Genomic DNA, 72,089 nt, shown 5'->3' with positions numbered 1-72,089 from the left:
CTAGGGTTCGCTCGCGAGGAATGAGGTGTGTTAGATTCTTGGGCCGGGACAAGATGTTTCTCCAGTTGGGCTGCAAGACAAACTCAGGTGAAGCCGAAGGAAGCACGTCTGAGCCCAATAGAGTTATCGGGCGAAGTGCGTTTGACCTCCGAAGTTCGGCCGATTTGCCTCCTCCATCAGAAAATCGTTATTTTATCTGTTATGCCATCCACTAAAAAAAAAAATCCAGGCTGACTAATCAGCGAACGTTGACCCCCGATTCATCTTGGGTGATCGATCGGACAGCTGCAGCAATTTCTATTTCAGAAAAAAAAACGATCCCACGTCTTTCCATTTATGGCACACAGCGCTCCTTTTCTTTTCGCGTGCACAGACATGCCGGTATCATTTTTTTTTCACGCACGCATGTGAAGCTGTCATTCTCTTTCCTCTTGCATAACCCAAACTAACTGAGTTATACAGCATAACTCGTAGGAGTAAGTTAAACGTGCTAAGTTATACAACATTATTTTTTTTTCCACTATGACAATAACATTCTCTTTAGGTTTTTATATCTTTTCTTCATTCCAGAAACTAATCATTCGGGAACATAAAAAATGGTTTAAAAAGGATTGGGAAGCAAAATAAAAGTAACTTTTACATACTATACTACACAAAAATATTCCATAAGATGATAATGCAAACTTCAATAACAAGTTACATAATAGATTTCCTTAACTTCTCGGCTTCAATTGGATAATCTACAAAATATTTAATATTTAATATTTAAAATCATAAATACAAATAATAAAGTTGACAACAAGAAACACATAACTTAATAGAAAAAATTAACATGATTATCTAGCATAGTGTGATAAAACATGAAACTAGGTACAGTAAGTTAAATCAAATAAGTTATGTAGTATACACATAAAAACAAAAGTTAGATACATAACTCTATACAATAAGTTAATGAAATAAGTTAGGTAGCATACACACAAAAACACAAGTTAGGTACATTACTCTGTACAATAAGTTGATCAAATAAGTTAGGTAGCATACACATGAAAACACAAGTTAGATACATCACTCTATACAATAAGTTAATCAACTAAGTTGGCTAGCAAAAAAATCATATCAGCTGTACCTTGCTGATCTAAAATTTGAAAGCTTTATACCCTGACAAGTTTAAAAAGGTGCAAAGATAAGTATTCCTTGAAACACAAGACCATAGGTATAATATGAAATCTTACATGTTGTTCAACTATGTCAGGTATTGCTAGTAACATAAATTGATTCTTCTCATGGGTGCGCAAATTAGAGCCACGAAACAGCGAACATTCTTTAGATTGGTAAGCGACGAACGAACTTCCGACAACATTTTCTTTTCCAAATTAAAAAACTTGCAAGAACAACCACACTCCTATTTTTGGATGATGCATTGGCACGTCCTGCGACAAAAGTGCTAATCGGTTTCATTCTCTTTTGGCTTCTTCTGCTGCGGATGGTTGCGATTCCACTAGCCTAGCAAGCTTTTTTAAAAAAATATTTCTGCAACTTTTTCTTTTTCTTTTGACAAAATTTTCGTATAACTTTTTGTGCAAAATTTAGGTATAACTTTTACGTATAACTTTTTATGCAAAATTTATCACCTTATTTTTTTAGAAAGTTATAAAGTTATGCACATACTTATATAACTTGTATGCATAACTTTTTACGTAACAACTTACTGTCATAATTTTTCATCATAAGTTTTAATTTTCTTTTGAAAAAAAATATTTCCATAACTTTTCATTATTGGAAATGCACAAGCTATATAAATAAGTTATGTGCCAAAACAATTTATCATCACAACTTATACGCACAAATACAAAACTTTTTACGTGACAAATTATCATCACAACTTGTCATTATAACTTTTGTAGATTGGAAGAAGAAAAAAAGGTGAAAGAAGAAATAAAAATGATGAAAAAATTGGTTAATGTATACAAATAAAAAGATAAAAGAAAAAGTAGGAAATAAAAAAATAAAGATGGACGCACCTGCTGCAGCGTGAGGCCGACTAGAACGGGGCGGGGGGGCAGACGTGACACACCTATGGCAACGTGTGTTCGACTCGAACAGGGCGAGGGAGAGACATGAGGCACCTGCGTCAGCGTGCGTCCGACTCAGGATCGTTTGCTCAACTGGAAAGGAGTGAACGCTCGTGGGAATGGATTTGTGAAAAAATCTCCTATGCCTTTTAAAAAATGCCAGTGCTGAAAGGTCCTTGTTTGATTTTGATAATTGAGTGGCAAACTAGGTAGACTAATATGTGGTTATGTGAGAATACACAAGAGATTAGTCCACAAGTGAATATGTAATGAAGGAGCTCATTGCATATGAGACATGACATGTAGTCATGTGACCAAGGTGAAGAAGATCAAGATGAGGCTTGGCTTGATAGACTAGTTGCAAGAGTGAAGGGCAAGTCAGAGGCTTTAAAGCGCTGGACCGCGTGGCGGGATGCTTAAGCAAAGACTTGGCACCGATGGGCCGATGCAATAGTGAAGGGCAAGTGAGGTCAAGATCGATGAACTAATAAGATCACATGATGATATGAAGTGGATCATATCATTGTTGGTCATGTTGGTGCATGTGTTGCATCGATATTGGAGGAGATGGGATAAAATGCGCAAGGCAAAGGTATAACTTATATGGCATTTCATTTCATCAGTCATAGGTGTGTAGAGAAGTTTATGACCAGGTTTAGGATAGATGACTGTACTATCAATAGGGGTAAACTTATCTGCATATCGGTCATCTAGTGCCACTTAAGCGATCTAACTTTGCATACGTGTTAGGATCGAGTGGCGTGGTGAATTAAGTGATTAATCATTTTAAATTGATTATGAAAATGCTAACACACTTGCACATAATAGTGTACACTTGGTGATGTTGGCAATTTGCAAATATGATGAAAATGGAGAAGAAATAGCACATAAAACAATGAATTTTAGTGGTGCTAACTCTCAACAAGCAATTCTCATTTCTCACCAAGAAATTCTTATTGAGGAATAGTGCCGAGGAGACAAGTCTGCTTGTGTGTCAGAGAGAGAAGATGCTCAGCCGGCAATTCCCTTTGTTGAGCGAGAAATTCTTGTTGATGAATAGTGCAGGGGACAATATTTCCATGCATGTCAGTGAGAGAGAGGAAGCTCAACCGGCAATCTTCCCTGCTTAGCAAGAAATTCTTGTTGAGAAATAGTGTGTGAGAGAGAGTTACCGAATGCTGGCTTCATGGTGACCTGATGCGTCCAGTCAGTAATCGTAGGCATGAGCAGCTTGGCCAGGGTTGTAACACCTCGGGTGTTTAAATACTAAAAACAGGACATGTCATCATATGCATTGCAAGGCATTGGTCATATTGCAAACATCGATATGCATTCACTAAAACAAGTTTACATTTATGTTATGAGTGTTGAATTGAATTGTTTGAATCAAGTTAAAAATTTGGTTTGGAATTGAATTTTCGAGAAAACCCTGATTTTCAGCATTTAAATCCTACCCTGAAAACTCATTTCAAAATCTAAGCATATTTTGGGGTTGAGCCCAAAAGCAAAAGTGTAGAGATTGTCAAGTTATACAAAGTTTGTTTTTGGAGTTTTCAAAGTTGTTATGAAAAATTTGAAGTAATTCAAAAAGGCGTAATTCGTTAAATATCCCCTATTTGAATTCAAGAGTTCATTTCAAAATGTAGACCGAATTAGGGGTTGGTTATAAAAGTAAAGTTGTAGAACTTTGAATTTTAAACAACTTTTATTTCTGGAGATTTTTGAGTTGTTACACAAATTTGGGAGTAATTTGAATTTAAAAACGCATGGCAATTATGTAATTACTGTGAACAGTGTTCACCACCTAAGCTACATGGCCGGCGACCTTCTTCGGCGTTCCTGGCGCGTCGTGGCCATCTGTGGCATCGCGCTGGCGTGGGGAAAGGCTCCATCATGGCTTCCTTGAGCTTCTGAGCCACGTTATAAATACCGAGACGCCGTCGTCGACCTTCCCTTCGCTGCTCTGTTTTTCCCGTCGCTCTTGCTCATCTCCGGCGAGCCCTCGTCGTCGAACCAGTGCCTCTACCATCGCAGCAAAGTGTCCATTAGTTTCGCCTACTCCTTGTGCACCAAGCCATCCTACTGTGGTCGTCTGATTCCGCCGGGAACCGTCGCTAGCAACCCTTCTTCCTCGCGGTCGGCAACCTCACTAGAGATTTCGTTTCACCACGGCCAACGTCCTCCGGTGAACCATTGCCCTTGATCGGTGTACCTACGGCTTCGTCTCGATGACGTGGTGCTAAATACCTCATTGATTTATCGTTTTGCCCACTGCAGTCGCCAGAACACCGTCATCGACACAGTCTGCTCTGCCGTGATCGCTGTCACCGTCGACCCGCGTCACCGTAGCTTCTCCGGCCTCGTTCTTTGCTTCTACACGTTCGGGGTGAGGTGCTGATCCTTTCTAAGCACTTAGTTTGACTGTTACCGGCCTTGTTTCACCGGCGTAGTGTCGCCGAGACGCCGTGTCCGCCATGGCCGACGTCGAGCTAGTATAAGGCCGTAATCAGTACAGATAGGGACGTCAATCGATGCGTCTAGTCATGGTGATTGTTTTGGTACCTTGGCCGTCACCGTTGGACTCATCATCGGCGAGTTTACGTCGGTTAGCGCAGTCACCGGCGTGGTCAAACGCGCGAGGTTAGGGATGACAAGTGGGACCCGATGTCAGTGACACGGCGTTCAAATTAGATTTTTCTATTTCCAGAATTGAATGAATAGTATCTATTTTTGTTATTTTTGTGTAGATTTAATTAAAGCTCCAAAAATTATGAAAATTTTTGTGTGACCTCTCTGTGATGTATATTATTTAAGAAAAATATGAAATGTTATTTTTCAGCACTTTTTGAATGTGATGAAAATTGCTCAATTTATTAATAAATGGATTTCCATGATTTTTTAGGCTTATTTAATTGTCCAAAAATTATGAAATTTGTTTTGCCACTTACTTATCATGTGACAAACCTTTACAAAAATTTTGAGGTCAATTGGAACAAGTTGATTTATTTCATAATTCTTAATTAAATAATTAATTCATAAAAGCAAATAGTAACTTTTAATGATCTAGGTTTTGATTGAATTTTTGATTGAGTGATGTCCTTGGGTCATTAGTTGGTAATGATTCTTGGCAATTGATTTAGGTGTTGCGAAAAGGTTTAGTTAGTTTGACTTGCAACTGTACCACGAAGGAAAGTTGTATTCGAATTGTTAATTTTTGCATCCATCATCGAGCATCATGTTTCGTATTTCGCATTATGTTAAACATGGCATTGTTACTACGTGTAGTGAACGAAGGTGAACACGTGGTAGTTAATCAAGTTGCGGAGGAGGTTAATCCGTCTGTTGAGGTCGGATCGAATACTTGTGGAACGTCACACGAACCGGACTTTTCCGTCAACGAAGGCAAGCCCCGGATGCATACAACCCTACCTTGTGTTTTACAAATTAATTTCGCTTTTGCTTTTCTATACTACATTAAGTGATAAAAAGTTAAGTAAAAGCCTAATTGATGCATTACCAATATTGTTTTCTGTATCTACCTTGTTACCAGTTTTGCATCGTAAATGTCTAGTTATGCTTAGCCATGCTTAGACAGATCAAAGTCGGGTGATTACCTATCACCTGTGAGTTTCAAATGGATCTTTGGTTACTTATGTTATCATGAGATATGAGAATATGAAGTAATAAATCTAGACCGGGTGGATTCGGTATGTGAGAGCCATAAGACATGGAGGTCTTGTGAGCGGGTCTTTTCGCCTGTGTCGATTAAGGTCCGTCCGTTGTTGAACTGTGTGCGGTAAGACTTTGTAGTACTAACCACATACTCCGGTAAGCCTTATCTTGGTGATTCTATTATGAGAATGGCTACTCACGCACTAGGAGTAGAGAGACGGCGGGAATAGCATGTACCCACGTGGCAATGGGCTGAATTGGTGGAGTACTGTATTCTCAGGTGGCGTAGACCCATTCTTGTTTTAGAGGATCCGAGAGTAGGTTGGTATATGTAGGTCGGGGACCTGCATATGTCGTGTGGTATAGAATTCCCAGCTGGGTTATAATCGGTTCGAATCGTCGTTGCTCCTCGGTTATGGAGACTTACTTCTCTGTTCATCATCGTAGTTTAATAATTGGAACTCGAATAAAGTTTGTGAAGGTGTTGGATATGAAGTCTCATGATCTCAATACGGATCGTGTCATCTTTGTATATGATTTTATGAAGTTTTAAATGTTGAATTAAAGAATTTTGTTAAAAAGCTTTTACACAAAATAACTTTGATTATTGCTAAAGCCATACCTTGAATCCTTGAGCCTGCATTCCTACGTTCTATTGATTCTTATTTCGGTTAAGCCTTGTTGAGTACTTTTGTACTTAGGGTTCGTTGACCCTTGTTGCAGGTAAGCCTCATGAGCAGATCTATTTTGGATCATGCTACATGACTATTGTTCGATCTGACGATGAGAAGTAAATGTGTGGCCCTTGGGCAGGGCAGTTTAATTGTGTGTTTCGTATATTGTTATAATGCCACTCCACTACTTTGGTTTGTAATAAGTATCGAACTTAGTTGTATGGTTTGAAACAAATAGTTTGTAAACTATGTTATTGTAAGTCTTTCGCTGTTTTTACTCTGATGTATATATTGGAATAAATGTTGTAATACTGCAATAACTTTGTAATGTGATCCTGCTCAGAAAATCGTGGATGATTCGAGGTTCCCCGAGGACACCCGACAGTCTTCTTAATTTACCAGAAACATATGCATAGATGTCAAGGGTTGTTGGATAGTGATAGGTGCATGTGGGCCCTATAATTTAGGAGGTTCTACCACAGAATGGTATTAGAGCGCGCGATCGTTACAAAGTCTTTATCGTATTGGTTTACAAAAATTTCAAAACAATTTGGGATGACTAAACCTAACTTGTTAATTTGGTCCAAATTGCTTCTGACTTATCTTATCTCTTTCTCACCATTCCTTATTTGATTAAAAAGGTTTTGTGTGGTGGAGTAGTAATCTTACTATGCCCTATATAAAAACAAATGTTGTTTATGTGCATTATAAGCTTTGATGATTTTGTTCGTAAGAACGATTCATGCATCATGATTAATTCATTCGTTACTTCCTTCACCTCTGAGTCTGGAGTTGAGTAGTGAGTCTGGTTTGAGTAATGTAATCCATCCTAGCTGCTCTTTAGACTTTGATCAAATGGTCTTACTTGGATTAAATTGGCTTCCTACAGTATGGCTCGTACCAAGATGACGCCCCATAAGTCTACTGGACCCAAAGGAGTTCCTCATCACCAACTTGCCCCTAGGAATGACGGTGCTAGCAGTAGCAGCTCTAGGCCTGATCCTCAGGCAGAGATATAGAGGATTTCTATAGAGTTAACACAAGCTACTAGAGATAGGGCTTTGGATGCCATACAGGTAGGTGAATTATAGGATCAATTGAGGCGTCTCACCATCGCGCATAGGAACTACGAACGTATGTTAGTTCGTACGGTGGAAGGAAGGAATGAAGCTTGGCATAGGGAAAATGTAGCTTGAGCTAGAACTCATGAGCTAGAATTCTATGTAGAAGATTTAGAAGAACATAATACTTATCTATATGAGGAAGTTCATAGGCTAAGCAATCTACTAGATCCAAATCATGAACCCCAAGCTGATGCCATGGACCTCGGTGTCATCCTTGTCGATGATGATGAATCAGAAGAGGAAGAAGAAGAAGATCCTGAAGAATTAGTAATGATCGATGAAAGTGATAATGAAGGCGGTAATATTTCCAGAATGGATACCGAGCCAGAAGTTTGAAGTAATCGAGGAAAGGAGTAGAGTTGTATAATAGTTAGTTCTAGTTAAGTTAAGTAGTTTTGTTTAGGTTTATGCGGGTTTGTGTTTATATTAGTAAACTCTATGTAATGTGTCTAGAGTAAGCTTTTGTGCAATTCAATAAAGACTTGTGAATAAAGTTTGGTTTGTTATGAGCAGATGTGTCGTATGCGGGATTCGTATATTCCGAGAACTTCACAAGATGAGAGCGATATTCTAGATCCGCCACTAGTTCCAACAAATCTGGCTGATGCTATAGCCGCACTTGTCAATGTGACGGTCGAAAATTCTCGTTTGCTTCTTGAGATGGCTCAGAGTAATCAGAATCAGATGCAAGGAAACCGTGGTCGCCACCATAACAGACAGGAGGCTATATATGTTGATTTTACAGACACAAGACCACCAGTGTTCACCAAGGCAGATGAACCATTGGAGGTTGATGATTGGCTTTGAACCATGGAGTAGAAATTTGATCTTATTCCATGCAAGGAGTATCAAAAACCTGCGTTTGCTGCCCAGCAACTTCGAGGAGCAGCAAGTGCTTGGTGGGCAAACTTAGTGGCTATGCAACCCGCTGGCATTCCAATAACTTGGGATGAGTTCTATACTGCCTTCAGAGCCCACTATATTCCGGAAGGAGTGATGGCTATGAAGCTAGATGAATTCCTTGCTTTGAAGTAAGGGGATCAAACTATGATGCAGCATGTAAGAAGATTCAATCACCTATCACAATATGCACCTGAACATGTCAATACTGATGCTAAGAAGAAGAGGTGGTTTATGAGAGGCCTGAATACCAAGCTGCAGACAATGATGACAACTTGTACTAATGTTACTTATCATGAGGCTATAAATATTGCAATTGCTTCAGAGGCAAAATATCGGCAGCATAAGGAGCTCAAAAAGAAAAAGAGTATGCCGTCTGGATCTTTTGGGGGAAATCAAAAGAGGCAGAGGGTGATTTATCATCTAGTAAATCATAATCGTCCTCCTTATCATCCGCCATAGTCCCAAGCCAAGCAACAGTCAAATGTCCATCCTGCTATAACCTACCTGAATTCTCAACAGACCAATGCTCCTGGTGGCAATGCTCCAACGTCTCAGGGTCACAATTATCCATGTTACAATTGTGGAAGGACCGGTCATTTCTCCAGGGAATGTCCGTATCCCAGGCAGGCTAATCAAAATTATCAGAAGGCCCCTGTCAATCAACAATAGGGTCAGGCACCAAACAAGAACCCCAATCAGAATGCTCAGAAGGGCAAAGATGAGAGGAAGACAGGATGGGTGTTCTATATTCAAGCTAGAGAAATTCTAGAAGGGGAGCCAGTGATGATGGGTATGTTTTCTGTTGCCAATCACCCTGTAGTTATACTTTTTGATTTGGGTGCATCTCATTCATTCATCAATAGAACATTTGTGGTAAAGCATGAAATTTCAATTGGGGCAACAAAGGAAAATTTCTTTATACAATCGCCTGGGGGACGTCTGTGTACTAAGGAAATGGTATACCAGGTACCCGTAAACCTGGGTGGGCATATTTTTCCAACTACCATGATTATCCTTAAGGATCAGGATATAGATGTAATCTTGGGAATGAATTGGATGTATCAGCATAAGGCTGTTATAGATGCTTTGAATAGGACATTAAGGGTAAGTTTGCCTAATAGTAATTCTCAACTTCTCATTCAACTTCCAACCTTAAGAAGACCAGTGGGCAAGTTTTGTGCAACTGCTATCAAAGAGATTAGAGATATCCCGGTAGTGTGTGAATTTCTGGATGTGTTTCCTAAAGATTTACCCGGTCTACCACCTGATAGGGATGTACAGTTTAACATAGAGTTGCAACCTAGAACAGCTTCGATTTCTCGGAGAGCTTATAGGATGCCACCTAAGGAATTAGCCGAGTTGAAGACTCAGTTGCAAGAATTGATTGAGAAGGGGTTTATCCAACCTAGTTCATCACCTTGGGGATGTCCGACAATTTTTGTGAAAAAGAAAGATGAGACCCTGAGGTTATGTGTCGACTATCGTCCGTTGAATGAAGTGACCATCAAGAATAAGTATCCATTACCTCGGATATATTTGCTTTTTGATCAATTGGTCGGGGCCAAAGTTTTCTCCAAGATAGATTTGAGGTCAGGATATCACCAAATCAAGATAAATCCTGAAGATATTCCCAAAACGACATTTACCACAAGATATGGATTATATGAATACTTGGTAATGTCTTTTGGTTTAACAAATGCTCCAGCTCATTTATGTATCTGATGAATTCAGTATTCATGCCTGAGCTAGACAAGTTTGTAGTGGTAGTTTATTGATGACATTCTAGTATATTCCAAGAATAAGAAAGAACATGCGGAACATCTCAGAATTGTTCTGACCCGCTTGAGAGAACATCAACTATATGCCAAGTTCAGCAAGTGTGATTTTTGGACTTAAGGAAGTACAATTTCTTGGACATGTCTTGTCAGCTGAAGGCGTTGCAGTTGATCCAAGCAAAGTGAAGGATGTGCTTGATTGGAAACCGCCAACCACAGTTCATCAAGTTTGGAGTTTTCTAGGATTGGCGGGGTATTACTATCGGTTTATTCTAGATTTCTCTAAAGTATCAAAGTCCATAACTGAGTTGTTGAAGAACCAAGTCAAGTTTGTCTGGTCATCTGATTGTGAAGAGACTTCTAGACTTTGAAGAGACTGTTGACTACTGCACCAGTATTAGCCCAACCTGATATCGAGAAGCCGTTTGATGTTTATTGTGATGCTTTAGGTATTGGTATTGGATGTGTGTTGATGCAAGAAGGCCGAGTCATTGCCTATGCATCCAGGCAACTTAAGCAACATGAAGAACACTATCCGACTCATGATCTAGAGTTAGCAGTTGTGGTCCATGCTCTGAAGATTTGGCTGGCATTACCTGCTTGGTAATACGTGCCATATTTATACAGACCACAAGAGCTTAAAGTATATCTTTACTCAGTCAGAGTTGAACATGCGACAAAGAAGATGGTTAGAACTGATTAAGGATTATGACTTGGAAGTACATTATCATCCCAGGTAAAGCAAATGTGATTGCAGATGCCCTCAGTCGCAAAAGTTATTACAATTGTCTGGCAGTAAGAACAATGGGTTTGACTTTATGTCAAGAAATGGAGAAGTTGAATGTAGAAGTAATTCAACAAGGTAGTTTGACCAACATAATTGTTGAAGCCACTATTCGAGATCAAGTTATTGTTGCTCAGAAAGAAAACAAGGGTATAGCCCATATCAAAGAAAGGGTCAGGAATGAAAAAGCAGAATGCTTCAGCATAGATGATGAAGGTGTGTTATGGTTCAAGGATCGCCTGGTGGTACCAAAGGTTCCTGAGTTGCGGCAGTCAATTCTGGAAGAGGCACATGCTACTAGGTTATCTATCCATCCAGGAAGTAATAAGATGTATCATGACTTGAAACAAAGATTTTGGTGGACTAAAATGAAAATAGAGATTGCTAGATACATAATAAAGTATGATACTTGTCAAAAGGTGAAAGCTATACATTTGAGGTCTGCTGGTGAATTACAACCGTTACCTATTCCATCTTGGAAGTAGGAGGACATAAGTATGGACTTTATTGTTGGTCTATGCAAGACATCAAAGGGATTTGACTCAATATGGGTTATTGTAGATCGACTAACCAAGTCAGCACATTTTCTTCTAGTCCAGAATATATATCCCACTATACGATATGCCAAGATGTATTTAGAGCGAATTGTGAGTCTCCATGGAGTACCCAAGACTATTGTGTCCGATAGGGGTACACAGTTTGTCTCCAGTTTTTGGAAACAGTTGCATTCTTCATTGGGTACCAAACTACTGTATAGTACAGCTTATCATCCGTAGACTGATGGATAGACTGAAAGAGTCAATCAAGTACTTGAAGATATGTTAAGGTGTTGTGTCCTTAACTATTCCAATAACTAGGGACGAATGCTTACCTTTGGCTGAGTTCTCATACAACAATAGTTATCAGGAAAGCATTAGAATGGCTCCATTTGAAGCACTCTATGGTCGTAGATGCAGAACATCGCTAAGTTGGTCTGAGCCTGGAGAAAGAAGGTTCTTTGGGGTTGACCTTGTGAAAGAAATAGAAGACAAGGTTAAGCAAATACAAAGTAATTTGAAGATAGCTCAATCCCGACAAAAGAGTTATATGGATAGACGACGTAGACCATTAGTATTTAACAAAGGAGATTTTGTATATCTGAAAGTATCACCAATGAAGGGAGTTACCCGTTTTGGTGTTAAAGGCAAGTTGGCACCTCGATATATTGGACCATTTCAAATTTTGGAGAGGTATGGAAAAGTGGCATATCGCTTGAGATTACCAGAACATCTCGCAGCTGTACATGATGTGTTCCATGTTTCTCAATTGAAGAAGTGTCTCCGAGTGCCTGAGCAGAATGTTGAGGTTGAAGGAGTGGAACTTGAACCAGATTTGAACTTATTCTGAATATCCTATTTGAGTTTTGGATCAGAAAGATCGTGTTACTCGAAGAAGGACAATCAAGTTCTACAAGATACAATGGAATCAATATTCAGAAGAAGAAGCTACTTGGGAATCAGAAGATTTCTTATTAAAAAATTTCCAGAGTTTCTTGCGTCAATATAGAGTAATGTAGTTGAGCTCGGTTGTTATTAGTTTTGTTTTGTAAAGGAACCTCAGCTATTTTATGGATAGATTTTGTATGTGTTCTCGCGACACATTTCCTTTTCCATTACTTACCCTATGGCTTTGAATCTCGAGGCGAGATTTCTTTTAGGGGGAAGGATTGTAACACCTCGGGTGTTTAAATACTAAAAATAGGACATGTCATCATATGCATTGCAAGGCATTGGTCATATTGCAAACTTCGATATGCATTCACTAAAACAAGTTTACATTTATGTTATGAGTGTTGAATTGAATTGTTTGAATCAAGTTAAAATTTGGTTTGGAATTGAATTTTCGAGAAAACCCTGATTTTCAAGCATTTAAATTCTACCCTAAAAACTCATTTCAAAATCTAAGCATATTTTGGGGTTGAGCCCAAAAGCAAAAGTGTAGAGCTTGTCAAGTTATACAAAGTTTGTTTTTGGAGTTTTCAGAGTTGTTATGAAAAATTTAAGTAATTCGAAAAGGCGTAATTCGTTAAATATCCCCTATTTGAATTCAAAAGTTCATTTCAAAATGTAGACCGAATTAGGGGTTGGTTATAAAAGCAAAGTTGTAGAACTTTGAATTTTGAAAAACTTTTATTTCTAGGAGATTTTTGAGTTGTTATACAAATTTAGGAGTAATTTGAATTTGAAAACTGCATGGCAATTCTAGTAATTACTGGGAACAGTGTTCACCGCCTAAGCTACATGGCCGGCGATCCTTCTTCGACGTTCCTAGGCAGTGTCGTGGCCGTCTGTGGCGTCGCGCTGGAGAGGGGAAAGGCTCCATCGTGGCTTCCTTGAGCTTCTGAGCCGCGTTATAAATATCCGAGACGCCGTCATCGACCTTCCCTTACGCTGCTCTGTTTTTTCCCGTCGCTCTTGCTTCATCTCCGGCGAGCCCTCAGTCGTCGAACCAGTGCCTCTACCATCGTAGCAAAGCATCCATTAGTTTCCGCCTACTCCTTGCGCGCCTAGCCATCCTACTATGGTCGTCTGATTCTGCCGAGAACCGCCGCTAGCAATCCCTTCTTCCTCGCGGCCGGCAACCTCACCCGAGATTCCGTTTCACCACGGCCAGCGTCATCCTGGTGAGCCGTTGCCCTTGATCTGTTGTCCCTACAGCTTCGTCTCGATGCATGGGTGCTAATACCTCATTGATTTATTGTTTGCCCACTACAGTCACCTGGAACACCGTCGTCGACGAAGTCTGCTCTGCCGTGACCGCTGTCACCGTCGACCTGCGTCACCGTAGCTTCTCTGGCCTCGTTGTTTGCTTCTACATGTTCGGGGTGAGATGCTGATCCTTTCTAAGCGCTTAGTTTGACTATTACCGGCCTTGTTTCACCGGCATAGTGTCGCCGAGACGCCGCGTCTGCCATGGTCGACGTCGAGCTAGTATAAGGCCGTAATCAGTACAGATAGGGACGTCAATCGATGCATCTAGTCATGGTGATCGTTTTGGTACCTTTGCCGTCGCCGTTGGACTCATCATCGGTGAGTTTACGTCGGTCAGCACAGTCACCGGCGTGGTCAAACGCGCGAGGTTAGGGATGACAGGTGGGACCCGATGTCAGTGACACAGCGTTCAAATTGGATTTTTCTATTTTTAGAATTGAATGAATAGTATCTATTTTTGTTATTTTTGTGTAGATTTAATTAAAGCTCCAAAAATTATGAAAATTTTTGTGTGACCTCTCTGTGATGTATATTATTTAAGAAAAATATGAAATGTTATTTTTCAGCACTTTTTGAATGTGATGAAAATTGCTCAATTTATTAATAAATGGATTTTCATGATTTTTCTATGCTTATTTAATTGTTCAAAAATTATGAAATTTGTTTTGCCACTTACTTATCATGTGACAAACCTTTACAAAAATTTTGAGGTCAATTGGAACAAGTTAATTTATTTCATAATTCTTAATTAAATAATTATTTCATAAAAGCAAATAGTAACTTTTAATGATCTAGGTTTTGATTGAATTTTTGATTGAGTGATGTCCTTGGGTCATTAGTTGGTAATGATTCTTGGCAATTGATTTAGGTGTTGCGAAAAGGTTTAGTTAGTTTGACTTGCAACTGTACCGCGAAGGAAAGTTGTATTCGAATTGTTAATTTTTGCATCCATCATCGAGCATCATGTTTCGTATTCCGCATCATGTTAAACATGGCATTGTTACTACGTGTAGTGAACGAAGGTGAACACGTGGTAGTTAATCAAGTTGCAGAGGAGGTTAATCCGTCTGTTGAGGTCGGATCGAATACTTGTGGAACATCGCAGGAACCGGACTTTTCCGTCAACGAAGGCAAGCCCCGGATGCATACAACCCTACCTTGTGTTTTACAAATTAATTTTGCTTTTGCTTTTCTATACTGCATTAAGTGATAAAAGTTAAGTAAAAGTCTAATTGATGCATTACTAACATTGTTTTTCGTATCTACCTTTTTACTAGTTTTGTGTCGTAAATGTCTAGTTATGCTTAGCCATGCTTAGACAGATCAAAGTCGGGTGATTACCTGTCACCTGCGAGTTTCAAATGGATCTTTGGTTACTTATGTTATCATGAGATATGAGAATATGAAGTAATAAATCTAGACCAGGCGGATTTGGTATGTGAGAGCCACAAGACGTGGAGGTCTTATGAGCGGGTTCTTTCCGCCTGTGTCGATTAAGGTCTGTCCGTTGTTGAACTGTGTGCGGTGAGAATTTGTAGTACTAACCACATACTCTGGTAAGCCTTATCTTGGCGATTCTATTACGAGAATGGCCTACTCGCGTACTAGGAGTGGAGAGATGGCGGGAATAGCATGTACCCACGTGGTAATGGGCTGGATTGGTGGAGTACTGTATTCTCGGGTGGCGCGGACCCGTTCTTGTTTTAGAGGATCCGAGAGTAGGTTGGTATATGTAGGTCGAGGACCTGCATATGTCGTGTGGTCTGGAATTCCCAGCTGGGTTATAATCGGTTTGAATCGTCGTTGCTCCTCGGTTATGAAGACTCACTTCTCTGTTCATCATCGTAGTTTAATAACTGGAACTCGAATAAGGTTTGTGAAGGTGTTGGATATGAAGTCTCATGATCTCAATACGGATCGTGTCATCTTTGTATATGATTTTATGAAGTTTTAATGTCGATATAAAGAATTTTGTTAAAAGCTTTTACGCAAAATAACTTTGATTATTGCTAAAGCCATACCTTGAATCCTTGAGCCTGCATTCCTACGTTCTATTAATTCTTATTTCGGTTAAGCCTTGTTGAGTACTTTTATACTCAGGGTTCGTTGACCCTTGTTGTCGGTGAGCCTCATGAGCAGATCTGTTTTGGATCGTGCTGCATGACTATTGTTTGATCTGACGATGAGAAGTAAATGTGTGGCCCTTGGGCAGAGCAGTTTAATTGTGTGTTTTGTATATTGTTATAATGCCACTCCACTACTTTGGTTTGTAATAAGTATCAAACTTAGTTTTATGGTTTGAAACAAATGGTTTGTAAACTATGTTATTGTAAGTCTTCCGCTGTTTTTACTCTGATGTATATATTGGAATAAATGTTGTAATACTGCAATGACTCTGTAATGTGATCCTACTCAGAAAATCATGGATGATTCGGGGTTCCCCGAGGACACCCGACAGTCTTCTTAAGTTACTGGGAACATATGCATAGATGTCAAGGGTTATTGGACAGTGACAGGTGCATGTGGGCCCTATAATTTAGGAGTTTCTACCACAAGGGCGACCGACGCTAGCCCTTGGGCGTGACTTAACACGCCTATGCCACTGTTCCTCGCATGGCACGTAAAGCAAATTGTTGACCGAACATTGGGCGGAGTCAGGTCAGTAGCGTCCGGTCACTAAAAATTGGCTCTAGGTGCTCTTTGGACTTGATCGAACGCTGGCTTGTGAGAGTCCAGTCATTTGACCTGTGTGTCCGGTCAGTTGATGACTGTGTACGCGCGTTGGGAGTCATTGAACGCAAATGACTAGTTTCAAATAGTTGGGACGCGTGACAGCCTAGGAGCGACCAGACTTTGATGACCTAACAAGTCGGTCGTTACATAGAAAAGGTATAACGGCTCTATTTGGCCTTTGGGCTATAAATAGAGGGGTGTCTCGGCCATGGCTGAGGTTGAGCACCTTGGGTATGTGTTGGCCTTATGTGTGCTTGGTTTGAGAGCCCTAAAACTCACTTGTGCTTGTAAGAGTGCGAATCGATTGCAAGTGAGTGATTCTAGTGCGATTGCATTAAGAGATTGCATCAAGTGGCACTAGTTGTTCGAGTTGCAAGTCAGTGGTGCTTTTCACTATTGGAGGTTGCCACCTCCTAGATAGCTTGGTGATGGTCTTCATCAAAGCTCGCAAAGAAGATTGTGTGGTGCTCCAGAGAAGTGATTGTGAGGGGTATTGTGCTCACCCCGCAGGAGCCATGAAGAGCAACTTTAGTAGAGCGAGACGTGAAGGGCGACAAGTGTTCTAGCTGGGTCAAGTGCTAGAGCTTGTGGTAAGCACTCCACGTGGAAGAGTGTGACTTGCGGGTCACCACTAGCAAGAGGATCGGTGACAACCTTGGAGCTTGTCTCAATGGGGACTAGCGTGTTGGCAAACACGTGAACCTCAAGATAAAAATCATCATGTCATCCTTGTCTTTCCGTTGGTTTGCATCCCCTTTACACAAGCTTGTATTTACTTTCATATATATTATACTTGTGTAGTTGATGTTGTAATTAGTTAGCTAGTGTAACTTGCTAGTTACCTTCTTGCTTGTGTAGCATAGAAGTAGCTCCCTTGCGTAACTAATTTGGTTTTAGTAACCTTGTTAGTTGTATTACTTAGTTTGTGTAGCTAAGTAATTTGAACTCTCTAATTTGGCATTAGTCGCCTTGTTATTGAGCATTGCTAGTGAGCTTAGGCTTTGTGCTTTTGCATACTAGTTGTGTAGGAGCTCCCCCGTGCTTGAAGTACTAGTTGCATAAGTTTGTATGACATTGCTCCTAGAATTGGTTAGGTGAGCTCTAGCTAGCCCGACACCTTTGTTGCCTAATTAGGATCTTTTTAAGGTGCTTGTGAACTTAGATAGAGGGGTGTAGTCTTGGCTAGACCGATAGTTTTAATTTCGTATTTGTTTCGGTTAGCCGACGCGGTTAATTTTAGAAATGACTATTCACCCCCTCTAGTCCGCCATCTCGATCCTACAAGTGCTAGCGTCCAGACGCCGTGCCTCAGTTCCCACGCCTAAACTCTACGTATCATCCGACTTGACGTGGCGTCTGCTCCCCAACCGACCCCACGCGGCGTATGTGCCTCGCCCGACCCCACACATCAAGCGGGTCACTTTACAATATGTGTAACACTCAATCTACTTTTGTAATATCTAGATGCAACACTTGCAACATATGTCTGAAGCAGTGTTTTCATAAACGCTAAACGGTAAACAGTCGGTCACCTACCGTTTAGCCATTATTCGGGCAAAACGTCCCATTAAATGGGCTAAACGACCAATTAAACGGAAACGGCGCACCACCGTGTAACGTTTACATGGTGTTTAAACAGGCTAAATGACCATTTAGACGAACAGTGGTCTAAAGACAATTGAAACACTTGAAACATGAGTCTGAAACACTTGCAAAAACACCTAAAAACACTTGAAAACCATTACGAACATACGCAACGTCCTGATAAAACACTTGCAACATATGTGCAAAATATATGCAATATCCAGATAAAAACACACAAAATATATGTGTGAAACATATACAATATTCAAATAAAAACACTTGCAATATACGTCTGAAAAATATATAAAACATTGGGAACAGACATTTGCAACATACGTGTACAACCAGTGCAACATATGCAACATCCTGATCTACCTTTGCAACATCCATATGAAACACTTGTAACATACCTCTAAAACATCTAAAACACTTGCAACATACGCTTGCAACATGTGTTTTTAGCACAACATCTACCGCTGCTTGGACGATTGAAGGCTCGTTGATACGGAGCTCGACGCTGGCGCGGAGCTCGATGATGTAGAGTGGCATGCCGCATCGGTGGAGAAGGCAACCAACATGGTAGAGAACACCGCGGCGGGCGGCTGGCCCAGTGGAGAGGAAGGATGATGGGCGACGGCGCTGGAGCATGGTGGACAAAGAGGATGGTGGCTGGTCGGATGCGGTGGAGAGCATTGCGGCAACGTGGTCGTGATGGAGCACGCGCGTGGTGGTGCGGACGCGACGGCGGTGTGGTGAATGGAGAGGAACGGACGACATGAGCAAATATGGTTGAGACAAGCGGATACATAAGTGCAGAATTAGGTCATTAGACTGGTGTCGTCTGGCCCATCAACAGAGGCGTCTAGATGGATGGACGTCCTTAGCACAACATTAGGGTTTTAAAAGCTGTCGAATTTACTTTCTCGCTGGTTTTGAAAGCTATTTCAGTGGACGTAATGTCACTGTCACGTAGATAACACAACAGCTATCCAATCTCATGTCACATGAGATTTTAATAACAAAACCTAATACTAACTATACGCTTACTCGGCACAAGTTCCATACGTTTATGTGACTCGGATCACTTCACATCTTCATTTTCCAAGCAGCTCATAGTAACATACTAGAGGGGTAGTAAATGTTGTTCTTAGCAAGCGTGGTAAAGGAGACATGCAATTCAAGGCTTTAAGCAAGGTATAAAACCAACCCTGGTTTAATTGTGATAATCACTTATAGTTGGTCAAGTTTTATTAGCACTTAATTACTACAAGTGCATTGAAAACTCGAACCACCATTAAATTGCGCATATTTAGCTTAAGACATAAAATTCATTGTCGAAAATACTACATATATCTAACCGTAGAAACTCAACATCGGATTGAAAGATGAAAGGAGTGCAGTAAATACCAGGAGACTTTAGGAAAAAATGAGCCTATGGACCATTCAGCTTCTTAGAGATTGATTTATTGGTAAATAAATTCTTCAACTAGGAATCTATCTATTCACATGCAGAAGGAATATTTCAACACTTCGAGTTACAACTAGCCAGGGACTAAGCTAGGAAAAAATTTGGGAGGGGCTAAACAATGCAATTAGCAAAAAAAGAGGTTCAGCAAATCTTAGTCACTCTTATCTGTACATCTACAGCTGAAATTTCAGACGGTGGCTCTACGGGGCTTCGCTTGCTCGCGAGTGGTAGGAGGGGCTGGAGCCCCCCTAGCCCCACCTGAAGGGTCGAGATGGCGACTAGAGGGGGGGTGAATAGTCTTTTCTAAAACTTAATCGCGTCGGCTAACCGATACAAATACGGAATTAAAACTATCGGTCTAGCCAAGACTATACCCCACTATATATGTTCACTAGCACCTTGCAAAGATAACAATTATGCAACAAAGGTGCCGGGCTAGTTAGAGCTCTCCTAAACAATTCTAAGAGCAAGGTTACACAAACCTATGCCACTAGTATTTTAAGCAACAAGAGAGCTCCTACACATGCTAGTAAGCAAAAGCACAAAGCTAACGATGCTCACTAGCAATGCTCAATAACAAGGCAACCAATGCCTAATTAGAGAGCGCAAATACTTAGCTACACAAACTAAGCAATGTGACTAACAAGGTTACTAAAACCAAATTAGCCACGCAAGAGAGCTACTTCTATGCTACATAAGCAAGAAGGTAATTAGCAAGCTACACAAGCTATCTAATTACAAGAGCAACTACACAAGCTTAATATGTATAAAAGTAATGTCAAGCTTGTGTAATGGGGATGCAAACCAACGGGAAGAACAAGATTGACACGATGATTTTTCTCCCGAGGTTCACGTGTTTGCCAACATGCTAGTCCCCGTTGTGTCGACCGCTTACTTGGTGGTTCGGCGGCTAATTAGCATCACCCGCTAAGCCCACACGTCGGGCGCCGTAAGAACCTACCCCTGAAGTGAGGGTAGCTCAATGACATGCTTTACTAGAGTTGCTCTTCGCGGCTCCCACGGGGCGAGCACAATGCCCTCACAAGCACTTCTCCGGAGCGCCGCACAAGCTTCTTGCGTGCTTCGACGGAGACCACCACCAAGCCATCTAGGAGGTGGCAACCTCCAAGAGTAACAAGCACCACCGGCTTGCAACTCGATCACCTAGTGCCACTCGATGCAACCTCATGATGCAATCGCACTAGAATCGCTCACTCACACAATCGAATGATCACTATCAAGTATGTGTGAGATGGAGGGCTCCTAAGCACTCTCAAGCATGGACACAAAGTCCCCCAAGGTGCTCTATTTCAGCCATGGCCGAAGGCCACTTCTATTTATAGCCCCAAGGGCTAAACTAGCCGTTATCCCTTCACTGGGCAAAAATCGGGCCGACCGGACGCTCCGGTCGTGTTGACCGGACGCTGGACCTCAGCGTCCGGTCGCCCGTAGATGGCCACGTGTCCCGATTCCAACGGTCACTTGACCTGACCAGACGCAGCAGTTTCAACTGACCGGACGCTGAACCCCCAGCGTCCGGTCGTTTCCAGTAAGCTCCCCGAGGTGTATTTCTTCGACCGAACGCGTCCGGTCCACCTTGACCGGACACAGACAGCGTCTGGTGCAATACCCTCGGTACTGTGTCGACCGACCAGCTCGACCGGACGTATGCTCCCAGCGTCCGGTGCTTTCAGACCCATCGTCCGGTCAGTTGACCGATGCCAGCATCTTTGCGATCAACTCGTTTTTACTTCTAACTTCTTCACCCTTGCTCCAATGAGCCAACCACAAGAATTTGCATCCGGCGCAATAGAAAATAGGCATTCCATTTTTCCGAAAGTGCTCAACCCTGCAAACACCACCTCCTTTGTAAATGTGCCAACATCACCAAGTGTACACCACCATGTGTATGTGTGTTAGCTTTTCACAATCATTTCCCAAAGGATGTTAGCCACTCAACTTGCCACGCCACTCGATCCTAGCGACGATGCAAAGTTAGATCACTCGAGTGGCACTAGATGACCGATATGCAAACAAGTTTGCCCCTCTTGATAGTACGGCCATCTATCCTAAACCCGGTCATAAACTTCTCTACACACCTATGACCAGTGAAATGAAATACCCTAGGTTATACCTTTGCCTTACGCATTCCATTCCATCTCCTCCAATGTCGATGCAACATATGCACCAACACGATCAACAATGATATGATCCACTTCATATCATCACGTGATCATATTGGTTCATCGATCTTGACTTTACTTGCTCTTTACCGTTGCCATCGTCCATCGGCGTCAAGTCTTGCTTAAGCTTCACCGCCACGCGGTCCATCACTCCAAAGCCTTTGACTTGCCCTTCACGATTGCAACCGGTCCATCAAGCCAAGTCTTGTCTTGATCTTCTCCACCTTGATCACATGACTCAATGTCATGTCTCATGTGCAATAAGCTCCTTCATCATCACATGTGTGAGCTTTGCAACATCTCCAAGCCATTTTTACCTCCATGGCATATGTTGCTCATACACATGTACCTGTGGACTAATCATCTGTGTATCTCACATAAACACAATTAGTCCACCTAAGTTGTCACTTAATTACCAAAACCAAACAAGGACCTTTCACCACCGCTGGCTCCGTGTCTGCAACTAGTAGTAACTAGAAGATATCTCGTGCATTGTTGCGGGACTTTCTTATCAAACTAGTCAAGACAATGAAAGAACCTAACAAAATTAATTAATAATAAAATTAGATATATTATTTATAAGATGACGTAATGACAGGATAAATAACAATATATATTGAAAATAATAATTGCACTCAGTGAAGGTGACGCGGATCTTTTGCACGGAGAGGCTGAAAAATAGTGGAGGATGATATGACATTTAGTGAGGGATGATGTCGATGTTTAATGGAAGATGAGGTGGATAGCTTGTATGTTGAGATAGAAAATTAGTGGGTTTACTTTACCTCTGTATCTGAATAAAAAGCTATCTTAAGTCAAAATTTTTATGTTTGACCAAATTTATAGAAAATTGTAGCAATATTTATGACACCAAATGAATACATTAAAATGTATTTCAATGTGTATCTAGTGATACTAATTTGGTGTCATAAATCCTGTAGCTCTTTTCTATAAGTTTGGTCAAATTTAAAAAAAATGACTTAAGATGACACTAGGAATTAGTTCATTTAAGTAAGATAGTAGAAGCATATCCTGTGCATTGTTATGATAATTACGAACGATCTAAAATGAAATTAAATTATATATAGTTACTTATAGAAAATGATAAACTATTATAAATAAATGTTAGTGAATAACATGTCATGCTATATATATAACTAAATATATGGTAGTGGATAATATTATGTTTTATAGTAAAATTATATAATACTTGCTTTATTCTAAATTATAAGATATTTGGATTTATACATAACTTTTTCTACGTACGTACTTCCTTCGTTCCAAAATATATATCGTTTTTGTTTTCTGAGAAACTACTTTGACAAAATTTATTTTAAAAAATATTAATATTTATGATACATAATTGATATCATTGAAAAGATCTTTGAATCTATTTTTTTAATAAATTTATTTGGAGATACAAATGTTGCACGTATTTTCTACAAATCGAGTCAAACTTGTGGTATGAAAACCGAAAACGACCAATAAATTAAGAAGAGGGAGTAGATGTATATTATATATTGATATATAGTTAAAGTTAAAGTAATATATATATATACTGAGAAGTCAAAACGCGCTGTAGTTTTGAATCAAGTGCATCTGTATGACTGTATCCGCACTATTATAGATAGAACATGGAAGCGAGATGAGGGATAGTCGGTCAAGGTCTCGTTTAGATTGTAAATTTTTGTAGTATGTTTTGTTTGTATTTGACAAACTTTATTTGATTATGGACTAACTAGATTTAAAAGATTCGTATCGTGATTTACAATCAAACTGTGCAATTAGTTATTTTTTTACCTACATTTAATATTCTATATATGCGTCCAAAAATTGATGTGATAGAGATAGTGAAAAAACTTAGAATTTGGAGGTGATCTGGCCCAAGTCAAAATTTCTGCTGCTGGAGATCAATTATCATCAGCACAAGCTACCGGCCTCCAAAAAGAACTATTCCTACAAGAAATCTCACGCATAACGCACCTCGCAGCCACAGGCCACAGCCCATCCCACCAGGATCCTTGTCCCACATGGCAGTCCCTTCTGGTAGATGCGGCCCGCGTACGTTACACCAAAACCATCCAGAAACGTCACTATTGATACGGCTGAGCTCCCACGGAATGGGCCGGCGCCGGTGGGGTCGTCAGTCGTCACGTGACGCTCGCCAGGAGGCGTCCACCCGGCGTCCCGGCACAGGCCGGCAGGCGGGCCACCCCACGTGCGCGACCCCATCGATCTTATCCACGCACCCGTGCCGGCCGCGCCACGTCGTCCTGCCTTCCGCGTCCCGCAAACCCGCCACGACTGACGTGCACGGACCACCGTGCACCCCTGCGCCGGCCCCACCCGCATCCGTACTGCGGCCCATGAACCGGGTCTAGGGAGAACTGGCCCAGCTCCCAACTGATCTATAAATAAGCGCTGCCTGCTTGGCTTCATGCCTTCTCGCCCAGATCCGGCAGTTTTGTGGGTAGAGGAGGACTAGAGACTCTGCACCATATCGGGAGTCTGGCCGTGGCAGTTGGGTGATTACGACGGAGAGGGATGGGCCTCCTCGACAAGCTGTGGGACGACACCGTCGCGGGCCCGCGCCCGGACACCGGCCTCGGCCGCCTCCGCAAGCAGCCCGCGCGCCCCGCCGCCGTCAAGATCAATGGTGAGTGATCTGGTGACCGCCGCTGCTGGAAGAAAAGAAAAAAAAAACACATGCCCCATCGTAGTCGGCGTTCCCTATTCGATCTGACTTGTGGTTTCGTAGACCGTGTAGATCCGGCCGAGGACGCTGTGGCGTTCGTGCCGCCCTCGCCGGCTTCGGGCAGCGAGGAGACGCCGGTGAAGGTGACGCGCAGCATCATGATCAAGCGCCCCGCGGGGTACCCGTCGTCGCCGAGGAGCGCCGCAAGCACGCCGCCGGCCTCGCCACTAGGGACTACCCCGCCCATCTCGCCGTTTGCCGGCGCCGGTGAGTGCCCTGCCAGAGACTCGGCAGCCCCCTTCGCGTGCGTCCATTTATTCCGGGTACGGGTAGGGGCAGTTATGTCATTTCCGGACGGCGCACCCGTGCCGTTTCTCATTGGAAGCGCCGTGACGGGTGGCTTTCGGTTTTGTCGCCCAGTTAGGAAGCGTCTAGATGGGGCGTACTGGGGAAGGGGCTTTTTGGACATTTCTGCCCAGTGGCATTGGGTGCTTTTAGCTCTCGGGTCTCCTTCGTGGATTCATAGCTGGATATTATCGTATTTAACTAGTTGATAAGTTATCATTTGTGTCTTGAAATGCAGCAACCATATCGGATAAACGTAGCTATCATTGGGGTTATGTGGGGTAGGCAACAAGAGGAAAATGGACTTGCTTTTTTTGTTTATGTAATAATAATATGAATCCAAATCGTTTGATCTGTATGTATCACTTATGGACCTGCTTTATCATAGTACAAGGTAGTAGCTGTTTAGCAATACACATGAGAAGTTGTCTCTATCAATGGTCTTGCCTAATTTAAGCTGCGAGTAGATGTTTCGTTGATGATCTTAGAGTGGACGACTGAGCCTCTAGTCAAGAGGGTAGCCACCATTTCAGAGCAGAGTCAGTGAATTAGTTAGGGCTTGTTTAGTTGGCCAAATTTTTGGCGGAATGGTACTGTAGCACTTTCGTTGTTATTTGACAATTAGTGTCCAATCATAGTCTAATTATGCTTAAAAGATTCGTCTCGTGAATTTCGTCTAAACTGTGTAATTAGTTTTATTTTTTATTTATATTTAATGCTTCATGTATGTGTCCAAAGATTCGATGTGACAGGTAATCTTGAAAATTTTTGGGAACTAAACACTACCTTAGCTGAGTCAGATATCTTTACTAATCTGTCATGAAGCTCTGGTATACAAATTATTCTACTGAAGCTGCTATTGTGATATGGATTAATCGAAGCACCTTCTGTAAATTTGCCCTACATACCAAACTAAACATTGATGAGTGTCTAGAATCAATCACACAAAGGATAGTTGTGTAACAACATTTTAGTTTAGCAAGTTGTTATTTTATAGTAGTGTATACTCTCACAGTCTTGACGGATTTTAATTGTCCTAAGTCAAACCATTGTAAGTGACCAAATTTATCGATAAAAATAGTAGATATACCATGTCAAAGAGGTAAACTTTAAAAAATACATTTCACAATGTATCTATTGACTAATGAAGGTCATTTGATATTGTAAATATTTTTGTTCTCTTCTACAAACTTGGTCAAATTTAGCATGGTTTGACTTAAGACAACTGAAAATCCATTATATCCAGGACGGAGCGAGTAATACTCTTGTTGACCTGCTAATTTTATCCAAACTTGTTATTAACTTGTTACTGTGACTAGCATGGACCATAAGAATACAACTAATTTCACTCAAAAGAGAAGCTATTCCAGCTGCATGTATTAATGGGCTTTTAATATTTCTGAGTGCTATCAGCATCATCTGTTTCATTCTGTTGATTAGATATTGCTTAACCTTGAATACCAAATTTACTAGGTGGTCGCTTCAGAAGGAAATCATCATCTGACGCATATGAGAGGGCAACCCCACCAGGGACGACCAGCCACCCTCCTTCCTTCGAAGTGTGAATTGACTGCACCCTCACACTTGTTTTTGCTCCTTGACAAGCATCTACATCACCTAAGGTAGACAGGGAGGAGAGAGAAACATCAAGAGGGGAACGGGGATGAGTTGCGTGTTTACCTCTACTGTGATATATTGTAGATGCCACTATGTGTATTGTTTCCTATCTACTATGTGGCATGTGTTGTATAATATGTTGAAAGCTCATGGTGCCGTGCTGTGTCAATAAGGTGCTATGTGCATAGGGTGGCTCAGGGTCAGGGCTGTGTGTGCGCTTTGCCGCAGCTTGGATCTTGCCGTGGGCTGTGTCGTGTGTTTCCTCTGCTGCTATGTCATTACGGATGGTGTGTGGAGGTTGGGTTCATGCTTGTAATGTTAGCTGGCTTGAGGTGGACTACATGTAGTTTTGTTCAATTGTCTGGTACCTAGTAGCTGAAGGTGTTTGCTTGAACTCTCTGTGAAATGTAATGTGAACTGTGATGCGGGATAATGCTAAGATGAATAGATGATCGTTTGGTTGTCTTGTCGATTGTGCATTGTACTGTCTCTTATGGGTCCAATTGTGACTAGTTAAAAATGGCTGGAAGTACCCTTAAGCATCAAGTGATGAACAACGATTCTGTATTTCTGTTTGTTTGACTTAGTTTTCTGGGTGAGCTAGACTATGGCCCCGTTCGTTTGAACGAATCTAGAGGAATTTGTGAGAGAAAAATACTGTTTTGAATGAAAAAAGAAGCGAATTAAATCGGGTTTAAGGACACGCGACCGGAGCCTATCATAGCTGTATCTATGTGGTCGATGAAGCTCGCCGCAGCTGACTGGTATATTTTAAGAAGGCGGCCACATGCATGGAGGTATGTACTGTATGAAGTTATATGAACCGCGTACCCTGCATTGCATGCTCGATAGATGTATTTGGGGACATTCATCTCTTGAGATTTGAAGAGCATTGCCAATTAAGTTTAGATTAAATACATAGTAAGAGTGTCTGCCATATACCTCGGCTCCGCTCCATGACTAGACCAGAAAGTTTGACCACTCGTCTTTCTAAAATTTGACCCCAGACAATTGGACCAAAAGTAGTAGGAACAGAGTCAGACATGATATTTTTTTCACTCCTCAAATTTAGATCAGTATGCTTAAATACATATTAACATCTACAAATTCTATTATATGTACTATCAAGTCATCTTTTATGTAGAATTGAATGAAACTAATTTGACATTGTTGATTCATTTTACCACTATAACTTAGTTAAATCTAAAAAAAAGGACTTACAATAAATCTAAAGTCAACCGTAATTTTAAGCGGACAGAGTAAATTTTCTCTAAAACATCAATTGTATAGTGCGGCCACAGCCACACAGAACCTTCATATTTAATCTGAATCTTTAATTGCATAGGATTTGATCAGTAGTTACCTTACATTATAGTTGGCCATGCAGCCCGTGGCCCGTCGGCACGGCACGAAGCCTGGTATTTTAGCTCGGCACGATCACAACACGGCCCGGTGACTAGCGGGCTCAGGCTTGCACGGCCCGGTGACTAGGGCCGTGCCTGGGCCGCTCCTTAGGCATGGCGGGCGGCATGGCACGGCCCGATAAACATGCTTTGGCCCGGTGCTGGCCCGTTAAATTGGCAACCTTATGAACATTTGGCCTAGCCCAACACAATCCATATATATATATATATATATATATATATATATATGTTTCACTTCTTAACTCTAACTTTTCTCCCTCGGTCTCCCTCCCCAGCAAGTGACGGCGGCCTCCTGTACTCCTGATTGCTCGACACCTCTTCACGACTCCGCCCGTGTCACTTCTCACCCGATGCCCCAGCCGACCCTCGCACCACCCGTCCCCGTCCTCCATAACCCCGCGCCGGCGCCGCTCAAGAGCTTCCTCCACTCGTCCTCCGCAGCTCCGCTTCTCAACTCCTCCCCGTCCAATAGCCATAGCTTCGGCTCCGGCGCTGCCGTAGCGAAGCCGCGACGCCACCTCCGCGCCCGGCCGCGAACACGAGCGTGAGCGCAGCTGAAGGAGAGCGTTGCCGTTCGCTTGGCCCTACTCGGTCTCGCCGCAGGCGACGCCCTGTCCCTGCCTCCTTGCATCTCGGCCTCTCCTTCCCTTTCTCAGTGGGCCTCGGGCTGGCCCGGCCTGTTGGCCGAAGTGTGCTTTTCAGGGCTAGCCTGGACCCAAAAAATCGGCCCGAGGGGCCGTGCCTAGGCCGATAGCCAGACACGAAGCATGTCCTCGGCACGGGCTGGCGGCCCGCTGTGCCCTGCATGGCCCGGCCCAATCGAGTTCAGCTGTTGTAAATAAAAAGTAAACACTGCTGAACCTTCCTGTTCCGTGTACTACCTGCAAATCATATTTTCATGGCGTTTTGCCATTGACTTCAGGGTAATTTCTCCGCAATCGTGGATATCTTCCTGTTCCTACCTCTACCTCCAAAATATTTGGCCAGGCTCTTCGGGTCTACTACAACCAAACGTACCATTTGCGGGCTTGCTTGTAAATCCAGTCGTACCGCAACAGCGCCACTGTCACTGCCTCCACGGCCCCACCTAGCAGACCCCACCAGGCGAGCTGGTCGAACCCCACCAGGCAATTGGGCCGGCCCGTCTAGTCGTTACTCGTCAGCCGTCACCTCTTCGCCTCCCTCGAATCTCGATCGACCAAACCCTTGCGCCGCCGCCAGCGTTCATCATGCCGCCGCCGGCGCTGACGGACGATCTCATCGACCAAGTCCCCCTCCGGTTCCCTCCCCAAGAGCCCGAGCGCCTCGTCCGCGCTACACTCGTCTGCAAGCGCTGGTTCCGCCTCATCTCGGACCCCAGCTTCCGCCGCAGGTTCCGGGAATACCACCGCGCGGCCCCGATGCTGGGACTTCTCTGCACCGACTCATCGGGTTCGCGCTTTGTCCCCACCTCCACCGTTCCCCTGCCCTGCGCTGTACTCCCAGTCAACGGGCGAGCCATCGACGCGCGCCATGGCCGCGTCCTCCTCAACACTGCGTCGTCCTGGGATTTCACGTTCAACTGTTCGGGGGATGACCTCGTCGTCTGGGACCCCATCACGGGCGAGCATCATCGTCTTCCCAAGCTGCTGGACCACATGTACCCTCACCCGTATCCGTTCTGCTGTTGCTGGACCGCTGCTGTGCTCTGTGCTGCAGCGGGCGGAGGCTGCAACCACCTCGACTGCCACCGTGGTCCCTTCCTCGTGGTCTTCGTGTGCACCAGCTCCAGGGAGGCGTTCGCCTCTGTCTACTCGTCGGAGGCTGGCGCGCTCTGCTCGGCTCCGATGTGTCAGCCTCTATCCGGCCGTGCGCAGTGCGGTTGTGGGGAATGCAGTCTTCTTCATGTCTGATATGGGATTTTTAATCCTTTTTTAACAATATTTTAATACTAATCCATTTTTTTTTGCAAATCTGACTCTTTTGGTCGCGCCAGCGTGCCTGGCGTGACTGTACCACTCTGTCGCGTCACATGCGCTGGCGCGACAAGGCGAGCCACCGTGGCATTCATGTTTGACTGATGCTGGCGTTGCGAACCGTGGGCCCCTCCCTGTCGCGCCAGCGACTCAGGCGCGACAGAGCTGTCACGCTAGGCGGGCTGGCGCGACAAGGGGACTTAGGTTTAGTTGGCCCGGCCCATTTCCTTCCTCTCTCTTTCTCTCTATCCATTCCCCGACGCCTGCGGTTCCCAAGCGCCGCCGCCGCTGCATCCTGCGTTGCTGCTCCTCCACCTCTCCCCCGCTTGTCCACGTCTCCATCACCCCAGGGGCCTCCCTCTCTTGTACTGGCGCGGAGGGAGGCAAGCCCCCGGCGCCGGCGCGGCGTGGCCGGCGTGCCCGCGCGGGCGTCGTCGGTCGCCCTTCCCCGCCTGCCCGTCCTCCCACCGTCGGCCTTCACCACCGTTGAACACCTCCATGTAGAAGTTCCCCGCCTTGTGTTTGTTGATGGTGTGGCTCTTTAGTTGCATTGGTAGGGTTAGCAAAATTGGTATGCTATGAATACGTTATTTTAGCGTTCGTTGTTAGTGTTTGATGTGTGCATTAGCTTTAGGATATAATCTACTCGTGGATTGGACGTAAAGTTCTTGTTGCATGGACGTAGGTAGTTGATATATGAAGGATTTGTATAGGTATGTTTGTTCCATTTTGTGTGATGGTAGTGTAGGAGTGAATGCACACGGTAGGGTTTGCAAATGTGTAGTTGTTATTGGTATTGATATGTTGGTTCATCTTTTGTAGACGGATCGATTAGTGCGATTGTTTCATGATGGCAAAGTTAAAAAATGGGGAGTTTGAAAGCATGCAAGAACATGTTCAGTTCTTAGTACACCTCCTACCTTTGATGGTTTGGTTAGCCAATGCCGAGATAAATTTGGGTGGCCACTAAGATTGAGAGGTCAGTTTGACTATGGGAAGGAACGAGCACACTATGTGTTGATGTGTTTGTTATGTGAGGATGAATGGAAGAACTACGTAGAAGTTGTCAAGAGTAGGAGTGTTAGGTGCTTGAAAGTTGTTGTGGAGAAGGGGTCTAGCCCAATTGTGGTGGCTGTGGATGATAATGTGGATGTGGAGCCCGTAGAGAACCTTACCCAAGACGAAGAATTGCAGGCGGTTGTCGTTAGAGAAGTTGATAGGTCATGTGAGCCCGGTGCCTTGAATGATGATTTCGATGAAGAAACGTTTGATGAGGACGATGGCAACGGGGATGGAACACATGATATGGATGACATATCAGAAGGATCGGATGATGACGAAGTTGATGTTGCCTCTGTGGATGAAGATGACTTTACTTCGGGGCTAAGTACTTCGGACGATGTGTTGGAGGACGAGTACATGTCTAAGCCTAGTAGCGACAACAAAAGTTATGGTTGTCAGGGAGGGTTTCCGGACGCAATAGGAGTCCCAGCTGACGGGTCACTGAGAATGGAGTACAGTGACGTCGAATTGACACAATTGAAGGCTGTCCATGTGGAGGTACCCTCGGCACCAAATTTCATGGACATTAGTATGGTTGACCAGGCAATATGTGACACTAGTTTGTCGTTGTTGGCCGATGAGATACCAGATAGTGAGGAGGTGGAGATTAAGAAGGGAATGGTATTTGATACGTTGGAGCATCTCAAGTATTTCCTAATGGATTATGCCGTTCAGTTTCACTAGGCCGTATTATGTGAGCCACTCGGACAAGAACAAGAGGTACACGGTCCTTTGCAAGAATGGATGTCAATGGGGTCTATGGGCTCGGAGGCAGAGAAATGAAAAGTGGAAGATTCGCAATGTGAGGCAACCTCACACAGTGTCGATCTTCAAAGTCGAAGGGTGTGCACGCCCAAAACACAGCCCAGTTACCCTGGTCAGTCGTCTTATTAGCACGGTTAGGGCTGATAGTGACACACTTGTTTCAAGCATGATCGAAGACCATATTTGGGTTCACTGGTTATAGAGTGAACTACTCAAAGGCATGGCGAGCAAAGCAAGCATGCTATAGAGTTGCTATGGGGCGATTGGAAAGAGGCGTACAACCAAGTTCGTAGGATTCTAAGTGCCATGAAACACTACAATCTAGGCCTTAGGTGGTATCCTTATGTGGGTCGCATTATGACGGACGTGGATGGCGTTCCGAAGCATGTTCTGCAGAGAGTTTTTTGGTGTTTTGCTCAGTCCGTGGAGGCCTTCAAGCATTGTCGTCCCTTAGTACTTGTTGATGGTACATTCTTGACAGGCAAGTATAGGGGTGTACTGATGATTGCTGTTGGAGTGGACCTAGACAATCAACTTGTCCCTTTAGCATTCGCTTTGGCTAAGGGTGAGAACGATGACAGCTGGTGTTGGTTCTTGAAGCTTGTGAGACAAAATGTGCTCCGTTCATCGCAGAACATATGCATGATCTCAGATCGGCATCACGGTCTGCTGACAGCTGCGAAAGAGCATGTAGATGGACGCCCTCCTCTCAAGCATTGGTGGTGCATGAGGCACTTTGCTGCCAACATATGGAGGAGGCATAAGAAAAAGGAGGTAGTGCAAAAGTTGAAATCACCATGTGGGTGTCGAACCAAGGAAAACTTCGAAGAGACGCTTGCGGAGTTATAGAAGGTCCTCAATGGTAGGGCAAAGAGTTGGCTTTAGGATTAGATGCCTCAAAGGGACAAGTGGGATCTTGCATTCTATGCCGGAGGTCTTCGGTACGGCGTGATGACTACCAATTGTTCAGAATCGTTCAACAAGGTGTTCAAGGGTATCCCGTGCAGTCCCCATGTTAGGTATTGTGGAGTACTCATTCAGGAAGTGCAATGAATACTTTGTCAATCATTGGAACATAGCAAAGGCGCCCAAAGAGAAATGGGGTAGAGCTGGTAGAAAACACTTGGATCTCTTAGAGATGATAGCTTTCAACCAAGTAGGGGAGGCCTTTGGGCCATCACGGTTATTGTACAATATCAGGTCAGCCGGAGGAACAAACACGGGGGGTGAGAAGTATGGTGGTAGGAATTATAGGGTGGACCTTGAGAAAGCGGAATGCTCTTGTAACATTCCACAACTCCTCCATGTCCCTTGCTCCCATGTCATTACATCTTGCAGATGCAGGGGTCTAGACCACGAAAGTGAAAAGTTCATGTCTCCTTTTTACCTCATGTCTCTCAAAGTGTGGGAGTTGAGCTTCGAGCCTTACCTAGATCTGACACGATGGCCCGAGTACTACGGGTTGGATTATGTTCCTGACCCAGACCTTCTGAAGACAAAGAAGGGTAGAAGGAAGAAAAAGCGGCTCTGAGGATATTGTTGTAATTAGATAAGCAATGAAAACAATAAGCAATATTGGTAACTTAATGAATTTACCAAAGACTGCCACCTCAGAAGCACGGATACGCCAGGGAAGGGCCGTATCCCGTATCGGATACGTATCTGATACGGATATGCTTGGGATACGGCTCGGATACGTATCCGCGGTGTATCCGCGTATCTCGTTTTAGTTGGGCCAGAAACTGACGAATGGATACGTTTCGGCCCAGCCGATACGGCCCAGCCGGCCCAATAGGTCACCTTGGCCTCCTCTGCCTCGGCCTCACGCAGACATCCACCTCCCCACGCGTAGCTGCCTGCCCGCATCTGCCTCCGCCTCCCAGTCTCTCCCACGCGCAGCCGCCTCTGCCTCCGCCTCACGCAGCCGCCAGTCCGCCTCTGACCTCACCGGCGACCATCCTCCGCCCTCACCGCCAGCCCGTGCAGCTTGCCCCCGCAGAGCCCGTCCCCTTCTGCCACGCACGGCTTGAGGACGGACGCGAGCACGTTCGTGGGGCGCCGTCTCCAGCTCGCCCCCGTCTCCAGCTCGCCCCCGTCGGGCGCCGATCCTGGGGCCGCTGACGCCTCGCCGACGCTCTAGGACCCGCAAGGCCTCGCCGGCGCTCCAGGACCCGCAAGGCCTCACCGGCGCTCTAGGACGAGTACGCCCCGACGAGCGCATTCCAGGAGAAGACGGTCCGAGCGGGCGACCAGCCTCCGACCTCGCCTCCGCCCTCGCCCTCACCGGCGACAAGGAGCCCCCTGCTTAGGTGAGTTCCTCACTGGCTCACTTCCTCTTCCTCCCTAATCCAATTTAGGGCTGAGCGGCTGAGCCAGTGCGCCCTGCCCCATTAGGCCAAAGGCCAATAGGCCATTACCCCTTTCCTGATGACTGATTAGAGCCTTTTTTATTTTGTCCAATGTTCATTGTCCAGTATGGCATCTCCAAATTTGAGTAGTGTAGCTAGTGCTAGTGTTACTGCTAGTGGTAGTGTGGGATCTGGGTCTAGAGAAACAACTGATATCAAGGCTCCGCTGTGGGATCATGTCACCATTCTAGAGAGGCCTAAAGCTGGTGGAGGAAATGCTCTTTGGAGATGCAACTATTGTCCATTGGAAAAAAGCAGCAGCTACACTAGAGTTGAAGCTCATTTGCTGCAGAAATCAGGGAAGGGGATTATCAAATGTCCAAAGGTTTCATATGAAATGTTGAGTGAGATGAGGAGGGAAGTGGAAAGGTGCAAGGAGCTGGTGGAAAGAGCAAAGACACGCACCGTTGCTTTGCCTGTAGGTCCTTCTTCAGGCAATTACAACAAGAAGAACAAGAGAGGACCTGCTTCTATATTGGAAAAATCTTGGGCATTGCAAGACCGCAAGCACTTGGATGCTTTAATTGTTAGAGCAATGTATTCTGGAGGGGTATCTTTCAACTTTCTGAGAAACCCATATTTTAGAGAAGCTTTTGCATTTGCTTGCAGCCGCAATTTGCAAGGTTACACAATCCCTGGGTATAACAGGGCTAGGGAATCACTCCTGAAGCAAGAAAGAAGGCACATAGAGCATCTATTGGAGAGTACAAAGAGCACATGGCCAGAGAAAGGGGTCACAATCTGCAGTGATGGTTGGTCAGATCCTCAGAGGAGGTCAATCATCAACTTCATTGCTGTTTCTGAGAAAGCTCCAATGTTTTTGAGGGCTGACAATTGTGAAGGAGAATACAAGTCAAAAGAATATATTGCTGAGAAGTTGAGGGCTATTATTGATGAAGTAGGGCGACAAAATGTTTTACAAATCATCACAGATAATGCTGCAAACTGCAAAGGTGCTGGTCTTTTAATTGAAGCTGAATATGATCACATATTTTGGACACCTTGTGTAGTGCATACTCTCAACCTTGCTATGAAAAATATATGTGAACCCAAACTGCCAAGGACACCTACTGATGAGGATATGCATGTTTGGGGACAACTAGAATTTATAAACGATGTTAAAGTTGAGGCTACTATGATCAAGAATTTCATAATGAATCATGGCATGCGTCTTTCCATGTTCAATGAGTTCAGCCATTTGAAGTTGCTTTCTATTGCTGAAACAAGATTTGCATCGGTTGTGTGTATGCTAAAACGGTTTGTTGAGGTAAAAGCAGCTCTCCAACACATGGTGATTAGTGACAAATGGAGCATCTACAAAGAGGATGCTTCAACTGCCCAACATGTAAAGGAAAAAATACTAAGTGATGTCTGGTGGGGCAATGTAGATTACATTCTTAGGATCACTACTCCTATCTATGATATGATACGCTTTGCGGACACCGACATCCCGTGTCTTCACTTAATCTATGAGATGTGGGATTCAATGATTGAGAAAGTGAAGAAAGAGATATATCTGTATGAAGGGAAGGAACCAAATGAGGAGTCAGACCTCTACTCTGTTATTCATGATATATTGATTGCTAGGTGGACAAAAGGCAATAATCCACTACATTGTTTGGCTCATTCACTCAATCCAAGGTAACACTATACACTATACAGTTCAGAATTCAGCTCAGTTGCTCATGTTCTAAATTGTAATGCTAAATTGCCAAATGCAGATTTTACAGCAACAAGTGGCTTGAAGAAGGTGCTGGCCGACTACCCCCCACAAGGATAAGGAGGTATCACAAATGAGGATGACTTGCTTCAATAAGTTCTTTCGCATACCGCAAGAGTTGGCTCAAGTAAAGGAAGAATACTCAAGGTTTTCTAGTTGTTCAGAAGAATTCAATGATCCTTATTCTATACATGATAGATGGGCTGTTTCCCCAATGACTTGGTGGACAAATCATGGACAGTCTGTCCTTCTATTGATGAGTTTGGCCATGAAATTGCTGAGCCAACCGGCTTCCTCTTCTTGCTGTGAAAGAAATTGGAGCACATATAGCTTCATCCATAGTGTCAAGAGAAATGCCTTAACTCCTGAGCGGGCTGAAGATTTGGTCTTTGTGCACTCAAATCTGAGGCATTTGTCAAGAAGAACGGATGCATACAAGACAGGAGAGACAAGGATGTGGGATGTTGGAGGAGATTCTTTTGATTCCCTTAGTGGTGTAGGTCTTCTGGAAGTTGCTGACCTCTCCATTGATGAGCCGGAGTTGCAGGCTGTATCATTTGGATTGGGTGATCTTGATGTGGAGGAGAATGAGGAAGCCGAGGAAGAAGCTTGATGCTATCATATCCTACTATAGTACTATATTGCTAGTTTGCTACGAGTGTAATAGACCTTTTATTAATTTCCTATATTAGAACATGCTATCATGTTATTCTGAGTGTAATAGATCTTAAATGTCTCTATGTTGAACTTGAATATCTATTTTGCAATTTCATATGCATTGTTATCTATTTATTAAAAAAATAGTAAAACGTATCCGCGTATCGGGTTTCTTAGGAAATTGCCGTATCCGCGTATCCGTATCCTTCCGATACCGATACGCGTATCTGTATCCGTGCAACTTAGACTGCCACTCTAAGATAGAGCCGATAACTTGACCTTGATCCAATTCAAGCAGTGGGGTGTGAGGCAGAATCACACATGCCATACTTGAATTAGGCAAGAGTCGATAACTAGCTTATACCAGAGCCGTAGTGGGGGTCGACCAGATCGATGCAGCCATACGAACAGAGGTATAAACCATGACGATACTTATAACAAGCAGTGGAGGTCGACTGGATTGATGTAGCCGTACTTGTCGAAGAACTCGTCGAGATCTACCCTACTCCTACTCCTAAGGGGTGGCCGGAGCCAAAAAAAGTAATTGACTTACCCGGGGCCTAAAACGAACCCTACTCAAGTACGACTTAATACAATCTTTGGCATAATGAAAACATTCCTAATTTAAGATAACTTGGACTATAATCTTTCCCTTTTTGTAGAGTCCAGCATGTCTCGTCTCAGCGCCGATCATAGCCTCCATCGTTATCTGCTGGCGCTATCTGAAGAAAGCTGATTCTAGCGTTGCATCCGAATCAGCTGGTTTTGATCTACACGCAACTGATCCCCTGCTGTCATGATCCTAGGAGCTCCCGAGCTTCTGAGATCCTTCTACCAAATTCCGGTGTAAACACTCACATAAGCGGCGCAAATGCCTATGGAAAAAGGCCATCTCCCTCTTATCCTCGGCCTCCTTAAAGTCGTAGGCCTCCTTGTTTTGTCGCCAAAATCTCATCAACTCAGCCTCATTATTGTAAAAACTCAGCTGTCGACCGGTCACTCGAGGAAAGTCCTCTAAAATCCTATTACGGGTCTTCCATGATGGCATCTGTACCCTGTACCTCATCCTCACCTCCATCTGCTTCTCCTCCCGCATCCAACATTTGCTCTCTTTTTGGAGTGGCGAATGTATCTTCAACCTCTCCACTAACTCTCCACAACCAGTGAAGTCCTCCCAATTGCATGTCCTCCCCACCTAAGCAAACACAAAGCAATGAGCAAACAAACCAGTGGCCTATGTTCATGTAGTAACTTCACCGGTTCAGTCAACTCACCCATAACTCAGACGACCCTCCATAAGCATTGCCACAGTAGTATCCGTATCCTAACTCAGACGGAACAACTCCTTCGTGATCCTTGATGCCACACTTGCACTTACGGTCCAGCATCTTTGTGCATGACCATGGCTTAATGCCTTCTTGAAACTCCGCAAATTCATACTCTGAATGCCAGTGCGATTTGGGTCCATAGTTGTACTCCTCAAAGTCACAAGATGGGAACCCTCTCTGCAAAAAAACACATGTTCCAAGTGTAACATTGTATGTGCAAAATACATACAAACTTAGAGATAGATTGCTTTCATGAGAACTTACATAATCTGGAAATCCACAGTGATAGAAGGCAGTGAATGCTCCACGTTGGCTGGGAGTAGTTAGTCGCGCCGACACTCCACAATGGCATCTAGGAGGATTGGCTAGATGGCGCAAAGCAGCGTCAACCTTCTCCGCCTCTGTCATTTATGGAGGGTTCGGTGGCGGCGCAACCCAATGAACATATTCTGCATATGGAACACTCTTCCAGGGGGTCATAAGGAAACAACATAATCAATGGCTCCAACATTTCATCACCATCGATCCACTAATAGAAGCTACATCCCTCTAGGTAGGCATCACGTGTCGGGGGCGTCGTTTAAGTTGGCAACAGTAGAAAGCACGCCCAGCTGACGCGGGATGCCTTGACTGCTTCACAAATGCCGGTAACCCATAGTAACACAACTGTGCTGGCTCTGCTGGTAGGAAAGGCCCAATACCACCATGATCCTTCAGATGGTGCACGAATTGGTTGTTATTTGCATCCGCCATTGAACCTATTACAAAGTAGTTCAACAAAGCAAAGTTATCAAAACATGATATGAAACCCTAGACACAACCTCATGGACTTCAAATCATCTCTGTATATACACAGTCCAACGCATCCATACATCTAATCAGTACAAATTAACTTCAAATCACAAACTTAAAGGTAACTTTACTTAGCACAGGCCAAGCCAGACACCTGTCCAAACATTGCATTCAAACCCTAGAACAGTGCCAACCTCTATGAACAGTCTAACATCTAACAATGGAATCCTAATAATACGCTTGATTAGGGCAACAAAGTGTCACCTCACAAAGCAAAAGCCACTAATGCACACAATAGTCTAAACCATAGCAGTCTAAAACCATCAACCACACAAAAAAACAACAGAGGATGAGAGAGGCATACCTCATGCACTAGACCAAAGGAACCAAAAATCCAAAACCAAACATGATCAAAGAGAGGTAGAGAATGAGGAGAAAGAGAAGAGAGAGAAAGAGGAGGCACTATCCAAGGTCGCCCTCACTTCACATGACTGAGAGAGTGAGGAAACACTCAAGACCGAGAAGAAAGCAGATGGGCCGCACAGCCTTATAATGACCTGTCACGCCAGGCGGGCTAGCGCGACAGAGCTGTCGTGCAGGAGTTAGTGGCACGACAGGGCGAGCCCCATGGAACGCCACGCCAGCTCCGGTCAACGATGAGTGCCACCGTGGCGCCCCTTATCGCACCAGCGCATGTGGCGCGACAAAGTGGCACCAGTCGCGTTGGCGCGACCAAAAGGGGTAGATTTGCAAATATTTTTTTTGGATTAGTATTAAAATATTGTTTAAAAAAGGATTAAAAATAAAAAAAATCCGATAACGGGAGGAGGAAAAGGATCCTGAAACATGTTTTGGGCACACAGGAGATATCCATGATTCGCTTGCCACGCAAACCCTATAGGCGCATTGCGCTCATGACGATGACGGATGGTGGCCTGGGATTCGCTGTTGTGCATGAGTCCAAACTCTATTTGTGGTCGAGGGTAATGCCAAGCCATTGATCTCCAGTCATTGCTCTTGCCAGTTGGTACACTGCCCACTTCATTTGATATAATTTATTTGAAGATCGTGTTGCTGCCATTTTCATGGGCCCTTATTGTGCATTCTTCACTATGGATCTGAAGTCCCTCCAGATTAAGATACCTGAGGGCAACGTCGCCTGGCCTGTCATTCCCTACATGAGCTTCTACACTCCAGGTTTCAATTTGCTTAGTTTTGTTTTTGTCAATATTCAGAATTAGTAATATTTCATCTATCCAGTAACTTAATAATATGGATGATGGTATGTGTACGCTGTATACTAATAAAAGGTGTATGAATGGGGAATATCTTTAAAACTGTGTTACTCCTACCCTATTCTTTTTATGGATCGTCCTGTCAAAATTGGCTACTCTGTATAGGAATTTATTCATTTGTTAGAAATGTTAGGGAAGAATGTTGGGGTCTTGAGAAGTGATCTAAATTTAGTCTGACTGAGAAAGCAATCCAGCTGGAGAGGAACAAAAGGATCACTCCCTCGATGTGCTTGTATTCTCCAGATATATATATCATCCCTGTTCTTATATTTAACCCTGTGAAATTTCTTGGTTGTGACCTTTCACTATCCCGTAACAAGATAAAAAATATCGATAACTGATGATGATATACCTGCTGAACAAAATTGGCGTTTCTCTTGAGTTTCCATTGATTCACTTAGTTTGTACAAGTGTGATTATTAACTGGTGGGCCGGGGCTGATGTAACAACTAACAAGTCAGTGCTCTTTGGTTAGTCATTAGGAGCAACTTACTGGTCCTTGTGGCTAGTGAGTGAAATTTTTTCAATAAGAGCATATGATTTCCAAATTCTTCTGATGTTTATTTTAATAAAAAAATGTGTTTCTGCAGCACTTGGAGCAGCCTCTACAGGTGAGGGACCAAGAGACGGTTCTTTGACTGCATGAAAAGAATCAATGGCGCAAGGCCTTCTAAACAAGAAGCATCTAGTTGTGATCGTAGGTGGCATTAGTGGGGTATTTCTTCCCCCTCCATAACTCGTAGGATCTGTGATTTCGCTACTGGTCTTGTTCTGTTGGCCTTCATGCTTCGGCTAGCAACTAGGAAGACATCATATGGTAGAGAGGCGACACCAAAAGGGATCCGAAACGGTGAAAAGTTTGGGGTTCTCTTGTCTCCTGATGCTGACGTATAGATGCCACAGTGCACAGTTTTCCTATTACTCTTCAAGGCAGCAGCTTCAGGCTGCGTGGATCCTTTTGCTGCATCTCGAACTGTTTATTTCAAATGGATGGTGGTGTAGTGCCTGTTCCTCTACTTTAACATGGGATGTTATTTTGGTTTATGCCTATATCAATTAATAACTGAGGACGTGTTTCTTTGAACTTTTCGATAATTCTATATATGTGGGATGCTCCTGTTGCTCGTGCATTGTGCACCATTTGTGTGTTGCATCGCGCTCTTGATGCGTAGATATTTGCATTATTGTGTCTGAAATTGATTGGTAATTGCTGGCGCCTTTTCAGTAGTAGTTGTCGGAAGATCATACCCCTTGCCGGGCCGTAGGCAACTCAGACAAAGAAGCCACGTAGGAAGCGCATCGAATGTGGCTATTTCTTGCTTGGGGCCAGCGCCGTGCACAACTCTGTGTTATCCTACAGCTGTTTATGACTTGGCCTTCAATTCCAGGAGTGTCTGGCTATTTCTTGCTTGGGGCCAGCGCCGTGCACAACTCTGTTATCCTACAGCTGTTTATGACTTGGCCTTCAATTCCATGAGTGTGTCTAGTTGAGTTCGTTAGGTGGCTGTTTGAGTTCGTTAGGTGGCCGTAGTAGCATTCATTAGGTTGTACGTTCGTTTTCGTGGAGTTCGTGTAAGGCCTGACTTGTATAAGGCTTCGTTTGCCACGTGGGGGTCATGCCCCAAGGGAGAAATGATCCAAGGAGGATACACGTGGAATAATTCTGTGGCAGCCAGCAGTCATGTGCTGCCGCCGCTGCGCCTGTGTTATGAATTCACATATTTATTTTAGCTACTGCAATAATTCGAATTCCTTGACACAAAATGCACGTGCATATTGACTGAATCAAACTACAAATAGACCACATATATGGATTGAATTATGAACGTGTAACTGCATACACAGAATGTCTCATACTACTTGCCAACTAGGAAAATACAATGCTCAACACTTATAATACAAAAGTAACAGTTTGTTTTCTCTTCAAACATGACCTTGTAGAACCTGAAGAAAAAAAAGACCAGTTTGCCACTTAGCTTTGAAGAAAACAAAGTATTCTTTGAAGCCTGTTCGGCTTGCTGAATCTTGGCTGAAACCGGCTGAAAAATACTGTTTTGGCTGAATTGTTGTGAGAGAAAAACACTTTTCCAACTGAAAAAAGCCAAATATGGGGTAAGCCGAACGGGGCCTTATCTGAAGGGGACTAAGAAATGCAAACGGAATTCTGTTAAAAAAAAGGATGGTCATGCATGACTTACACTACAACTGAACATGGGTTGCTGAGTTGCCTTAAAATTCGACTCTCAACCTATTGCATGTCGTGTTTCCAACATAAAATGTGCTAGACAAACAATCCAAATGGCCTTCACTTGTACAGCTCCATTCAAACATCTTGCAATCACACTACAAATAAACAAAGAGATTTAAAAAAAGCAATGCGTGAGCTAACATTTAGTTATCCAAAGGTACAAAATTTCTAGACAAAGGAACAAACAATTCTGAAGCCGATTAGAAGTTGAGAAATGTGAACAAGTTAACTTCCGACAAAGATTTCAGAAAAATAATGTATTAATTGTCTAAGCTTTCCTACTGAATTATTCTTGCCTATAGGCTGAAACCATATGAAACCCATGTTAGAGCAATTCAAATCACTCAATAACAAAATTTAGACAACTGAACATGTGTTATGAGGGAGCTATTATTCCAACAGAGCTAAGAAAGGCAAGCAGCCAGCAGCACCATGATCATGCATAGTACACAATTGTGAACATACTGACACAAGTGAGCAGATAATACACATGCATAGTAACTGAAGTTAACAGCAGACACAAGAAAGCATAACTGAAGCCTAAAGGTAACATAGGGATATGGTAAAAAACACTGGCGGAGCCAAGGGGGGGCTGGCAGGGGCCATGGCCCCCCCCCCCCCCCCCCCCCCCAATGTTTCACAACAAAAAAAATTAGTAGTATGACTTAATATTTTTTATTTATATTAAGAGAGAGATTATATACAATTCTTATCATATATACCTATTAATATCTTCTAGATAATATAATCATACAAAACACAACTAGATAATAAAATTATCACAATGAAAAAGACCGAGCCGGCCCCCCCTAAGTATAATTCCTGACGGCCGGCCCCCCCTGAGTATAAATCCTGGCTCCGCCACTGGTAAAAAATATTCATACCCGAACCTGATTATGAAGGTTGTGCAGTGGCACAGCTAAACCATTTAGAGCCCTACAAAATAAAGATATGTCAAGATATGTTATGGCACTTAAAACACATGTTTTTGATGAAGCATGCAATTCATTCAGTCCAGCACTGGTTTCTATGAGGCTAAAGGAGCTAACATTCTGCTAGTAATTCAAGTCAGCAAACAATTCATTTGGGTTTAGCCCAAAGGTGAAATACATATTAATAGAAGTGGTTATAGCTATTACAAATTCTGTTACCAAAGACAGATAGGTCCTGAACTGAACATGGCAAAGTGTAACTATTTAATCCTGCATGCTAGACAAGTTATGATTATTGGAAGAAATACTGATTATCGTGCTCCATCAGAAATTTAAGATACTGATTGACGCACAATCAATTGAGAAGTAGGTAAAACTTAACTGAAGCATACTAAACTCAACAAATTTTCTAGTGAGTTCATGAAAGTAATAAAAAATTGTCAGCAAATTCATGAAAGTTATGATTATTAAAACTGCTGTCAGAAATTAAATCTAATACCAATATTCTAGAGTGGTCAACTAGAGCATCAGTTACATTTCAGATAGCAAGAGTCTGGTTGTGATTTCACTTCCAATCAAAAAAGAGCGCTAGCTTTATCCAATAGTTAGAGTTCAGTTTTTGATTGGTATTTGAACTTTCCCAACTTGGGTTTGCCGAACTGTTTGGTTTAGGTTCTTCCCATGTGTCATGATGCCAGTAATAAGATGCTTTGAAAGCTTTAAAAGGATATGCCTGCCTGTGCAGTGTCATATCCAAAAAATATGGTAGTTCATCTTTTCTTCTACTAGTGGCACGAGTGTTAGCAGTCACTTTTCCTTATCTTTTCAGCAGTAGGTATAAATATAATTTTAATTGCTATATTTTATAAATAAAATATATCAATATCATCTAAAATCATGCCATTTCTCCACCAGAAAGATCACAAATTTGACGATTATATATAACACCAAAAAGACATACATACATAATGCATTAATTAATTATTGCTTGGTACTAATTAATATAGCAGTAGTAATTCGAAACATTTTTTTTGTGTGCGTGCGCGGTATCCATCCATGCATGCAGTTTGATGAGCTGCTTGGCAAAGGAGCAATGAAGTCGGTGTACCGTGGCTTCGACGAGCGCGGCGTGGAGGTGGCGTTGAACCAGGCGAGCCTCGGCGATGTCCTCCGGACGCCCGTCGCCGTGCAGCGCAGATCCAGACCTTGGATAAGATTGCACCTCATGATCTTGAGCTGCTACCGTCTCCCTCGATGCCGGCAGGAACCGATGCCGCCGCCTCCGCGAATCCTAGGAAGGCAGGGCCGCCGGGAGTAAGAGGAGGAGAAAGGGGCGATGGGGAGGGGAGCTGGAGGAGCCAAACCTGGATCCGCCTCCGTCGTCTTACTCGATGGCCGCGCGGGCAGTGGCAGCGGCGGCGGCAGCCTTTTGCGGGAGCGGGGCGAGTGAGCGAAGAGGCACGCGAGATTCTTTTACCGGACAGCAGTGGAGATAATTCTGTCCCACGCGGTTTGACAGGGTTTGAGGTGGAACAGTTCCAAACCACGCCTTGCCAAATGCGCTTTTGGGCCTTGGCGCAGCGCGTGGGTCTGTCCCCGGCGTGGGCCTGCTCCCTCGGCTCACGGGGTTTTGGCACCGATCCACGCCAATACTCGCGTATCGAAACGAAGCCTAAGCGGGGTGTAACTTTATAGGTTTTCTTGACGTGCGTGAAAAGGCTTAGAGACTATCTTACCTTAGCAGGATCAAGTTTTTTTTTATATATTTTGACAATGACAAATATTGAGAATGTCTTTGAATTCGTGGTAAAAATTGGCGAGTAGCCACTGACCACATATGGTACCGTGCTGGTGAGAGATGCCGGTATAAATTCAGAATTGAAACCTGAAACATTTCTACATATGAAGCCATGAAGCCGGCGTAAAGGTCGTGGAATCCTGAAGCTTCTCAGTCATAAAGAGTGTGATTGGTTGTCTGAACCTGGGCCGTCATATGGCACATCCCGCACCCTTTGGTGCATTCGCCTGAGTTTAGGTTGCTCTACTCGTATCCTTTCTCCTGCTTTCTCTCGTGCAGATTTCCTCCTCCATCCCGGACGGCGTCGTCTTCTCGATCCCCACTTCTCCTCTCGGTATAGGCTCGCTCGGTGCTTGGCGGAAACCTTTTGCGAAGAGCACGGGAGATGAGGCCGTCCTGGCGATAAAGCGCGTGCGTGGGTCACGGCTAGGGTTACCGTCCTCACTCTTCGCCTCTTCTTCCGCCATAGCTTCCGGTGCGAACTCATCTCTAGCTCCCCCTCGACCTCGGTAGCCTTACCGAGGCGACCACCGCCGGTGGATTTCTCTCGGTCCTCCGGCGCTTCGACGGTATATGCCATCTGCGCTTTTTTCCCTCCTCCTTCTTCAGTGTCGATTTTGTTGATTTATTGGTGGATTTTGCTTGTAATGCCAAGAAATTAGGGTTCTTGGTTTGACATCCTCAGATCTGTGCGATGCTATACCTGATTTACCTGTTACTAGCTCAGATCTGTACATGATGCTTCGTATTTGGTGTATACCTCATGTTTTGTGTAGATCTTATACATGCTGATGCCTATTTTGTTGTACACACTGAGGAAAGTGTCTAGAGGTCAGTGATGTTGATTGTGTAATAGTATACGCTGGAGGAGCACCTTTTGGTGTGACAGCCGCGTCTTTCATAGTTCATTTTGTCTAATTTTTTGCTTGCTAAGCAGTACACACCCATTTTGCATGCTCCTTTCTAATGTTGCCCTCCATCCTGTTGGTAGACATGGCCTTTGAAGCTAGGCGCAGGGCTGTTGCTGCTGTGGTTGTTGCAGTGGCTGCTTGGTTTTTCATGTGGTTTAGGAGGAGAGTTGAAGATTTGTGCTCAGTCACCTATGGTCCCTTGGCTGAGAGGGACAAACAGAGGATGAACAACCTTAGATACATCTATGAATCTGATGATGTGCACTATGTCAACCTTCTTAGAATGAAGAGGGCCCCTTTTTCCAACTTTGTGACCTTTTACGTAGTGGAGAGCTTGTCACTGACAGCATACATGCATCTGTTGAAGAACAAGTAGCCATGTTCTTGCATGTTGTTGGTCACAATGAGAGGTTTAGGGTGGTTGTCCTCACCTTCAGGAGGTCCGCATAGACAATTAGTAGGTTCTTCCAGAAGGTGTTATATGTGGTAGGAGAGCTGAGGAATGAATTGATTGTCCCTCCTGCTATCAATGTCCATCCTAGGATCCTTGGGAGCAAAAGGTGGTACCCCTATTTTAAGGTTGATATCCATAACTTGTCATACATAGGTCTGATTCATTGTCATTTTAGTGTCAATGTTCACTTACACTTATGTTTTGTTGATTTAGGACTGCATAGGAGCAATTGATGGTACTCATGTCTTAGCTAGAGTGCCTATGAAGATACAAGCTGCCTTTAGAGGCAGGAAGCACACCATCACACAAAATGTGTTGGTAGCCATGGACTTTGACCTCAGATTCACCTATGTGCTTGCTGGTTAGGAGGGATCTGCACATGATGCTCTTATGTTGTCTGATGCTCTTGAAAGAGCCGATGGCCTTAGAGTGCCACCAGGTATCATCCAAACCACAAAAAACCATTGACTATTTACTTAATCCTAAATGAAACTACTAAAACATATCCCTATCTGCTAATTTCTTAGGCAAATTCTATCTTGTCGATGCTGCCTATGCAGTGAGGCCTGGTTTCTTGCCACCATTTCATGCCACAAGGTACATTTGAGGGAGTTTGGTTCAAACCGACCTCAAAATCAAAGAGAGCTTTTTAATCTAAGGCATTCATCTTTAGAGTAACAGTTGATAGGGACTTTTGGGGCTCTAAAGAATAGATTCAAGATATTAGACAACAAGCCTTTCCACCCATACAAGACCCAAGTTCAGCTTGTTCTTGCCTGTTGTATTCTTCACAATTGGATCCTCAGGCATGGGCAGGATGAGCATGTGCCTACTGAATCCACATGGACTCCTAACATCAATGACAATGCCTCATAGCTAGATCATGTCTCTGACAATGGTATCTGGGCACAACAGAGGGAGGCATGGGCTGCACATATGTGACAAAATAGGGGGAATTCTAGGGTGTAGTGGCATGATGATTATAAGTTAGTTTGCAGTTAGTTGAGGCCTGCATTTTTTTGTACCTATGATGTCAACCACTTTTTTGACTGAGGCTGATACAATTGAGAGATCCTTTTCATGCCTATGAAGATAACAGTGCCAGTTTGAGTAATGGATTATGCACACTGATGACCTTGGACTTATGAGGTACTGGAGCATTGTTTCTTCTATCTTCTACTTATGCTTCTCATGGCTGTCATCAAACCATGTGAGACATCCATGTCCAAGCAACAGCTGGGTGGTTGTGATGATTTGATGGCTGGGCTGAATGTCTCTCATGGTTTCATGCCTATCATGATCTTGGTTTTTGAAAGTATCTAGGCCCTAGTTGGGTTTTAGTGATTAATGATAATATGAGATTACTGTGACTAACGTGTGTTTTGTAGATGCAATTAAGTTAGGTCATGGTAGTGGCAATTGATTGAGCAATCATGATTGTCATGCCCCTACGATGGAAATCATTTTGGCTTTCAAAGGATGGACAACAAGGTTAAGGATGGACTAGTTCTAATTGTCGTTTGGTGTTGAAGAGACACTTAGAGTAGTTTAGGACTTTGTTTTTCCTTTGGCTATACTATTAAGGAGGGTATGGACGGGTAGCTTGACCTAGGTGAGTCTAGTGGGTTAGGTGTGGTGCACACTTGTCAAATCTAGCACTAGGTAGCTCCTGAATAGCCCTTAGATCAATTGGAGCAAACTTCATTCACATATGATTGCGAGTTGGAAGTGAATGGAGGGTCAAATGTTGACCGGACACTAGTTCCGGTGTGACCGGACGCTGGCACAGAGTCCGGTCAGTTCATTTGATCAAAGGTGAAGTCGTCTGGATGCGACCGGATGCTGAGTGAAATATGACCGGACGCTGGGTGCCAGAGTCCGGTCAACTCCAGTAAGGTTCCAGAGAGGGAGAATCCTAATTGGACGCGTCCATTCAGTGCTGACCGGACGCTGGTTAGGTTCCGGCTACTGATCGAATGCTGAGCAGCAAAGTGACCGGACACTGGGTTCTAGAGTCCGGTCAACATCAATAAGGTTCTAGAGGGCAGTTTTTGTGACTAGACACGTCTGGTCAGTGCTGTCCGGACGTTGGTTAGTGTCCGGTCACAACTTAATTGCTCGGTGGCGGGGAGAACTGACCAGAGCATCTGGTCACCTTGACTAGAGCATCCGGTCATCCCACAGTGGCACATAACGGTTCGTTTTGAATGAGGGGTTATAAATACTTTCTCTATTCACTCAAGGGATCACTTTTGCTCATTCCAACAGCTGAGAAACACCCTTGAGAGTGCTAAGAAGAGCAAGGTCCTAGTGAGGTGATTGAGATTTGAGAATCCAAGAGAGAGGCCTCATTAGTGAAAGCAAGAGTAGCAAAGTGTGCATCCACCCTTCTCATTAGGTTTGTAGTGGTCAAGTGAGAGTTTGTGCTTGTTACTCTTGGTGATCGCCATCACCTAGACGGCTTGGTGGTGATTGGGAGCTTGGTGATCATCCGGCGGAGCTTGTGGATGACCCAACTCAAGTTGTGAGCGGTTGTGGGTGATTCACCACGACAGAGTGTCGAAGAATCAACCCATAGAGAGCACTTGAAAGGTCCTAATGGCTAGATGGGGGATGAATAACCTATTAAAAATTTCTACAACAACACTTAACAAACCGGTTAGACAATTATGAGGCGAAGCGAGTGTTGCGCTAGCCTACTAAAAATGCAAGCCACCTACCATAATTCTAGTTTATATAGTTTCTTTCCACACAATAACTATGTCACTACACTAAGTTAGTGTGCTCTCAAAAGCTAACTAAAGAGCCACACTAACCAAACTAACAAGCTCTCACAACTAGCTACACTAAAGAGCTTGATAACTAGTTTGCAGGTAATGTAAAGAGAGAGAGAGCAAGATAGTTATACCACCGTGTCAAGGAGTGAACCAATCAACCACAAGAATCAATATAAATGAAGACCAATCACCTCGGAATCAAATGATGAACACAATGTTTTTTTACCTAGGTTTACTTGCTTGCCGGCAAGCTACTCCTCGTTGTGGTGATTCACTCACTTGGAGGTTCATGCGCTAATTGGCATCACACACCAAACCCTCAATAGGGTGCCGCACAACCAACACAAGATGAGGATCACACAAACCACGAGCAATCCACTAGAGTACCTTTTGGCTCTCCACCGGGGAAAGGTCAAGAACCCCTCACAATCACCACGATCGGAGCCAAAGACAATCACCAATCTCCACTCGACGATCCTTGATGCTCCAAGCCATCTAGGTGGCGGCAACCACCAAGAGTAACAAGCAAATCCTATAGTGAAACACAAACATCAAGTGCCTCTAGATGCAATCACTCAAGCAATGCACTTGGATTCTCTCCCAATCTCACAAAGATGAATCAATGATAGAGATGAGTGGGAGGGCTTTGGCTAATCTCACAAGGTTGCTATGTCAATGTAAATGGCCAAGAGAGTGAGCTAGAGCTGGCCTTGGGGCTTAAATAGAAGCCCCCATGAAATAGAGCTGTTGTACCCTTCACTAGGCACAACATGGGGTGACCGGACGCTCCGGTCACGCGATGCGTGTCACGTGTCCTTTCTCTTCAAATGTTGATCACCCAATCTCAACGGTCATGTGATGATCAGAAGCAGCAGCTCAAAGTGACCAAACGCTGAACCCTAGCGTCCAGTCATTTCTAGTAAGCATCTAGAGACGACTTTTCATGATCAGACGCGTCCGGTCATGCTCGACCGGACACACCCAGCGTCCGGTCACACGATGACTCCCCTGTGTGTTGCCATGTCAGTAGGACCGGACGCACCCTATCAGCGTTCGGTCACTATGTGACCTAGTGTCTAGTCACTTATGGTGACCTCCATCTTTTCTGTCTAGGGCACCAGTGGCACCGTCGGACTGTCTATGGGCGGACACTCCGCCGGTGGAGTTCCTAACCCTTGCTCAAATGTGCCAACCACCAAGTGTATCACCTTGTGCACATGTGTTAGCATATTTTCACAAATGTTTTCAAGGGTGTTAGCACTCCACTAGATCCTAAATGCATATGCAATGAGTTAGAGAATCTAGTGGCACTTTGATAACCGCATTTCGATATGAGTTTCACCCCTCTTAATATTATGGCTATAAAACCTGAATGTGATCACACTCTCTAAGTGTCTTGATCACCAAAACAAAATAGCTCCTACCATTTATACCTTTGCCTTGAGCCTTTTGTTTTTCTCTTTCATCTTTTCAAGTCCAAGCACTTGATCATCACCATGGCATCACCATCATCATGGCATGATCTTCATTTGCTTCACCACTTGGAATGTGCTACCTATCTCATGATCACCTGACAAACTAGGTTAGCACTTAGGGTTTCATCAATTCACCAAAACCAAACTAAAGCTTTCAGCACTTGATCCTTGCGCGGATCAAGGGGGAGCTACACCCTTGCGCGGGTGCTCCAACGAGGACTAGTGGGGAGTGGTGACTCTCCGATACCTCGGCAAAACATCACCGCATTCCTCCTTCTCTATTTACTTTAAGCATTTACTTTGAGCAATTCTATTCTTGTCTTTACATTCATAGAATTGCCATGCTAAAGTAGGATTGGAACATAGGTTGCTAAACTTTTATGCGGTAAAACAATAGAAACACTTTCTAGGCACAAGGGGTGAAGTGGGCTAACCGTAGGGTTTAACTATTACAAAGAATTTTAGAATTAGCCCAATTCACCCCCCTCTTGGGCATCTTGACCCTTTTAGTTTTCTACTATCTGTTTGAGGTTTGTTAATGTCTATGTTTCTTAAGCTCCAAGTTCAAGGTCAAATGAAAAGGCAATTAAATATGAGGCAAATCGATTGAACTAACCCTCATCTTATCAACATCTTATACTTGCTTTTATGTGTTTTAAGGGGCACATGGCTTGGTATGTTGTGTACCATGGCAAGGTTCCTAGGGTATATGCAACCTGGGCTAGATGCAATGCCCAGGTAACTAGTTTTAAAAACAACAGCTATAAGAGCTTCCCTAACAAAGAAGAGGCAGAAGCATCATACTTAGAGTTCATGGGTTGTGAAGAAGACAAAGTTTTTGTTAATCCTCCACCAAAGGTGGTCAGGAACACACCAGTGTTATTTGTTGTGGCTGTGGTGCAGTCTTTTTTCTTGCTAGGGCTCCTGTGGTTTGTTCTTGCTCATTTCTACAACTGCTTGTGATGCTCAAAATGTGTTGTGCAAACTTGTAATGACAATGACCTTGTGAGGTACTATGACCCTAATGTTGTTAACTATTATATGCCAGGACTGTTGTATGGTTCAAATTTGTCATTAGATGCTCCAAGGTCATTGTCGATGAAAAGGCATAATGAACTGAGGCAAACAAATCCTCTATCTTGATTGTTTTCCTGAGAAGTGTGGTAACCTCACCAAAACCATACTTGGTGCCCATACCTATTGCCATGCGGCAAACCAAATAGAGCTAGGGGCACAACTTCATACCACTTAACGCTCCATGCTGGCAACCAAATGAGAAGGAAGTCATCTAGTATGCAAGCCTCAAGTGCAACCAAACACAGGAGGGTGAACTGGTGTCAGCTGGGCTATCCTAAGCCTAGATGGGGCCTTCATCCCGGATGACTGAGCTTGGAGCAACCAATCAAGCCTAGAGGCTTTGGTGGATCATTGCCCTCTTTGGTAGGACTTCTCTGGGGGCTTTAGCTCTGGTTTCTTTGGCTTTTCATGTGAAACCCTAGTTGTCGGGTGTTGATATTAGGGATACCCATAGCAAGGAAGTTGGCACCCACGCTGACTTCTCTAGATGGATCAAGACGTATTAAAAGGTCTCGCTCGACCCCAAGGCCATGGGCTCTGTCTCACCTGACCCTTGGGTGTCGGGTGTCGATATTAAGGATACCCAAAGCAAGGAAGTTAGCGCCCACGCTGACTTCTCTGGATGGATCAAGACGTATTAAAAGGTCTTGCTCGACCCCAAGACCATGGGCTTCGTCTCGCCCGATCCCAAGGACGCGGGTTCTATCTCGCCTAAGGCCACAGGCTCAGTCTCGCCTGACCTCAAGGCCACAGGCTCCGTATTGCCTGACCTCGAGGCCATGGGCTTCATTCAACTGACCCCTTGGGTATGGGCTTTGTCTCGCTCGACCCCTTGGGTGTGGGCTTCGTCTCGCCCAACCCCAAGGACACGGTTTTCGACTTGTTCGACGGGGACCCATACCGCTGCCAACCACTCCAGGTCCAAGCGTATGGGTCTAGGTCAAAACTCTAACATCAGGAAAGAGACTGGCACACCTCGATGTAACATGTGGCTATAATGGGCCATACCTGGGGATTCACATCAAGAACAGTGTCGGACATGCTGGTGCTGTTCTACCTAATCCTCGTATGGATGCTGACAGGTGCGTCAGTTCACCACGACGTCTGCCATGATGGAGTGGAATGCCATGACTGGCAGATGACGCCGTGCACGGCGCTAGTGACAAACAGGGCCACGACATAGAGCCATCCCTATTGACATCTACAGGATCAGCGAGACCCGCGTGAAGGCAAAGAAGGACCCGGCAACCCTAGAAGCCTTCTCTCTCTCATTCTTCTACTTTTCCTCCTTTGTAACCCACGCTTTCCCTTCGTCTATAAATGGGGAAGCAGGGCGCCTCATGAAGGTAGTGAAAAAACATGAGATCTAAACACAAGAGCACGACACGAACACATGACTGAGCGGCAATCTAGCTCTCAGCACCCGTTCATGCCTTCCACCAGATACTTGGGATCCTTTCCTTCTCTCGCCTATTAGTAACCCCTACTGCAAACCAAGTACCGGTAACATGAGCAGCAGCGAACTGGACATAGGGACGTTTCACTCGAATCAGTATAAACCCTTGTGTCTGTCGAGCACACCATCTGAGCCAAACACGCAAATACAAATTTACTCGTTGGTGGTCCAAAAACACCGACAGTTGGTGCGCTAGGTAGGGGCATTTTGCATGTCTCGATGTCCACATCAGACCTCAAATGGCTAGTAACGGCGTCAGCTGGGTCCTAGGCGCACACGTGCGCTTTAGGAACCTAGACTTCATCATTATGATGGAGGGAGAGTTGGTGCAGGTTCCCACCACCGTCCAACCTCTCCACCCCACTGGCCTCTATGCGATCGTCGAGGCACTTGAGGAGCTATAGCTACATGCACTAGAGACCCATGCCCCTAGGAGCGACTAGGTCCTTGGCTTTGATTACGGGAGGCTAGAGCACTAGCTCGGCGCCTTCCTAGGACCCCAACCATCCTAGGAGGACATGCGCCACATTACCATCTTGTTTGCTAATGTTATGACGCAACTTACCGGAGGAGAGCCACTTTCCCTAGAATACCTCATCCAGAGCGCCCCAACAGTGCTCTTGTTCGGTCTACGCAACGTCACAGAGGCTGTTGGATACCTTGTGGCACAGCGCACGCCCTCATCCCTTATGAATGATGAGTTCATGGGGATGACCGAATACATCATGGAATCTTTCCACAACCTCCTCGTAGGAGAACCAGAGTCACCCTCCAACTCTAACTCCAGTAGGGAGAGCCATCACCCCTCACGAGAATATTTCAGGGCAGGTACCCTAGAGGGATACATCAAAAGCATCCATAAGGGAGGGGCTACCCCAATAGATGACCTCGATGACATGGTCGAGGGGGATGTGGGGGCCCCACCTCACCTACGGGTAGAGTAGCTGAGGACGTGGCACCAAGAGCTCGAAGAAGCATGACTCTAGCTCAAGCAGGAACGTGTGTAGCTCGAGCACCACAGAGACGGTGGGCATGCACACACCGTGGCTCGTGACGTGAATCGGAGGATCATTGAGGATGATGAAGCCCTCCCACACTTTACCCGGGCAAGCTAGAACATCGCTGCGGTGGTGGCCTTGCTCCAAGGGCTTCTAGAGCCCATGACACCCGAGGATCATTGGGCCTATCATGAGATTCACACGCTACTCAAAAGTGCAGCGGCACAGCAGGCCAAGAGCTCACTGTCCCAATGATGCGAGCTCGACGCCAACCAGCGCGTGCCCTCAGAGCGACCTGATAGGGACACGTCAATCCACTAGGCATAACAAGGCAACAGGGTGCGTGCCATGGTCTCGGTGCATGAGCACCTTAGCCTCCACCATGATGTGCGCAACACCCTCGATGTATGCAGACATTCCTACGGCGATGAGAGGGAGGAGGCTAGCTGTGGCTACCACCCTCATCGTGGAGGATGCTACGACAGCAGTAGAGGACCGAAGCCCGAGCTCTGACTTGTCAGGACCTCAGGCCTTTGGCTGACACATCCTCAACGTTGTCTTCCCACCGTGGTATCGACCGCCGACCAACATCCCAAAATACTCTTGGGAAACAAACCCCGGACTATGGCTCGAGGATTATCAGCTTGCTTGCCAAGCCGGTGGAGCGGATAGTGACAATTTCATTATCCACAACCTTCCATTGTTCCTGACCGATTCGACGTGAACGTGGTTGGAACACCTTCTGCCCAACCGAATCCAAAGTTGGACAGACCTAAAAGAGATCTTTATGGGAAACTTCTAGGGCACATACGCATGTCCTAGGAACCCATGGGATCTCAAAAACTACCGACAGAAGTCCAGGGAAACTCTTTGTGGGTACATCCGATGCTTCTCCTGGTAGTGCAACAAGCTGCCCGACGTCGTCGACACTGACGTCATAGGAGCTTTCCTACCTGGGACCACCTGTGAGTCCCTGGTTCATAAGCTAGGACGCAAGGGCCCACGAACCACCAAGAAGCTCCTCAACATCACCACCAGCCATGCCTCAGGCAAGGAAGTGGTCGGGGTGATTTTCGACCGCCCTAAGGGCAAGGCAAAGAAGGACGAGGATGCCAGCGAAGGCACCTCCAACCACCCCAACAAGAAGAAGAACAAGCAGTGGCATGAGGGCTCACTCATGGCCACTGCTGACCACAAGGGGGGTCAGAAAGCCCACCGAGGGTACCCCAAACCACTTCAAGAAGCTGCTCGAAGGGCCATGCTAAAACCATGCTTTCCCCATCAAGCACATATACAAGGACTGCGTCCTCATGAAACAGTTCTTGTCCAAAGACTCCAACAAGGGGTGCATAGGAAGGAGCCCAAGCCGGCTGCAGATGACACCGAGGGGAAGGACGACGGATTTCCAATGGATGGCTGCCTCATGATCTTCAGAGGGACAACGACCTACGACTCCAAGTGCTGCCAGAAGTTTGTGCACCACGAGGTCTATATGGCCAAGCTGGCCGTGCCTTCCTTCCTCCGATGGTCGGAGTCCGCCATAACCTTTGATCAAACCGACCACCCAGAAAGTGCCTCGCAGCTAGGAAGATACCCACTCGTTGTAACACCCTAGGTGTTAGCCTAGCATAAATTGACTTGCATTGCATGAGCATGAGCATTGAGCATTCATATTTAAGCTTTTACAGTTGAAACATGTGATTGAAACACATGCAACATTGCTTGTTATTTTATGTTTCCTTGTATATATGCATATGATCATGAGTGAATACATGTAAATGATGGATGTGAGTCACTAAAACATATTAACTACACTTATGATAACTAGGTGATGCTCTGTGTTGAACTGGGAAGCTCTATGTGTAACCAATGCTTGAAATGATTGTGTGACCTTGCAAATAGTTTAAACATGTTTAGAAGATCATTATGAACAACTTTGGTATTCATGGTTAGTGCTAAATTGGTCACTAAGTACTAGTTCATGTATAAGCCATCTTTTGAATGCAGCATGTTTGACCAAGTTTGAACTATGTGCTAGAGACTTTGCATGGAGGTGGTCACTAAAGCAAAGTTGTAGTATTTGACAAGAGGAGCAACTTTAATTTTTGGGTCATAGACTGATTTAGCTCCTAACATGCTTGAATTAGGCTCACAAGAATCATCAATTCCCTGTTTTCAACACTTAGCAAAATTTTTCTAAGTCAGCTACACTGACAGTTTGACAAGCCTGACTTTGGGATGAAATAACTCGAGTTTGGTTGAGAATTGAGACTAGAGTTCTAAATAAGAATTTGAGATGGTACTTAGGGCTACGATTTTCGTTTAGAGTCATTCACTGAATCGCGTTGTATCGGGAGTAATTTCACCTTGAAATCGCGTTGTCAGGGCGGTGTCGGGGCGCTGATGTCTGAATCAGCCCAGCCATCGTGGCCGACTGGCAACAGGCACTGCCTGTCGCGTGGTGACTAGCCATGGCCGCGTGCCCCATCTGGCGACCGTACGCCAGTGCTGGGCCCGCTCGTCAGGCATCGATGGCCAGCACGACCTCAACAACTCGCTTAAGTCACCACTGAGCCAATCGTTCACCCTCACTCACCTCCTCGTGCTCCCTTGCTCACTGCGCTCATCGTCGCCGTCGTAGACGCTCCGCCGAGCCCGCCTATGCTCACCGCTGCCACATTCTCCAATCCGTTGCGCCCATAGCTCCGTCTCACCCTGCTCCACCTTTCCACCTTGCAGTGTCCACAACCACGCCATTGGTAAGCCGTGTTCTGCCTTGCGCCACCGTGGGTATGCCTTTGTCGGAGCTCCACCATGGCCGCCGCCGTGGCCATGCTTTGTCGGAGCGCCTCAAGCCGCCTAGGTCGTCTAGATAGGTTCGCACGGTCACTGTGATGCTGTAGCGCGCCTCGCCTGGCTTCACCATGGCCGGTGATGACTGGCACACCACAGAGCAGCGTCGCCGTGCCACCATGGCCGGCGACGAGCACGCTCCGCCACACCTGCACTGCCACCACCTAGGTCACTCGACACAGTTTGCTCTATAGATCACGTAGGTCCACTTGCTTTCATTGGAGGACTCGTCGGTGACGAGCTATGGCTGAACCGCATCGATGCAGCGCCATGCCCTATTTTTGTTTCACTGACGTGTGGGGTCGACTGACAGCGGGTCCCGCCTGTCAGCGACTATAGTGCAGTATGCTAGTTCATTTGTTCCTATTTTTGTGTGCAACTTTGAAAATTGATAAGTTGAGCTATAGAGATCCAAAATTTATGAACCAAATTTTGTAGTGTTCCTTAGGAAGTGTAGTATTTATGAAAAATATAATATTAGCTTTTGTGGTAGAGTTTCTGGAAGATTTAAAATGAAACTTGAAATGTGTTTTTAAATGTATGTAAACTTGTTTAATTTATATCTAGAGTTCCTGTGCTCCAAAAATTATGAAATTTTTGTGGTGAGCTGTTCTTGGTAAGTGTAAGCTCTGGTAAAAATTTGAGGGCCAGAGCATGAATAGAGTTTTAGTTATAGATTTTCCTTTTATCATTATGTGATCCTTGTGTGAATTTTTATAAATTATTTATGAATTTAATACTCATGAAATTTATTGGAGGTTGTTCTAGTACCATATGGATGCTAATAAAAATATAAAATCTATTGCTTGACACTTTTCACTAGGGTTTCCTATTTATGCCATTTTAAGCCTTTATGCCTTGTCATTTTTGCATAGGATGTTTTACTTGGTAAAATGGCATGAAACTTTTACAGTAGTCTATTGGTAGCACTAGTAGGCCAATGTAAATTTTTGAGAATTTATGATGCACCTTTAGTATATGTTTATTATTTACCCTAATTATTTAATTAAAATAATAAAGGCATTTAAATAATTAGATTGTGATTAAGCATGATGTTTCCTATGGTTCTTATGATGCATAGTAACTATTGATGTCAATAGTAAGGCTTAGAAGCCATTGGTTGTATACAAATAACTAATTATCGCTTTATCGTTCAAATACAAGACTGCATGTATAGTTTTGATTGTGTGGATGATTTCATATGGATAATGGTCTCTGGTGTAAAACTTGTTAATAACCAAGTTGTAGATAACTTACTAATCTACCTTGTGTTAAATTTTCACAGCCATAGGACTTAGGGTTTTTGAGTTCTAGCTGTTACAAGTTTGCTGTCCGAAAGGTTTACTTTCTGGACAGATTTGATTGAATGATTTGTTTGCCCTACATAACCCTTGAATCACAGTGAGAGTATTAAAATAAAGTTGTAGATAATTTTATAAGCTTTCTAGAAAGTCCAAGATCACCACATTTGGATAAGTAGAACTTTAGTTATGAGTAAAACAAATAGCTGTTGTTTTGCGGTATAGTAAATACATTGTTGAAGTAGTTGATTAAATAATCAAGAAGAGATATGCACATACTCAGTAAAATGTGATGCACTTGTTATTACTTTAACACCATGTTGTTAAGAATGCTTACAAGAATCCATTCATCATGTATCATCATACTATACTTGTCAATATGAATGCATTCGCAATATCTCATGTCATACTCATGCATCTAGGATCAACGGAGGAGATAATGTTGCTGGAGTTCAACGAAGGATAAGAAGGGGACCAGCAGGAGATTCCTCAAGCCGCAGCTCCTGAAGGCGAGGACCAGACCCCAGAAGAGCTTCCGGAGTGCCCTGACCACTGCCCCACTTCCTTTCTAAAAGGCAAGCCCCAGAGCATTCTAAGTCTCCCAGTATTTTACAAAATATTACTCGAGTCCTTTATGAGTGATGCATTAGGTTATAAGTGTTGATTGGAACCACTTGATGCATATAAATTCCTTGTCCAGTAATAATACCTTTAACCCTGTATAGGTCTAGGATCAAATATATGCTTAGCCATGCTTAGACCGGTAGAAGTCGGGTGATTTCCTGTCACCTACGAGATATAGGTGGATACCGAAGCACGATTGGCTATATTTGCTATCGTGGAAAAGAACCATGGGGTAAAAGTAAATCAAGACCGGGCGGAGTCTATGGTAGGTTGACTCATGTGATTCTGTCTGTGCCAATTAAGGACCGTACCGTTGTTGGCACTTCTGACAAGATTGAACGCATGCCTATCACTTAGTTGGCCGAATAACTCGTTTCGACCACGAAGCCGAGTAGTTCAACTCAGGCCGGGCCTCGCTCTATAAGAGTGCGCACTCTAGATGGTAGTAAGGATGTACGGGGAGCCTGACTGAGCCCAAGGGTAGGCTGGGCCTGAACGTCCTAGCATTTGGTGTCCCTGATTGTGCGGCGCTGGGCAAACCCACGAAATGTGTACTTGAGTTGTACCAAAGGTGACCTAAGGCTACCATGGCTAGTAGACCTGGGTTTGTGTTAGGAATAAATTCTCAGTTGGTTGAAATCGATTCGAATCGCCATCTCTCTCGGATAGTGAGAAACTTGGCTAGCCCCAATATCATAGTAACTATACTATGGAATATGAGGGTTCGGATAAACATGGAATTACAATACCTGCTATGGTTACTATTGTATGCTCTTAAAATGATATACCACATGTTTGGCACAGGATAGTTGCTAATTTAGAGATGGATAGTTATAATTAACTTGATAACAGAATTATAATTGTATAACTGAGTTAATCGCTTTTTATGCAAAATGTTGTTAAGCTATATCCACTTATACAGCCTTGCATGATCCTTGGATTCATTTTATTTCTGGTTTATGACGGGTAAGTCTAGCTGAGTACCTTCTCATACTCAGGGTTTTATTTCCCATTGTTATAGATGGCACTGTGTATCATGGTTATTACAAGAGTTGCTTCTATCCCGCTGTGGATGAGGAGTAAGCCTCGGGCAGGCTTCTTATTTAATCCTTCTACATGCTTTTGTGGACGGTGATCGTATGTTGGCATTGTATCAAACTATGTTGGCAAATGCTACTTTCAAACTTATTTTGCTTCCGCTTTTATCTATTAAACTTGGTTTGTAATAACTTTGTTTCATACTCTAATGATGGAAATGTATCTGTGAACTTTATGTAATATGTGACATGTATGTTGAATCATGTATGATCTTGGTTGTTGTAAATCGTTTATCAAGACCCGTCGTGGTACTCAACGGACTACCAGGTTTATATGGGTTCAATTAGGACAGTGCGACCGCTTGCGGGCTGCCATTGTACTTGTATTCTTATAAATTGGTCGGTTCTACGACACTCGTGGTCGACCCGATCATCGGCATGAAGCGGCTCACTAAGGTGCTGATGGAGGAGGCAGCGGCCTCAACATCATGTACGCTAAAACGCTTGATGCCATGGGCATCGACCGATCACACATTCGGCCGACCGGGGCACCTTTCCATGGCATCATGCCTGGAAACAAGGCCGTGTCACTTGGACAGATTGATCTACCCATAACCTTCAAGAATTCAACCAATTATAGGACAGAAACCCTTACCTTCAAGGTGGTCGAGTTCCACGGGACCTACCACGCCATCCTAGGATGTCCACGCTACGTGAAGTTTATGGCCATCCCTAACTACACCTATCTAAAGTTGAAGATGCCAGGTCCATGCGGGGTCATCACCATCGCTACCTCCTTCTGGTGTGCCTACGAGTGTGAGGTCGAGTGCTATGAACATGCCACAACAATTGTCGCCTCCAAAGAGCTTGCGGCCATCAGGGAGGAGGTCGTCGAAGAAGCGCTCGACCCCAAGTGGTCAGCCGGGTCTTTCGAGCCTATAGAGGGCGCCAAAGAGGTTCTCATATACCCTAGTGGCCCCAAGGGCAAAGTGGTGCACATCAGCACCATGCTTTCCTCCAAATAGGAAAGCACGCCCATTGACTTCCTCCGCACCAATAAAGACATCTTTGTGTGGAAACCCTTGGACATGCCAGGCATTTTGAGAGAAGTCACCGAGCATGCCTTGAAGATCAGGCTAGGCTCTAGGCCAGCAAAGCAGCGCCTACATCACTTCGACGAGGGGAAACACAGGGCCATTGGTGAGGAGATTACGAAGCTTTTAGTGGCTGGGTTCATCAAGGAAGTATACCACCCTATGTGGTTAGCCAATCCTATTCTTGTACAAAAAAAGAGTGGGAAATGGAGAATGTGTGTGGACTACATGGGTGTCAACAAATCCAAAGGATCTGTTTCCTTTGCCACGCATAGACCAAGTAGTTGACTCAACCTCAGGGTGTGAAACCCTTTGCTTCCTTGATGCGTACTCTAGGTGCCATTAAATCACGATGAAAGAGTTTGACCATCTCACGATGTCATAATGCCATTCGGTCCGAAAAACATAGGGGCTATGTATCAGCATTGTATGCTCAAGTGTTTCGGAGACCTCATTGGATAAATCGTTGAGGCCTACATAGACGACATCGTGGTCAAGTCCAAATGGGCTGACTAGGTCATAGTCGACCTACAGCAGACCTTCGCAAAACTCTGAGCAAACGGCATCAAACTCAACCCCGAGAAATGTACTTTTGGGGTCCCAAGGGGTATGCTGTTGGGTTTTATCATCTCTAAGCACAGCATCGAAGCCAACCCGGAGAAGATCTCAGCCATCACGAGGATGGGCCCAATCCAGAACATAAAGGGGGTACAGTGAGTTATAGGGTGCCTCGCCGTGCTCATCTGCTTTATCTCACGCCTCGACGAACAAGGTCTCCCCCTTTATCGGCTTCTGAAGAAGACCAACCACTTCGAATGGGAGCTTGAGGCCCAGGAGGCACTTGACAAAGTCAAGTGGCTTCTGACGAAGGCCCCAATCCTAGTCCCCCAACAGATGGGGAACCGCTTCTGCTCTACATTGCGGCCACCTCGCAAGTGGTCAGTGCCGCCCTGGTGGTAGAGCGAGAATAAGAGGGACATGCCCTCAAAGTGCAGCGTCCTATGTACTTCATTAACGAGGTCTTGTTGGATTCTAAGACTCGCTACCCCCAAATCTGGAAACTCCTATATGTCATCCTTATCGCCAAAAGGAAGTTGTGTCACTACTTCAAGTCACATCCGGTGACGGTCGTGACATCCTTCCCTCTCGGCGAGGTCATCCAAAACCGGGATGCCATAGGAAGAATCATGAAGTGGGCGCTTGAGCTGATGAGTAAAGGCATTTCATACGCCCCTCGGACAGCCATCAAGTCCCAAGTGCTAGCTGATTTTGTTGTAGAGTGGACCGAGATCCAAATGCCACCAGCTGTCGTCGACCAAGAGTACTGGACGATGTACTTCTATGGATTGCTAATGAAGAAAGGCACTAGCATGGGGCTGGTCTTTGTCTCGCCCCTCGGGGTACACATGGTTCGCATCCATTTCCCCTCCTCCAACATTGTATGAGGCACTCATCAACGACCAACGCATCATCGTCGAGTTGGGTATCTGATGGCTTCTTGTCCGGGGCAACTCCTAGCTGGTCATCGACCAAGTCATGAAGGAATCAAGCTACCACAACGACCGAGAAGTCCATCAGCTAGAGGATAAGTTCAATGGCCTCGAGCTCAATCACATCCCAAGGCATCTCAATGAGGCGGCCGACATGCTGGAGAAAATGGCGTTAGACCGAGAGCCGATGCCAACGGACATTTTTGCCAGCGATCAGTACAAGCCCTCGGTCCGCTATGAGGAGTAGGAATAGACCAGTGATGGACTGCCTGCCCTAGGCTTGGGGGCTAACCAGCCATCGGCTCCATCTGACCCCGAAGCCATGGAGCTTGATGAGGATCCAACGATAGAGCCTGACCCTCTGGCCGACTAGACAACACCTTACCTTGACTACCTCCTCCATGAGGCGCTACCGACAGACAAAACAGAGGCTCAGCGGTTCACGCGTCGTGCCAAGTCCTTTGTCATTATTGAGGGTGAGCTCTATAGGCGAAGCCACATCGGGATCCTATAGTGCTGCATCCCCATCGAACAAGGGAAGCAGTTGCTGAGTGATATCCATGGTGGGGTCTATGGGCACCATGCTGCACCTAGGACCCTGGTCAGAAACATGTTCCGACAAGGCTTCTACTGGCCGACCGTAGTAGCCAACATCGAACAGATTGTGCGCACCTATGAAGGGTGTTAATACTACGCTCAACAGACCCACCTACTGGCCCAAGCACTCCAAATGATCCCCATCACATGGCCGTTCGTGGTCTAGGGGCTCAATTTGGTTGGACCTCTCAAGAGGGTGCCTAGAGGATATACGCACTAGCTTGTCGCCATATACAAGTTTACAAAGTGGGTAGAGGCTCGACCGATCTTTGTGATCAAGTCCGAGAAATCTATGCTGTTCTTCCTTGACATCGTCCGTCGCTTTGGAGTCCCGAACTCCATTATCACAGACAATAGCACACAGTTCACTGGGAAGAAGTTCCTTTGATTCTATGATGAATACCACATCCATGTCGATTGGGCCGCCGTGGTGCACCCCCACACGAACAGGTAGGTCGAGCGCATGAACGGCATGGTCCTACAAGGCCTCAAGCCTAGAATCTTCAACCGGTTGAACAAGTTTGGCGGACGATGGGTCGCGAAGCTTCCCGTGGTGCTCTGGAGCCTAATGACGATCCCTAGCTAGGCCACTGGCTACATGTCATTCTTCATGGTTTATGGTTCCAAGGCTATCCTCCCAACCGACCTCGATTATAGAGCACCAAGGGTCAAGGCGTACGACGAATAGGGAGCCAAGGCGTCCCTCGAGGATGCCATCGACCAGCTAGATGAAGCACGTGATGTTGCCCTCCTCCACTCGTCTAAGAACCAACAAGCGTTGTGGTGGTACCACAGCCATCGAGTGTGGGGTCAGGCCTTCAATGTCGGGGACCTAGTGCTCCACCTCGTCCAGAGCAAAAAAAACCATCACAAGCTCTCTCCGCTGTGGGAGGGACTGTATGTCATCACGAAGGTGCTTCGACCAGGCACCTACAGGCTCAAGACCATCAATGGTGAAGTCTTCATCAATGCCTAGAACATCGAACAACTATGTCACTTTTACCCTTAATTTACGCATGCTTTCTCATATCGGTTTTGCTATCAACTCCTCGATCTTTAGTTACACCCAACCCTAGCAACATCAAGGGGTTGCACCTCACTTGGGGGCTGATAAGAGCATATCTATTCGGTAGACATTCTCTATGCACAACTCTTTCTCATGTTAAGATCTAAAAGCTAGGGTTGTAGAATCAAACACTGAGTAAAACTAGTCAGACCGCAAGAAACCTACACCCCAGCGGCTACGGTGTTTTTGTTCACTAGTGTGATCAGAGTTTTTTGCCCGCACCCCGAGCTTTTTAGCCTTAACTACGTAAAGAGTTAGAACGCATTAAAGAGTATATCTACATGGCAAACATTCTCTGTGCCTGACCCTTTCTCACGTTAAGATCTTAGAAGCAAGGGTTGCAGAAATGAACGTTGAGTAAAACTAGTTGGACTGCAAGAAACCTACGCCCCAGCGGCTATGGCATTTTTGCTCATGAGCATGATCAGAGTTTTTTTCACCCGCACCCCCGAGCTTACAGCCTTAACGATGGAAAGGGTTGCATCGCATTAACCTTTTTATACAAAAAGGGGAGAAGGGCCAAAAATCTATTTGGCCATGACAAAATTTAAGAGCTTATCCACTTATTACAAGTTCACTGCCTGACTTATCTACCTAACTAATTTCTTGGGGGCATGTTCACATCCTCTATCTCAATAGGTAAGTCCTATGCTAGAGGGGCCACCTCCTTCTTGATGTCATCCAGCTCAACTTCAGTATAGATAGGCATGGGAACCATCATAGGTAAGGTGGGATACGGAGCTAAAAACACTCCTATGGCCCATTCAGGCCCAGGGGTTCGAAGGTTGGCCCTCCGATGGGTTCACAACCGCTCCGGGGTGCCCTTAGAGTGAGGGGTGAAAAGGGATGGGCCCACTAGCAGCCAGGACCCAGGTGCATGAGCTCCACGGGCATCTCGGCCCATGTTCGAGTCATGGTTAGTTCCTAGTCCATGGTTTTTCCTCAAAGAAAGACAACGAGCCTTTGGGACTGGTCGAACGGACCCAAGAACTATATAGATTGGCCACTGAGAATCTAGAGTCGGTCACCAGCTGACCCATGCTAGACCCCCATGAATGGGAAGCTTAGGCCCCACTTGGACTAGCCCATTAATAGCTCACCAAGCACCATGTTTCGTCCATTGAGGAAAAACGTGGCACGGCTCAACCCCTCCGTTTTATCGAAAAAACGATTGAGGGATGACGATCACAAAGACGAGCTGACCCTCGACCGGACCACTGCTACACGTGGGGGCTCGAGGGAAGTTGGACTCGCAAGGAGACCGAACGCGCAGTCACAGTACGATGGTAGACCGATTGGATCCTAGGGCACTGGAATCAAGAAAAATCTTTATGACCTCACGAATCCTATGGTTACATACCCCAAGAAGACCAATCATGACAAAAGGGAATCACCATCCTACCAGGACACACCACGGGTTACAAAAACAAGGCCATGGCCCTCAGAGTCCTCCTGTCTGAAAAAGCCTCTAAAGGAGTATTCTACTCCTCCGCAGGCTCGGGGGCTACTGTCAGGTATCAATATTGGGGATACCCAAAGCAAGGAAGTTAGCGCCTATGCTGACTTCTCCGGATAGATCAAGATGTATTAAAAGGTCTCGTCTGACCCCAAGGCCATGGGCTCCATCTCGCTCGACCTCGAGGCCATGGGCTCTGTCTTGCCTGACCTCTTGGGTGCGGGCTCTGTCTCGCCCGATCCCAAGGACGCGGGTTCTATCTCACCCAAGGCCGCAGGCTCCGTCTCGCCCTACCATGAGGCCACAGGCCCCGTCTCACCTGACCCCTTGGGTGCGGGCTCTGTCTTGCCCGACCCTTTGGGTGCGGGCTCTGTCTCACCCGAGGCCACAGGCTCCGTCTCGCCCGACCCCTTGGGTGTGGGCTCCATCTCGCCCGACTCCAAGGACGTGTTTTTTGTCTTGTCTGACGGGGACCCATACCGCCACCAACCACTTCAGGTCCAAGCGTATGGGCATGTGTCAAAACTCTGACACCAGGGAAGAGACTAGCATGCCTTGATGTAACATGTGGCCATGATAGGCCATACCTTGGGATTCACATCAAGAACAGTGTCGAACGTGCCGGTGCTGTTCTGCCTAATCCTCGTACGGACGCTGACAGGCGCGTCAGTTTACCACGATGTCCGCCAGGACAAAGTGGAACGCCATGACCAGCAGATGATGCCATGCATGGTGCTAGTGACGAACAAGGCCACGACATGGAGCCGTCCTTGTTGACATCTACAAGATCAGCAGGACCCGCGTGAAGGAGAAGGACCCGGCAACCCTGGAAGCCTTCTTCTCTCTCGTTCTTCTACTTTTTCTCCTCTGTAACCCACGCTTTCCCTTCGTCTATAAAAGAGGAAGCAGGGCGCCTCATGGAGGGGGGGGGGGGGGGGGCGAAAAAAACACGAGATCTAAACACAAGAGCATGACTCGAGCACACGGCTGAGCGACAATCGAGCTCTCAACACCCAATCACGCCTTCCACCAGAGGCTTGAGATCCTTTCCCTCTCTCGCATGTTTGTAACCCGTACTGCAATCCAAGTGCCGCTAACACGAGCAGCAGCGAACTAGACGTAGGGACGTTCCGCCCGAACCAATATAAACCCTTGTGTCCTCCTAGCACACCATCCGAGCCAGACATGCAAATACAAATTTACTTGTCGGTGGTCCGAAAACACCGACACTAGTAAACACCATCTCATAAAAAGGGTTATGTAAAAGAAGCTACAGAGTGGAAAACCCATTCTTTGTACTAGAGGGGTCAAGCCACCAAAACATGGCTTTTATGGCTTCTTAGGTGAAACCATTTACAAAGAAGCCATATCAAATAGGTATCTTTGTCTGAAGTTTTGACTTGTAGATAGGCTGTACTTAGCTACTTGATCATGACGCTAAATGGTTTAATGTCATTTTTGAATAAAATGTTGCGCAACTTAGCTCATTGTTGAATGTTGTCCAATTTGGCAGAACAGGTGCATGGCACGAGAGTGAGCCTGGGAGGAGGGTGTGAGGAAAGAAGCTAGGAAGGGCCTATGTGCACGTTCGCTTGAGATTAAAGTTGTAGCCGTTGCAAGTTGTTCTGCCGTAGGTGCAGTAGGTGTAGTTGCTGCAGACGAACACCCCTCACACGCTTTAAAAAGAAAGAACACCCCTCACAAGTTGTTTTCTTGCCAAAAGACAAAAAATACACTTCAGAACGAAGTTGACAATGGTCGGTCCACTTTCTAGCTAGATGAAGTGGATTCGATAGCTTCTTGTGGCCTCATAAGTCATAACAAAATTTGAAGCAGGAACATGGACCGTATTCGCTCTAGATATAAATTCTCTGTTCGTTTGAATTTATCAGCCAAGGTTATCAGTCATGGTATACTGTTTTTCTCTCACAACAAAATAACTGTAGCCGGCTTATCAACCCCAAAAACCATCAGCCGAACAGTTTGTAAATCTTTTTTTGGGAGTAACTTACTCTCTGGGTTCAGTAAAAGATGCAATTTTAGAAACGAACGTGTGTGCAACAAAGAATGCAATTTTAGACCTGCAGGGCTACAGGCTAGCAGCTGTGAAACCGGCTGGGAATAAAAAAATAGGCTCTCGACGTCCTCGTGAATGCACCGCTGGCCTCTCTGTTCATAAAATCTAGTCGGCAATCTACCGAGAGGTATACCCACGGTAGTAGATAATAGGTGGAGGTGCGCGTAATAGGAACCGGATAGTGACAAAAGACGTAGAGACAGCGATTTAGATAGGTTCGGGCCGTCTGATCGACGTAATACTCTACGTCCTATGTCTTTGTTGGATTATATTGAATATGAGATGATTTCGAGGGAGTCTCTACCCGCCTTATATAGTCCGAGGGGAAGAGTTACAAGTCGGTCAGATCTAGATCTATTCGGCTATATGGTGAAAGGTCCTAATGGCTAGAGGGGGGGGGGGGTGAATAGCCTAATAAAATTTCTACAACAACACTTAACAAAATAGTTAGACAATTATGAGGCGAAGCAAGTGTTGCGTTAGCCTACTCAAAATGCAAGCCACCTACCACAATTCTAGTTTAGATAGTGTCGATTTACACAAAAGCTATGACACTACCTTATGTTAGTGTGCTCTCAAAGGCTAACTAAAGAGCCACACCAACCAACCAAGCAAGCTCTCACAACTAGCTATACTAAAGAGTTTGTCAACTAGTTTACGGTAAAGTAAAGAGAATGATCAAGAAGGTTATACCGCCGTGTAGATGAAAGAACCAATCAATCACAAGGATGAATAACAATAAAGACCAATCACCTCGGAATCAATGATGAACACAATGATTTTTACCGAGGTTCACTTGCTTGTCGGCAAGCTAGTCTTCGTTGTGGCGATTCACTCACTTGGAGGTTCACGAGCTAATTGGCTTCACACGCCAAACCCTTAATAGGGTGCCGCACAACCAACACAAGATGACGATCACACAAGCCACGAGCAATCCACTAGAGTACCTTTTGGCTCTCCGCCGGGGAAAGGTCAAAAACCCCTCACAATCACCACGATCGGAGCCGGAGACAATCACCACCCTCCGCTCAATGATCCTCGCTGCTCCAAGCCGTCTAGATGGCGGCAACCACCAAGAGTAACAAGCGAATGCCGCAGCGAAACACGAACACCAAGTGCCTCTAGATGCAAACACTCAAGCAATGCATTTGGATTCTCTCCCAATCTCACAAAGATGATGAATCAATGATGGAGATGAGTGGGAGGACTTTGACTAAGCTCACAAGGTTGCTATGTCAATGTAAATGGCCAAAAGTGTGAGCTTGAGCCGGCCATGGGGCTTTAAATAGAAGCCCCCATGAAATAGAGCCGTTGGCTCAATTATCAGGTTGACTGCGCGTCGACCGGATGCTTCGGTCCAATCGACCGGACGCAGCACCGGATGCTCTGTTCATGAATACCGGACGTGTCCGGTAGGTCGACCGAACGCGTTCGGTCTCTCCCAGACTGCCACGTGTCCAGTTCAAGACAAGGTAGCCGTTGCAGCCCACACTTTCATGCGATCGGACGCTCAGACCGGACGCAGAACTACAAATGACCGAACACTGAGCCGCCGAGTCCGGTCGAGTCTAGTAAGCCACCAGGGCCAACCAAACACGTCTGTTAGAAACTGACCGGACGCTGAACCTCAGCGTCTGGTGGAGTACAGTAAGCATCCACGCTCGACCAAACGCGTTCGGTCACACCGGATCGGATGCTGCCAGTGTCCAATCAACTGCTCTGCTGAACACTACGTTTGCTGATTCACACCGGACGTGTCCGGTCGCTGAGTTCGTCGCCAAATACAGGACGTGTTCGGTCACCATACCGGACGTGTCCGGTCACTCTGTAACCAGGGCGGCTAACTCCTTTTCAACTCTATCTTCTTCACCCTTGCTCAAATGTGCCAACCACCAAGTGTATCACCTTGTGTAGATGTGTTAGCATATTTTCACAAACATTTTTCAAGGGTGTTAGCACTCCACTAGATCCTAAATGCATATGCAATGAGTTAGACATCTAGTGGCACTTTGATAACTGCATTCCGATATGAGTTTCACCCCTCTTAATAGTATGGCTATCAATCCTAAATGTGATCACACTCTCTAAGTGTCTTGATCACCAAAACAAAATAGCTCATATGGTTTATACCTTTGCCTTGAGCCTTTTATTTTTCTCTTTCTTCTTTCCAAGTCCAAGCACTTGATCATCATCATGGTATCGTCATCATCATGCTATGATCTTCATTTGCTTCATCACTTGGAGTGTGCTACCTATCTCATGATCACTTGATAAACTAGGTTAGCACTTATGGTTTCATCAATTCACCAAAACCAAACTAGAGCTTTCAATCTCCCCCTTTTTGGTAATTGATGACAACCCTTTCATAAAGATATGAATTGAAATTCAATTGAATCCATGTTGCTTGCACAAGTATATTTACCATGTGTAAAAGGATATGGACAAGTTTCATGAACCCCAAATGGTAGCAATTGCTCCCCCTACATATGTGCTAAGAGTTTGGATTGTAGCTTGCACATATGCTTAGATAGAAAATATAGGAGTCAATGTCTACCACATGATGCTAAGGTATAAAAGATGGACCTTTGAAGGGTGATACCAATCAGAGTGCACCAATATACCATCCTTAGCACCATGGTTAGGTCAATACCACTTGGAAATATTTGGAAATGAAATCACTAGATATCCTATGCATGCTAGTTTTTACTTTATCATTCAAACCGACAACTAGCATACACCACACAAGCATAGATATTGAATTTTAAAACTAGTGCCATGCAAGCAAACATATGAAATGCACATTCAAATGCACCATACAAGTTCATGAGCTTGCTCCCCCTACTTGTGTGCTCAAAATTTTAGTTGATCCCTTTCCTTTGTCATATCTCTCCCTTTATGATATTTCTCCCCCTTTTTCACTATCTTTACTACCTATCTTTGTTTCTCTCCCCCTTTGTCATCAATAACCACAAAGGTTCAAAATATAGATAGTATTACTTGTAGGGTCGAGATTATCAATGTCAATCAATGGGATGAGGATCAAAGTTCTGAATTTGGTTCAAACTAGAATATATGCCAAAGATATTTAACTCGGTTTGATCCAAGGACAAGCTTCTTCACACCTCCAAATGAGGGTTATCTTGTACCATGTTGAGTTAAACACTTATAGCTCATTTTCTAAATCGAACACTAGGTTTGCAAGCCCACAAACATGTCATATGCTACCACTAGATCATTTCAAACATACAAGCAATAGTGGTACCATACAAGCCCACAAACATGGCATATGCTATCACTAGATCAAGTCAAACATAGAAGCAATAGTGATATCATATAAATATCAAATTCATTTGATTTTCATGAATGAGCCTAATAAAATAGAGAGATGACTAGATGCACTAAACATGTCCTTAGCAAGGATATATGCCATGCCAATCAACTTTTACCTTGGATTGCTCGAAGGAGAGGAATGTCATATAAGTGGTGGTGCATCAACACATATTTGAGAAATCCAATATGTTCAACTCATTCCTTAGCTTGCAAAACCTTTTCTCATCCAATGGCTTGGTGAATATATCGGCAAGTTGATCTTCGGTGCCTACACTCTCAATGCAAATATCTCCTTTTTGTTGGTGATCTCTTATGAAATGGTGGCGGACATCAATGTGCTTTGTTCTTGCATGTTGAACCGGATTGTTGGTTAACTTGATTGCACTCTCATTGTCACATAGCAATGGAACTTTTTTGAACTTAATTCCAAAATCACTCAAAGTGGCCTTCATCCAAAGTATTTGAGCACAACAACTACCAACGGATATGTATTCGGCTTCAGTGGTTGATAATACAACACTATTTTGCTTCTTTGATGACCATGAAATAAGTGATCTTCCCAACAATTGACATGTCCCGAGGTTCTCTTCCTTTCAACCTTGCATCCCACATAATCCGAGTTGGAGTAACCAACTAGCCCAAACTTTGCTCCTTTGGGATACCACAAACCAACATTTGGTGTATGCTTCAAGTACCTCAATATTCTCTTTGTAGCCTTCAAATGACTTTCTCTTGGCGAGGCTTGAAATCTTGCACACATGCATACACAAAACATGACATCCGGCCTTGATGCGGTCACATAGAGTAGGCTTTCAATCATAGACCGATACAATTTTTGATCCACCATATTACCACTTGCATCACTATCCAAGTTGCCATTTGTTCCCATTGGTGTGCTAATGACTTTGCTATCAATCATGCCAAACTTCTTGATCATGTCCTTGATGTACTTGCCTTGACTCACAAATGTACCATTCATTAATTGCTTGATTTGAAGACCAAGGAAGTAACTCAAGTCTCCAATCATGGACATCTCAAACTCATTAGCCATCATCTTTCCAAACTTATCACAAAATTCTTGATTTGTTGATCTAAATATGATGTCATCAACATAGATTTGCAATACAAATAGATCTTTTTCAATCTTCTTAATGAAAAGAGTGGTGTCAACTTTGCCTATTGTGAACCCTTTAGAGAGTAGGAAATCCCTCAATCTCTCATACCATGCTCTAGGTGCTTGCTTCAAGCCATAC

At 44.6% G+C, this 72,089-nt stretch overlaps 3 protein-coding genes, 1 long non-coding RNA gene and 2 pseudogenes across 7 annotated transcripts; 4 read left to right on the top strand and 2 right to left on the bottom strand.

Moving 5' to 3' along the window:
* LOC136496904 (U3 small nucleolar RNA-associated protein 14-like) overlaps positions 1–41 on the bottom strand; it is a 4,754-nt pseudogene extending 4,713 nt beyond the window's left edge.
* A 24,112-nt stretch (positions 42–24,153) lies between these two features.
* LOC136496892 (dormancy-associated protein homolog 3-like) lies at positions 24,154–26,849 on the top strand. Of its 2 annotated transcripts, none has more exons than XM_066492674.1 (3): positions 24,154–24,378; positions 24,490–24,684; positions 26,236–26,849. In XM_066492674.1, exons 1-3 carry the CDS (start codon positions 24,267–24,269, stop codon positions 26,325–26,327), a joined length of 399 nt encoding a protein of 132 aa, XP_066348771.1. In that variant the 5' UTR covers positions 24,154–24,266; the 3' UTR covers positions 26,328–26,849. The 2 variants fall into 2 exon arrangements, with proteins under 2 accessions (XP_066348771.1, XP_066348764.1); XM_066492667.1 differs by having other exon boundaries at positions 24,481–24,684.
* A 2,183-nt stretch (positions 26,850–29,032) lies between these two features.
* Positions 29,033–29,695, top strand: LOC136464735 (uncharacterized). The gene has a single exon (XM_066463691.1). The coding sequence runs from the start codon at positions 29,033–29,035 to the stop codon at positions 29,693–29,695; it is 663 nt and encodes a 220-aa protein (XP_066319788.1).
* Positions 29,696–33,777: 4,082 nt separating this feature from the next.
* Positions 33,778–36,412, top strand: LOC136496882 (putative transcriptional regulator tpeD; annotated as a pseudogene).
* A 5,149-nt stretch (positions 36,413–41,561) lies between these two features.
* LOC136496872 (uncharacterized) lies at positions 41,562–44,388 on the bottom strand. Of its 3 annotated transcripts, XR_010769149.1 has the most exons (5): positions 44,330–44,388; positions 44,074–44,256; positions 42,918–42,969; positions 41,984–42,116; positions 41,562–41,876 (listed from the first exon to the last, which is right to left on the bottom strand). It is a non-coding gene; the product is annotated as an uncharacterized lncRNA (long non-coding RNA). The 3 variants fall into 3 exon arrangements; XR_010769148.1 differs by having other exon boundaries at positions 41,562–42,116; XR_010769150.1 differs by lacking the exon at positions 41,984–42,116 and having other exon boundaries at positions 41,562–41,729.
* Positions 44,389–60,238: 15,850 nt separating this feature from the next.
* Positions 60,239–60,751, top strand: LOC136464724 (uncharacterized). Its single transcript, XM_066463683.1, has one exon. It carries the CDS (start codon positions 60,239–60,241, stop codon positions 60,749–60,751), a length of 513 nt encoding a protein of 170 aa, XP_066319780.1.
* The last annotated feature ends 11,338 nt before the right edge of the window (positions 60,752–72,089 follow it).

The sequence above is a fragment of the Miscanthus floridulus genome, chromosome 1 (assembly GCF_019320115.1).
Source record: "Miscanthus floridulus cultivar M001 chromosome 1, ASM1932011v1, whole genome shotgun sequence".
Taxonomy (NCBI): Eukaryota; Viridiplantae; Streptophyta; class Magnoliopsida; order Poales; family Poaceae; genus Miscanthus; species Miscanthus floridulus.
Note: the sequence above shows the minus strand (reverse complement) of the source record. Positions and strands in the feature narration are given on the sequence as shown.

Excerpts from the sequence above, each read along its gene's own strand:
- LOC136496892 (XM_066492667.1), top strand. The coding sequence starts at position 24,267 with ATGGGCCTCCTCGACAAGCTGTGGGACGACACCGTCGCGGGCCCGCGC. Across the intron at positions 24,379-24,480 it reads CGCCGCCGTCAAGATCAATG|ACCGTGTAGATCCGGCCGAG; the intron begins GTGAGTGATCTG and ends GTGGTTTCGTAG. Across the intron at positions 24,685-26,235 it reads CTCGCCGTTTGCCGGCGCCG|GTGGTCGCTTCAGAAGGAAA; the intron begins GTGAGTGCCCTG and ends CAAATTTACTAG.
- LOC136464735 (XM_066463691.1), top strand. The coding sequence starts at position 29,033 with ATGCCGCCGCCGGCGCTGACGGACGATCTCATCGACCAAGTCCCCCTC.
- LOC136464724 (XM_066463683.1), top strand. The coding sequence starts at position 60,239 with ATGGGCATCGACCGATCACACATTCGGCCGACCGGGGCACCTTTCCAT.